The sequence below is a fragment of the Wolffia australiana genome, chromosome 8 (assembly GCF_029677425.1).
Source record: "Wolffia australiana isolate 7733 chromosome 8, ASM2967742v1".
NCBI classification, from domain to species: domain Eukaryota; kingdom Viridiplantae; phylum Streptophyta; class Magnoliopsida; order Alismatales; family Araceae; genus Wolffia; species Wolffia australiana.
In genome coordinates, this window is record NC_135842.1 from 3,697,311 (window position 1) to 3,769,399 (window position 72,089).

At 49.1% G+C, this 72,089-nt stretch overlaps 2 non-coding genes across 2 annotated transcripts; one reads left to right on the top strand and one right to left on the bottom strand.

Annotated features, from left to right (window-relative positions):
* Window positions 1-32,291: 32,291 nt before the first annotated feature.
* Window positions 32,292-32,400, bottom strand: LOC144707269 (small nucleolar RNA R71). The gene has a single exon (XR_013582430.1). It is a non-coding gene; the product is annotated as a small nucleolar RNA R71 (small nucleolar RNA).
* Window positions 32,401-62,448: 30,048 nt separating this feature from the next.
* On the top strand, window positions 62,449-62,557 carry LOC144707286 (small nucleolar RNA R71). The gene has a single exon (XR_013582448.1). It is a non-coding gene; the product is annotated as a small nucleolar RNA R71 (small nucleolar RNA).
* The last annotated feature ends 9,532 nt before the right edge of the window (window positions 62,558-72,089 follow it).

Genomic DNA, 72,089 nt, shown 5'->3' on the forward strand with positions numbered 1-72,089 from the left:
AGAAAGGCAAGACGAGGCGGTTGGGAATCAAGAAACGATGGGGAAAGGAGGGTGGGCGATCAAGAAAGGCAAGACGAGGCGGTTGGGATTCAAGAAACGATGGGAGAAAGGAGGGTAGGCGATCAAGAAAGGCAAGACGAGGCGGTTGGGAATCAAGAAACGATGGGGAAAGGGGGGTGGGCGATCAAGAAAGGCAAGACGAGGCGGTTGGGAATCAAGAAACGATGGGGAAAGGAGGGTGGGCGATCAAGAAAGGCAAGACGAGGCGGTTGGGAATCAAGAAACGATGGGGAAAGGGGGGGGGGGGCAAGAAAGGCGAGACGAGGGTTGGGAATCAAGAAACGATGGGGGAAGGAGGGTGGGCGATCAGGAAAGGCAAGACGAGGCGGTTGGGAATCAAGAAACGATGGGGAAAGGAGGAAAGAGGGGAAATTCAAGAAATGTGGGAGGGTGTTCAAGAACGGTGGTGGGGTGGATCAAGAACGAAGAGAAGGGGGGGGTATGGATCAGGAATGGTGGAAGGGTGGAAAAAAAAGGTACCAAGAAATGGCTTTCTTGAATTGTAACAACCAAGAACCCTCCAAGAAAGAGGAGTTCTTGATGGATCTGGGGTGTGCTCCTCATGGAGCAGATTTCCCAAGTTGATGATGTGTCGGCGACGCTTCTTGAATCTCCCAAGACCCCCGGAGTAATCTCGACGAAGGCCTCTTTCGATTCTTGATGGCGGCGACTTCTTGAAACTCTTTCCTCGCACCGGAGTGATCTCGACGGCGCGCTTTAACACGTCTCCCTCGGAGTGATCTCGACGGGAGAGACGTGGGCTCTACCCACGGAGTGATCTCGACGTGGGGTGGGGCTAGCCAAACCCCCCTACACTACTCTCTACGATAGGGGGGGAGACGAATTGTGAATAAACTTTTCAACAATGACTCCAAGGTGTTCCTTGGGCATGCCATCCCCTTATATAGTGAGGATGGGTGCCAAGTGAGCGTGGGAGAGGACGAACCGTCGCGAGACGTGGTTCGGCCTCCCTTACAAATTCAAAATACAAACATAAAAAGTAAAAATGATGAGGACGGGGCCCAACAACATTGGCCCAGTCCACGAATCCAAAAATACAAACACACATGAAAATGAGCATAAGTAAAAAGATAAAAGTTCTTACGCGGGGTACTTAAACCCCGGGTGGCGAGCGTCGGTGCGAGCTGCTCGGCGTGGCTGACGACATCCCATCGCGTCATCCTCGAGATGGTTCTTCGTCATCGTGGCATCGTCCTCGAGATGGTCCTCCATCATCCTCCCGAGGTGGGAGGAGCTCGACTCCGGCGAGCAAAGCTCAGCAAGGTCTTCAAGTGGAGGCAGCAGGTCCGGTCGAAGTCGGCGAAGGTCGTCCTCGGAGATCCACGTGTCATCGGATGATGGTCGCCCCTGCCAATGGAGTAGGAAAGAACGGCCAACTCGCTCCCCCTCAGCGTGAATTACCTCCTGCAGTATCGTTTCTATCGCGTCTTGCCGTACAAGGAGGGGAAACGGAGAAGGAGTGGGTTTGCTCTCACTTTCACTACTATTAAGGCTCAATTGGCTGTGAGGCTCGATGATGGGTGGCGAAGGCTGGTATCGGGATAAGTCACTGACGTTAAACGTCGAACTAATCCCCCAATTTGGCGGGATGCTCACGACATAGGCGTTGTCGTTGATCTGTGGGGCAATCGGGAAAGGCCCGGCGCTACGAGCATGGAGCTTCGTAGCGACCCCAAGAGAGAACCTCTCGAGCCTCAATCTGACCAGGACCAGTTCTCCCTCAGAGAACGACATGGACCTACGACCCTTACCCGCTGATGCCTTATACTGCTCATTCATGGATGCAATGTAAAAAAAACAAATGGATGCAATGATGCATGTTCTACTATTTAATGCATGTACGAAGAACGGAATCCAAACAGTTAGTATGATTACCTACATGAATCATATCTAGTGTCCATGAAGTAATTGACCATAGTTTAGTTTCAAACAATGCCAAACTAGTACGGTTCACCATTGGGCAAATAGTGAACTCGATCCATGCGAGGTAAACATCCTAGTATGTGGGGGGTATAGACCCACGGTGGACTGCAGTACATTCCTTGGAATGTAATATAAATCCAGTGCAAATTTAAAAATACTAGAAATCGCGTTGAGGGGTGAGTTGTTTGGACGCGTGTGAAGAAGAGCCCGAGAGGCTGCGGGATAGCGAAAGCACGAAGGAATGGTGAAGGCGGTGGTGGATCTGGCAACGGGGCGGGTCGGTGGGCTCCCGATAGTACCTCTAGAATGAGTCTCCTTTCATTATATTGTGACGTTCGACGGTCGGATGACATATCGACGGGATAACCGTGAAGGTGCATCATGTGTTGGGCTAAGGTAATGAATGGAGTCACTAGATGTATCTTTCTAGTGGGTGCATTGTCTCGACATCTCCTATCAATGTCATCATGCTGATGATGGGCACACTTGGTTTGCCTAACATGTTGTGAGCTAAGTGGTTCCCCATATTCTTTTGCACTTGACACTAGTGGAGGGGGCTGTCCATAGTGAGCAGGTGACATGTATGAATCACATGATGCCAGCTTGGTCGGTTGTCTTGAATGGTGTGCAAGGGGCTCGTGTGCCGCACAACTCAATGAGGGCGCAAACGGTAAGTAGGATGACTGTGGTATATGAGGTGGGTAGGGGTTCGGCCTCCTTGGTGGCGCTCGAGATGGTGCTAGAGGCTCCTGGTATTGGCCAAGTGCGGGTACGTGCGCCGACCCGTAATAGTGCGGGTGGGCAGAACTACCACCATATGTGGCTGCCTCCGGGCGATGGGTAGTGCGGTGATACCGTGGAGAGTTCGGTACTGGTATCTGATTAGGGTTGTTGGCCATCTCGTGAGGATGCCCCCAGTCATCATGATGCCAAGAACTCTGGTTCTCATTCGTGCAGTAGTTCCTATCCGGTGGATAGGAACGGTCGTCGTAGTAATAATGTGCAGGATACTCATTTCGAGGGGTGGGAGTTTTTCGCCGTTCTCCATAGTAGTGCTGCCAGTCTTCTCGTAGGTGGTAGCGAGGTGGAGGCGCCTCAGGATCCCGGGGTCATCCATGGTAGTAATGAGGATGTACATCCCCATGATAACCTACATGAGAGAGTACCTCCTCTCGGAGTGGATAACTCGCATCGTGATAGTACGGAGGACTATCTCGGGATTGACATCTATAGCTTTCAGGTTGGCTGTATTGGTCCGGTCGATGCTCGTAGTAAACGTCTCGGTGAGGTGCCGGGTGATAGGGTGGCCGCTCCTCTAGGTATCCGTCGGGACGAGGTCATCTCGGTGGCAACGGGGAGTGTGCTGGATAAGCACGCACCCGGTGAGGGGAATATGCCGTGGGCCTCCTAGGTCGAGACGAATTGTCGGGGGTATAATCCTAACGTGGGGGGCGGTCGTAATCCACTGTGTATCTCGGCACCACTCGAGGTGGTGCCGGGGCTCCTCGTATGGGTCCCGGGCATGAGTGGGTGCAGCTTGATAGTGTGGCCGGTAAGCGGAACTGTCGCCATAAGTGGCGACCTCCGATCGACGTGCGACAGGTGGTGACCGTGGGCTACCCTAGCGGGAAGAATAGTGCGGTGCATCTCACACCGGTATGCAGTTGGGGTTGAGCACCCCGTCCTCCGGGTAGTCGTGACGCCGAGAACCTCTAGTCTCGGGTGGATAGTAGTTCCTATCCGGACGATAGGAACGGTCGTCATAGTAGTGGGGTGCTGGCCTATCCTCCCATGGTGGGAATCTCCGCCTGTCTTCACGATCGTACTCCCGTGGCAGGGATCCTCGCTGGTCGTCGTGGTGATACTCCCAGGGAGGGGATCCTCGGCGGTCATCACGGTCGTGCTCCCATTCGTCAGCTCGTTGGTATCAAGGAGGTGGGACCTCGGGGCCTCGAGGTCAGTACTCTAGGGCTGAATGCTCCTGCATGGGAGCTTTTCCGTGTCGTCGGGAAACCTCTCAAGCCAAGGGCTCATCATAGGCCTCGTCTACCAGTGCCCTACAAGTAGGGACGGCGGTAGAAGATCTCCAGTATTCGGATGCTCGAGGTGATTGTGTATGAACCATCCAATGGTCAACCATTCATGGCCTAAAAAATGCCTAGGGGTATGCGCGTGATGGATGAAATGTTATGACGTGTAAAATGCCGATAAACCAATAGGATGTGCAAAATATGATGTAAATGATTTTTAAAATAATGACGTGCACAATCCAATAAAGTTTCTTTAGTGATATGCTACCGACCGTGTTAAGCGAAAGCTAACACGACCGGCTCTGATACCAATATGATGTAATATGACGTCAGCTGGGATCGATCGGCTCGTATTACATCACAGGAATTATGATGCGAGGACGTGAGATGTAATTCAATGCACGGGAAAATAGCGGATGAGCAGTAGAGGGAATCGGCGGATAACGGTGTCGGCCGTGCCGGTCAACGAGAGAAGAATGATCCCTAGATCAAACTCCCAATCACCCGCAAAATCAACTAGATGTCTAGACAATGAGGGGCGTACGACGGCCCTGAAGTGTTCGGCGTCGAGGCCAAAGAATATCCGTCAACCTCAAGAATTCCTACACTCGACGACGGTGGCTATCCTATCCGTGAATTGTAAAAGAAATAATGGCAGAGGACGCGATAGCAGAAGACGAGACTAGAAAAGATAATAATGCTGGTAAACAGATGGGAGACGAGACTAACCTTAAGTCCCGCTAATCCACGGCGTCAAATCTCCCGATAAAGGCACGTAGTACCTCGTTCATGAGGCGCTGAAAAGTACTCGGCGCGTTGGAGAGGCCGAAGGACATGACTTTCCACTCGTATAACCTGTCCTTTATCTTAAAGGCGGTCTTCCATTCGTCTCCGAGACGAATCCAAACCTGGTGGTAGCCACTGCGTAGGTCTATCTTCAAGAAGATAGTGGCTCCAGCCATCATGTTGAAGAGGTCCTGGACACGGGGAATGGGAAAACGGTAGCGTACCGTTATCTTGTTGATGGCGCGGTTGTCGCGGCACATGCACCACGTGCCATCCTTCTTCAGAGCTAGGAGGGTGGGTACCGCATGCTAACACCCTAAATTTGGTCTTTATTTCATGTTATTAGCACGATTTTATGCCTTTAAAGAGCTTAAAATGGGGTTGTTATTATATATTTACATGAAAGTATTGTTTTCAAGTGATTTCTGATTTTTCCCTAATTTTCTGTTAATTCTATGAATTTTAAAGGATTTATTGGAGCTCAAAATAACTATTTTTTAATGAAAATGGCAAGTTTAATATTTAATTTCGTGATTTATCTGTCTGAGGATGAATCAGTGAATTTTCTAGAATTTTTTACGAATTTTTAGGATTTTTCTGAGATTTATTTGAAGAGGAAATGCATTTATTCTAAGAAAAAAATATATATTTATAAGAGAATAAAAAGTATTGACATCATTTTCGAACGTTGAAGGGCCTTTTTGCAAAGTTTTGTTGCAAAAAGACCCTCAAAACAGCTCTCGATCATGACTGCAGGTGTAAAGATGTAATTTAAAATCTTCCAGGGTTTTATTGCAAATGATTTATTATTTGTTTTAATGTTTAAGGAAAAAATCGGAGGAGAGAGAGTGTGCACAGGGTATATATGCAATTACTTGTGGGCGATGTCATACACCAATGCAAGTTTTTAAGAGGGTCCTTCTGACAAAATTGCAAGGAATCTTTCGGCCGAGCGACGTGGCTTCACTGTGGCCGTCGGATGACAATCCAATGGCGTTTAATGAGCGCCAGAGCTGGGAGGTAAAGCCACCGCCCGCACAGCACATACAATGCGTGTGTAGGGGCGGTGACGTGGCAAATTACTAAAGGACAGAGCGATCAAGAAACGCACATGTACGTGCGTATCAAAAAGTATTCAAAACACGACTTTTGAATTTTCTCTTTGTTCTTATTTTCTCTGGGGGGGTACGTGGCGCAACGAGCATGTGCCCGCTTGGAAGAGTTGAAGAGCCATTGGCCAATCAGTGGAAGACACCTCAGCGCTCGATAAAAATAATATAAATATTAATAAATGATTTAAATCCAATGGCTAATATTGGTTTAAATTCATTTATTCATAACTTTTGTTCCAGAAGTCCAATTGAGATGATTTTTTTATGGATTTGCTCGTATTGATCCCCTCTTTCTATCTGTATAGTTGAATCATTGAGATCAAGTACTTGATAAGTATAAATTAATTACTAATTATGGGTAAAATGGTAATTTTTTTCATTTTACCTAGGTGTAAAAGCCAAATTTCGAGAGGAGGGGGTCATTCTTGATGGTTCTCTATCACACCTGGAAGACAGAGAGGAGCCCCAGCCTGGATCAACCTGTTTGGTACATTTCCCTTCATTGTATTTGAATTTTGGTGCAGTTTGAATGAAATTAGTTCAATTTCTTGTTTGTTCTTCTTGATTCTGATCTGAACTTCTAAATCGATTGGTTGAGCGGCATGTACAAGCCCTGATTAGGACTGAGAGGAGGAATTGAGGGATTTAACTAGGCATCCAACTGCATTCCCAAAGAAAAACTCTAAAAAAATTAACTTTGAATTCTACGACATTAAAACTTTAGTTTCGTTTATCTCTATCACATAGTGTAGTAGTCAGTTCTGAATTATTTAATCTACAAAACAAACAAACCAAGTAAAAAAACCTTCTTCTTAAGTCCCTCTAAAGTGAATTCCTTGATCTTCTTCTTTGTATGAACTAATTAAACTTAGAGTCCCCTAAATTCTTCTACTCTTCTCATATACTCTACCTTCCTCTCTCAATATTCTTTCCAACTAGGTTAAATTGCTCCTCACTGAAGATTAAGTTGTACTAAATATAGAAAATCAGCGAATTGAACTCCTTACTAGCCTCCCTTGGACGATACCTTCACTCATCATGTGCGTTTTAAGTGAGGTTTTATAAATTTTATTGTATAAGCTAAAATTTACAACGACAAGGGCTAAAAACTGCATAATTTTTACCCCTATATTTGGCTTATCACCGCGCATGGACTGAGGCTCTCCTGGATGAGGCCATTCACAAGTAGGTCGCGGACCTGTCGTAGTAGCTCCTCGTATCTCTACGTCTCCATCCGATAGTGTGGTAGGTTCGGCAATGAGGCCCCTCGCACGAAATCGATCGCGTGCTGGATGCAACGCATCGATGGTAGTTCGCCGGGTAGCTCCTCTGGGAACACATCGCCAAACTTTGATAGTATGGCCTCGACCTCAGATGGTTGGTGCTCTACGGGTGGATCGGCGGGGACGTCAAGGGTGACGGCAGAGGCACAAGGGCGTGTCGTCTCCCTCGTAGCCCAAATCTCGAGCGAACAAGGGGCCTCGGACAACCATAAGCCCTATGGGCTTGGTCGGGGCCGGCTTGTTCGCCGGTTTTGTCGTGTACGGTTGCCAAGTGACCTGTCGTCTCTGGTATAAGAACAAACACGTGTTCGTCCTTCCGGCTAGAGTGACGTCGTGGTCATATAGCCAGGGACGACCCAAGATGATGCTCCCCACTTTCATGGGAAGTACGTCACAAAGGACGCTCTCATCGTAGGCGCTCACCTTCAACGGTACGCGGCACTGGCTCTTCACCGGTAGCGATGAAGTGTCGATTCACCACACGTGGTAGGGAGTCGGACGTGGGATCATGGTTAACCCGATTCGGGTAACCATCATATCGGATATGGCATTGATGCAACTCCCGCTGTCGACGATCAGTTTACACACTTTGTCGTTGATCTTGACATAGTGTAAAAGATCGATGTGCGGAATGATAATTCAGATTTTGGGGTAATTAGTGATGAGTTAACTTCATTAATTAGTGTCGTTGGTTTATCCGAATTAAAACAACAAAAATTTATAATAACCTTACTAGCGTAGGGAGAGTAAGGGTCGATCCACAAGTAGCAAGGGTTTTTTTCTTAGGAATTTGTGCTTTAGTTATGTATTTTTTAATAACTTTAGAGGTAGGTTTACTACATATGAAGATAAATAACTAATGAAATAAAAATATATAACAAAGAAAAATAAAATATTATTATAATATTATAATAATATTAATAGGCAGAAAATAATTTTTTTGTATTTTTTAGGAGTATTTGAAAGCTAAAACAAAATAGGAAATGAAACAGTTTGGCGCTCTGGACTTAGTCAAAATTTGGCTAAGTCCGGATGCCAAATGGGGAAGGTGCCTTGGTGGAGGAGAGAGAAAAAAATTTGACTGTACTAAAATCACTCTAGAATGAGTTCTAGAACGAATTTTAGAGCGTGGTTGGATGCACTGGAACCGTCTGGATATTGGCTAGCTGATCTAAGACTAACCAAAAGACAAAAGACGACCAGAAAAGAATTAAAAAGGATAAATAAGAAGGTAACCTCTTTGTCACACCCGCTAAGGTCCAAGGGACTTCTTCTCCTTTCCACCAGCTTCTTCAGCCCTGGATGCTTCCTGCTCAGCCTGGCACTCACTGAGGTGAATGGATCTATGACTCAATTGCACTTAGGCCACCAAACATTACTTTGGATTGAATCACAAGATGAATTTTAGAATAGGGTGAAGGGGTTTATATAGGGAGAGAGAGCAAAGGAGAGCCATTGGATTTTTAATACAATGGATGGCCAGATCTTCTTTTCAGGGTCATGATCCACGTCCATTATGGTCCTCCAATCAGCATTGAGACCTTTGAAATACCCCCTGAACGTTCAAGGCTTCTTTCCTTAATTAGCATTAAAGGTGCTATCTTTAAGTCTCCACCCTTGGATGTTTTGTGAATTGAATGGCTGGATCTTCTTCTCTGGCTTGGATCCACGTCCAAGGTTGTCCTCCAATCATCATTTAAGCCCCTGAAATATTCATAAATAATCATGACTGGACCTTCCCCTTGCCCTCCTTTCTTTGCCCAACATGCCTCTCATAGTGGGCTTAGTGGAGCTTCCTTAGTGGGCCTTTAGACTAGAGCCAATTGTCTTGCTTTGGGCCTTCTTTCTTGGCCCAGGGTTGTGGCTGAGCCTGCTCCTCTGGTCCAAATAGCTTCCTCTTCATTTAATTATCCCCTTTATTCATGAAAGTTTCACCTAATTCTTGCATCTTCCACATAAACTAAGAAGAGAGTGAGATTCATTCCACTTAACTCATTGAGTTAAGTGGGGTTAGTCCCACAAATGATAATAATTAACTCCAAATTAGAAAAAGGTGATTTTGTTTCATGATGTTCACAACTTAACATAAATGTTGATAATATATCCAGATAAAGATAAAGAAGTACATAAATTAGCTGAAATTGCACATATATATTACTATCATTTTGGATTTATCACGGAACGACGCATCTGCCATAGGGTCCGGTCGGGGCTCTACTGGGGCGGTCCGAATAGGTAGGGCGGCTCGAGGTGGAGCCCGCACTCAGCTAGCACTAGGTTGATCGACGGCTATGTTGGCCAGCGGACGGTCTGTGGCTCGAGGCGCCGGTGACGGAGATGTGCAAGGAACGGTAATCTGGATGTAACCGATCTGTCCGTTGGGTTCCTCGTACTCGATGGCAAACTCCTCGTCTCTGTGGTAGTGATCGTCTAATGGTGCATCCATATTCTCCATGTAGCAGGGGTCAACGTCTCCAACGTCGATCAATAGTGCCGAAGACGGGCATTGGTTTGCCCGGTGCCCTCTACCTTGGCACTTGAAGCATGTTAAGTGTGCTTGGCTGACGGTGATGCTACGGGTCGGTGTGTCATTTGTGACGACCCGAGCCGGTGGGGTAGAACCCACGGAAGCGGTGGGGGTGGCTCCTTGCACCCCGGTGGTCTGAGTAGCCCGAGGGGCCGCGGGTGGAATAGTCTGAGCCGGAATAGGTCGAACCAGAGTGATCCGGGGCGCGGTGGTCGCGCTAGGGGGTGTCACCTCGTCACTCGGAGGATCCATGTGCTCAACCAGGTGATACGCCTTGTCTACCTCAGCCGGGTTGCACATGAGAACCTTGTTGCGCAGGGCTGGTCGGAGCCCGTTGGCGAACAGTCTGATAATGACTTGCGGGTCCTCCACGAATCAGCAACGCATACGGCATTCCTCGAACGCCTTGAGGTATTCCATCACTGAGAGTCGACCTTGCCTAAGGTCGAGCCATGTGAGGAACAACGACATCTGATACTGTCAAGGAACATACTTGCCTTGTAGGTTCTGTGCCATATCGACCCAAGACATGATGGGTCGCCCGCCGCCGGCGCTTATGCTCGTTCTCCCAGAATATCTTGGCTTGTCCGCCAAGTCTCGTCTCCACGTACTTGACGCAGAGATCATCATCCATGCGATACCACCGAAAGTTGGAGTTTATGCTCGACTCCCAGTCGACGAACTCCTTGGGCTTCCGTGACCCCTCGAAGACGACGACGCCGCACGCACGCCTTCTAGATGTGGGTGCGGTGCGCCTCCCGTCGCTGCTCGTCTTCTGAGTGCCGATCGGGCACCGGGTAATCCTCGTGATGCGGGTCGACACATCATCGAGGTGGGGTCAGCTCGCGGTCACGCTCGTCCCGAGGGTGGGGACTACCGTCGCGGGGGGCGCGGCCCTCAGGCATCACGCGTGGCGGGTGACGTGGGACATTGTCGTCCTTCTCATACCGGCAGTGTGGTGGTCGGTAGAGGTTGTCACAGCGGGCAGGTATGTCCGCTACCTGATGGTGATCGCGGCGCCAGACGGGTTTGTCTCGCCATGCTGGGTGGTCGGCTTCTAGATCGCGATCTCGTCGTCGGACGTAGTGGTCCGTTCAGGCGGGACGGTCGGCCACGTAGTCGCGGGCGTAGTCATCCCGCGGGTATTGTCTATCCCCAGCACGGGCATCACGTGGGCCTCGTACGGGGTCTAGGTCAGGACGTCCATGGTATGGGACGTCATCGCATCGGCAGTCGTAGTCCTCGTACACGTGTTCGTCTTCATCGTAGGGGCTCCTCTGTCATTGCGCGTGTCGGGCGACCCAAGGCGGGTCGTGTCGGCGTCCTCGAGTGGGGAACGCTGGTCCGGGTACATGTACAGGGGACCGGGGGCGCGCGAGCATCCGCACCATGCGCTCCATCCTGGCGGCCATGGCGCGAATGTACTTCCCTTGATCTTCATACGGGTCCTCCCAGGGATTGAAGCTGGCGGTGTACTCCTCGTTCGCGAGTAGCGGTGCTCTAGGGTGTGACCTCGTCAATGGGAGTCTTCCTGTAAAGTCGACGGCCTACGGTCGTCTCGTCATCGTAATCATTAGGGGGGGACTTGCCGCGAGAGGGTGGTGAGCCGTGCGGGGAGATCCGTAGCTCACGAGATGTGCTAGTAGGATCTTGTGGTCCGGATGACTGGGGGGCACCTGTAACGGCGGGTGCAGTCCGCGCGGCTTTGACAGGCGGCGGTATCGGGCAGGCTACCGGTGTCGCGGGATGATCCTCCGAGAGGGGAGTAGCGTTGCCCTTCTCATCAGGCGATGGTTCTGAAAACGCGTCTCTATGGCCACCCCTAGGGGAACCTAGATGCGTTTTGAAAATGAAGAAATGCGATGCGATGCGGTTGCAGCTAGAGATGCGAATGCGCGCCGAGGCGCGCCAGAGCAACCACAGCCTGCTCTGATACCAATTTGATGCAGGAGAACGCCGAGGACAAAATTCGCTATCACCGAGTGGTTCGTGACCGGTGTCGAGAGGATCGGTGCGCGCCGCCTACTCAAGGGTAGGCATACTGTACGGGTCTCCTGCGGGAGTGACCTACAATGAAAAGGTTTTGGGTAGGGGTGTCGTACGTGCAGCTGCCGACAACAGTAGGGTGCGGACGTCCGGGTATCGACGGAGTCGCTTGGAAACAGTGGGGTAACCCTTTCGACCCTCGTCTGGAAGGACGAGGTTGCTACGGCGCCGAATGGGATGTTTCCCGCCGGAGGTTGCTCGCACGAGACAGGCGGGCCTGACTCGTACTAAACCAGGTAGGACGCTCAGTTGTATAGAAGGTTTACTCGTCCTGTCACACTCAACTATGTCTATCGCGAGCGCGGTGGAGGCAAACGGAATGGTACTGCAAGAAATAAGCGAGAGGGCATAGTAGGACGGCGTACCTCGTAGTCGCCGGATGTAACCCGTCCAATCTCGTGAAGCTAGGAGATGAATCTTGGCGTCGAACAAGGGCGGTCGCGGAGTGCGACCGTAGTTGGCAGGCAGGCAGCAGACGCGGCGCGAGGGCGTCGCTTGGTGCGGAAGGTACTACCCGTGGTGCGGAGTAGCATGGCGCGGGCGGCGTGCGCGGAATGCGCGATGCGGTCGGCGAGCCCGGCGTGTGAGGCGCGTGACGATGAGGCGAGGGCGCGCAGCTCGGTGAGTAAGTGCGGCGCTGATGCGAAACGACGGCGGCTGGGATCGAACGGCGCGTTTCACGTCACAAGTGAAATGATGATATGATATAACTTTGTCAAATTTATGGGACTGAAGTTTCTAAACGAGCAGATAAGATGCGGACAAGTAAGCGCAGTAGATTGGGACGTGCCACGGAGTAGACTGATCTGGAAATCAGACTCCCGTTGACCCGCTGAATCTACTAGACAACTAGGACGGGAGGGGCGTCTAACGGCCCTGGAGAGTTCGATATTTAAGCAATCATAGACAATCCGTTTACCTCAAAGAATCCTGCTCTCGACGTCGGTGGCTACGCCTATTCCGATGTTCGATCCAGAGGTCTTGGCAGGGGACGCGATAGCGGGCGACGGGACTGCAAGCAGTAATAATACTGGAATAAGAGGGAGGGGAGACGAGCGAACCTGATGGTGGCTTAGTCCAAGGCATAGCCGAAATGGCGGGTCACGGCGATGACACGATGATGACAGAGCTGGCGGACCACGGCGGATCACGGTGCGGCGCGCTATCGGGTCATGGCAGGATTGGCGAGTCCGCGGCGTGCGGTCGGATCACGGCGGGCGCGTGCGTTCACGACGCTGGCGGAGTCGTGACGCGACGCGAGGTCGCGGGCTGGGGCGGGCTGGGGCGCGACGCGGGCTGGGGCGCGACGCGAGGTCGCGACGCGGGCGAGCAGCGGCGCGGGCGAGTCGCGGGGCTGGGCGTGGACACGGCGAAGCGCCCGGTCTCGGCGCGGGCCAATGCTGAGCGGTGCGGCGAGAGAGCGGCGGGAAGCAAGGGCACGCGGGAGAGTGTAGAGGTGAGGGCGAGAGGGTTCCAGAACGGGGTTTGGGGATCAAGAATCAAGAAGAAGAAGGGGGAGGGGGGAGGGTCGAGGATGGGGTTCAAGAAACGGGATGGGGTTGATGATAAGATCAAGAATGACGAAGGTGAAGGGGGGGGAAAGGGATCAAGAAACGTTGGGTGAATGATGGAAGAAGATCAAGAAATGGCGAGGACGATGAAGGGAATCAAGAACGACGAAGGTGAAGAAGGGGGGGGGGAGGGGATCAAGAAATGGCCAGGACGATAAGGGGAATCAAGAACGACGAAGGTGAAGAAGGGGGGGGGAAGGGGATCAAGAAATGGCGAGGACGATGAGGGGAATCAGGGAGCCGGGGTAGAAGATGGTCGGGGCGAATAGTTGAGAAGGGTGTTGGTGGAGGAGAGAATCAAGAACCTTGGCGACAGAGGTTCTTGATCGTCGCGGGCGAGTCTCCTCGATGAAGACAAATCTCCCGATGCGGCGCAGGTCGACGGCGTCTCGTGTGTTCAGATGCCTCCAGAGTAATCTCGATGCAGGCTTCCGTCCGCGCGAGGCGATGCCGACTTCTTGAATCTTTAAACGTACCGGAGTGATCTCGACGGCACAATTAGCACGACCCGTCCGGAGTGATCTCGACGGGTGGTTCGTGAGCTCTAACCACGGAGTGGTCTCGACGTGGTTGGGGCCAGCCACACCTACGCTACGACTACGATAAGGGGAAGCTCTTTGAAAAATTCAATTCATTCAAAAACTTCCAAATGTTCCTTGGGCATGCCCTCCCCTTATATAGGGAGGAGGGGTGCCAAGAGAACGTGGGGAGAGATCGAACCGTCGTGAAACGTGGTTCGGTCTCTCCTTACAAATTCAAATACAATTCTAAAAGATAAAATCAAAGACGAGGACGGGCCCTACGATAATGGCCCAATCCATAATTCGGAAAGAAATACAACATGATGATGAAAGTAATAAAATGGTAAAGTCTTGCTTACCCGGAGTACTTAAACCCCGGATGACGGACGTCGACTCGAGCGCCTCGGCGTGGCTGATGGCGCATCATCGTAGCATCCTCGGGTGGCGTCGTCGTCGCTGAGCCGCCATCTGCTGGATGGTCCTCCATCAGGCACCAGGGTTAGGCGCGATGTAGTGTCCTCAGCCAGGTGACGGTAGCTGGGTCTGGAAACTATAGGTTACGGCCGAATGAACGGTGGACGTCAGAAACCAGCGACGACAATAAGGCGCGAGGGTGCGAGCGCGGCATGGGATCGAGGAGGACGCGAGTCCGGAAGCAGGGAGAGGCGACGGCGGCGGTGGCAGGCTCCAAGCTCTCCTTCTTCTTTCTTCTGCTCTTCTTCTTCTCTTCTCCTCCAGCTCGTGACCTAATTCTTCTTCATCAAAACAAACTTCTTTCTTCCAAATGCATCGATGTATAGTCTGATCGTTTAGGTCAACCTTGCTTCCCGTATATAGGGGAAAGTGGGGTTGGCCGATTAAACCCAAAAACGAACAAAATGATAAAACAAAAGCAGATGAACCTATGACTTTTAGGAAAGGAAAAATGACAAGGGGAAACCAAAAGAAGCGATAGCAGGGGGGAGGGGAGATCCTTATAGGATGAACCTCCCTCCTTACACGCGACCTTGCGCTTCGGAAAACGACAAACGACGAAAACCAAGACTAAAACAATGAACAAAACAGAACGTAACGATGACGATAAGGTGTCCATTACCCAGAATATTTGAATCTGGGGGCGCGTACCGTTGCCTTTGCTTGCTGAGCGGGTTGGACACGTACGGCTGGCGGTGTCGGGGGGGATGGTGACGTCTCCAAAGACGTATCCGGGATAGCTGCCTGAGCTGCCGGAGACAATGATGACATCTTCGAAGACGTTTCTGGTGCTGGTGTTGGTGCTGCGCCATCAACGCGGATTCGCACGGCCTCCATTTACCTGTGTGCGCTGCACACCGCCTACACACACCGTGGATCATCACTGCGTGCACACATCAAATCGCTCATGAGTGCCCACTAGGCGCTTGCACCTTTGCCAGGTTCCACCATCTTCCCTTTTCAGCAGTATTATCATCTTCTAGAATGACTTCTTTTGCTATCTATTCTACGTGCCGATTTGAAAATACGCCGCATAGGATAGCCACATTTGTCGTGTGTTAGGATAATTCTTGTTGTTAGGGATTGAATTACTTGATAATGACAGTTGTAGACACCTTCTAGGTCTTCGAGGTCCTTACATGATAGGCGTTCCAGCGGTTTTCATGGATCATTGGGAATTTGATCGCGAAGATCCCCTTCCTGGAAGTCAATGGAATTGTAATTCTAAGTTAGCAGTTTGCCTCTACTTTCTCATCAAGAGTAATTTATGAACATGCAAGCATATCTTCATGTGCATTTGTCCATTTTCCTGTGTTGTAACATGTGTCCTACGATCCCGGTGGCCAAGTATTCATCATCTAGGAGCTAGTACTATGAGCTAAGTATGATAATGTCATAGGCACTAAGTGGGTGCTTAAGAACGAGCTAAATTAAAAAGGAGAAATCAGTATAAATAAGGTGAGGCTTGTTGCCCAACGGTATGCCCAAATGGAAGGAGTAGATGATGATGAGACATATATTCTAGTGGCAAGACGTTTTTGCTATTATGATGCTATTGGCATTTGCATTTCCTAGTAATTTCAAAGTGTTCCAAATGAATGTAAAACGGCCTTATTTACTAGAGAGATAAAGGAAAAAGTATATGTGAAACATAAAAACATGCAAACTATAATGTTTAATTGGTAAACTTTTCATTAAATTTTTATGTTTTAATGGCTAGATTTGAATGTTAATATATATAATTAGAGATGAATGACTTACACTTTGATTATATGATTGTTTATATTTTTTATCTTTTACATGGTTTTTAACCTTATTTCATCTAAGAAATATTGTTTATAGAGCCTTAATTACTTGGCTAAAGGTTGGTAAATGCTCTCCTATTTTTTCTGGAAATTTTCCATATTTTTTATAATTTTCTGACCAATATTTAGCCAATAAATTAGTTTAAAATTTTAAAGCATACGTATTTTATTTATTGGCATTTTAAAAACTATTTTATTATTTTTATATATATAAATAATCACATGACATCCACGTCATTCGCACAAATTTTGAACGAATAAGTGGACACACTTTTTAAAACAAATAATAATAAGAGAGAGAGGGAGTATTATTGGCTCATTATTGCATCGCAATGCGCAATGCCATAATGAGTGAATGTTTGTTTGAAAAGGAAACGTGGCGCGGAGGATGAGAAAAGGTATGATTTTTTTGGTTTTATTTCCCTTTTTGTGCAACAAATGCATGCGGAGAATCAATCACTACATGCATTTCTGAAAGAATAATATTCATCGTACTTAATGCACGAGGAATTGATAGCTGCGTGCATTTAATAAAAAAAACCCGTGCACATTATTTAATCTAGGCAGCAGTGGACTCGCCACATGAAGTAAATGCACGGGGAAATTGACTATGCATATTATAAATGCTAACTAAAAGTTATTTTTTGTCTTTTATTTTTTTCTTAAAACAAAGGCCTAGATTAATTTCCCTCCACATAAATGGAGCATCTATTTTCCAATGATTGGAACAGTGGAAGCACACAAGATGTGTCGGAATGCAATCCATGAATGGGTAAAATGAGAAAAAAAGCACCAACCAATTAGAAAATGCCATTTTTAAGAGGGATAAAAGAGATCTAACGGCCTAGATTAATCCTCAGGAAAATTATGATATCTTGAGATCTAGATGTCTGATTGAGCTGAAATTTGAGGGCATGTTTGTCTTTTACCCCTTTATGATCCATACGGTTGGATCTTTAGATAGATGTCTGGAAGGATTTGGCCAAGAAGGACACAGAGTTGCTTTAGAAGTCGACAGATCTTTGTTCATCATTGAAAATTGTAAATTTCTGATTTTATTTTTCAACTTCTTCTTGAACAATTCTAAAATGCCAAGGCATGGGCAAAATGTACATGCTATTGAAGTTGTTTTGAAATAAAATTAGCACTACATTTTGATTTTGATTCAAGATCGGAGTTTTCATCTTTAGTTCTACATATATTTGGAACATTTCTGCATTTTTAGATTTTTAAATTAGGGTCGGATTTCACGTTTCCCCAAAATTCTTCACTTTCTCTCGCTGTATTAATTTGTTTATTTTCTCTCTCCATATTTTAAAGTTGATTGTTTGGAAATTTAATTCAATTTTAAAAAACCTAAATATAAAAGTCCATCCAAAATTCATCTATCACGGTTCATCTTCAAATCCCTTCTTGATGATTAATTCCCAATTTAAATACGTAAAAATTGTCTGAAAATTTTATCATAATTAGGAAATTAGCAATAAAAATTAGTCTGATATTATAATTAAAACTATCCTATCTTGAGTGTCTTGACTGAAAAATATTAAAATCAATTTTATGTTTGCACTTAATTTTGATTAATTTTAAACAGAATTAAAGTCTGTTAAGTGAAAAACTAATTCATTCTTGAATTAAATTATTGAAAAACAGATCAAATTCTTGCTCAGTGCGTCCTTGTGGTTCCACCCCTTGCTTGCTCTATACACAATATTTAGTGATTAAGGGTATTTATAAATTTTATTGCATAAGTCTAAAAGCCTAAATAACAATGTAATTACGGATCAATTTTTAGGCTTATCAAAGCAACAACCAGGTTATGAAGATCTATTGTAACATGATTCAGTCCTAAAGCTACATAAAGCCCTCTATGGTGTTAAACAAGCACCTAGAGCCTGGTATAAGAAGCTAAGTACATGCTTTACTTCTCATGGCTACAAGAAAGGTAACTTAGATACTACTCTCTTTATTAAGACAGAGGGAAAGGATTTGATATTAATTCAAATCTATGTTGATGATATTATATTTGGATCCAAAAAGCCAATTTTATCTAAAGCATTTTCACAGACCTAAAATTTGAGACGAGTCGAATGGGGGAATTAAGCTATTTCTACGGACTTAAAATTTTACATAAGAAAAATGGTGTCCTTTTATGCAAAGAGCTTTTGAAAAGATCAAAGTAGACGATTCCTAATCAAAAGGCACTCCCATCAATCTAGGCACTAAGCTGGACAAAGACATCATTGGTCAAAGTATCAGCCAAAGGGTGTATAGAAGAATGATTGGATTCTCACTTATCATATGTCTTTGTGCTTGGTTTCAATGTGGTCCCAAGGAATCACATATTAAGGTAGTAAAGAGAATAAAATCGTATCTTAAAGGGACAAAGGATTTAGGGATTTGGTATCTTAAGAATCAAGGCTTGACATTTGTCAAGTTCTATCATTCAGACTTTACTCGATAAAAAATGTTATTAGTGGCGTGGATGCCATCGCATCGACACCGGATGCCATCGTATTGACACCGGGCGCACCGCCGCCATCAACCGAAGTCAACATCTCCGCCACGGACACACCGACACAGTCAACCAACATCAACACCTCTGCCACGGACATGCCGCAACCATCTTGATGTAATACGAGGGCATGCCAGGATCGATCGGCTCGTATTACATCACATGAAAACGATGAGAGGATGCACAGTTAATATGAATGAATGTCGAAAGAGAAATTCCCTTAATGATCAATAAGCGGACGGCCACGAATAGTAAGGGAAGTCAATGTCAATCAATAAACGAAATATTGATCCGACTAAACTCCCAATGACCCATTGGACAAACTAGACGTCTAAGGAATGAGGGGCGTGTTACGGCCCAAAGGTGTTCGGCGTCTAGTATCAACGATTAACCCTCTACCACAAGAAAGACCTATCACTCGATGAAGTGGCTATCCTATAAGGATTGTCAGAGTAAACCGGGGAAGAGGAAGAGATAGCGGGAGACGGCACTGAAAGACGTAATAATACTGGAAATACTGGAGAGGAGATGAATAGGTACCTGATTTGGTGAAAGTCCACTACGTGATAAGTCGTTTAGAAAGGCCAAGAGACGATAAAAAATTGACGGCAGAACTGCGGACGAGGGGGCGCACGAATGGAGGTTCCCACGGACAGCACGTGGGCGTCACTAGCTGCATGGCGTGAGTGCGGGGATATGCTCGCCAGCGCGCGGCAGACGGGCGCACGATCGGGCGCCGGGAGGGGCACGCACGGGCACCGCACTACAGGGCCGGCGTGGGCAGCGCAGGCGCAGGTCGCCTGGGCTCGCACGGGCTTCACAGGTGCCGGGAAGGTGGGTTGCACGCGCGAAGGGACTGCACGGATGGCAGCGTGTGGAATCCGCGTTGGCGTTGGACGACGAGGCGCGCGCGGGTGAGGTTTACGCTACGGGGACGAGGGTGGGCGACCGGGCGTGCGGGATGGCCGGACGGCGGGTACACGATGTGTCCATGGGCAGGGCTTTGGCGGGCGTCCTGGGCGTGCACGAGCGCCAGCGACGAGGCGAGGCCATGCGTGCACGACGAGGGTTGCTGCATAATATGGTTCTTGGCAAAGCGGCAGGATGCGGTGGGTGGAGCATGCAGGTTTGGCTGCTTATGCGCAACCTGTAGGGCGATCGGCATTGGCGGGGGTGGCTCAGGCGTGAGCTATTCTCCAATAAAGGAATTCTTGGAGAACAAGCAATCAAGAACTCAAGGGATTGAGGAGTTCTTGGTCGACCGGAGGGTCTTGATGACGCTGGAGAGTCCTTGATGGAAGTGGTTGGCTGCGTTTCTTGAACCTTCAAACACCTTCAAAGTAGTCTCGACAGAGGGGTCTTCCGGCTTCAAGAGACGACAGATTCTTGAATCTTTAGGCGTCTTCAGAGTGATCCCGACGAAGACAATTGATTGCGTTCCCACGGAGTGGTCTCGACGTGGGGGGGGGGGCGCCGGCTCTACTCCACGGAGTGATCTCGACGTGGGCGAGGACAGCTACTCCTCTCTACACTCTAACTACGATAGGGTGGAGACAATTTTGCAATTTTCTTAAACAAATTCCTCAACCTTTCACTTGGGCATGCTATCCCCTTATATAATGAGGATAGGTGCCAAGTGAAATCGTGGAGAGGATGAACCGTCACGAGACGTGGTTCGACCTCCCTTTAGCAGTTATAATCAAAATAAAAACATAAGGCGGACGAGGCCCAAAACACTGGCCCAGTCCATAAAATCCAAGAATGAAAACAAAGCAAAGACAAAACAAATAAAAGATAAAGATAGGATGCTTACGCAGAGTACTTAAACTCTGGGTCACGAGCATCGACGCGAGCAGCGCGTTGTGGCTGGAGACGTCCCATCTTGGCTACAGCTGGATGGTCCCCCATCACGTTTCCACGCACGCGCACTCCTCCACGTCTCATGACACGTCGCCAACAGCAGATCAACAACTGCCCTTGGCGTGACGTGAAGCTCGTCTTGCATCTTTAATTTCTCGTCTTTAAGTTGTATTTTCTCTTTCCACCAAGGCCTATATGTATACGCCATTGTTTGAAGAAACAGTTAGGCAATCATTATTCAGGAATTGATTTTGTTTAACTCTTCTTTGAGGACTGCCCTGCCTCCCTTATCTCATCTCCGCTCCGATCGACACTGCCACCGCGGCCACAATCGTAGTCATCGCCGGTCACCCTCCCATTCGTCTCTCCCCTCCCTTCATTCTCTCCCTCTCTCTCTCACTCTCTCTCTCTCTCTCTCTCTCTCTCTCTCTCTCTCTCTCTCTCTCTCTCTCTCTCTCTCTCTCTCTCTCTCTCTCTCTCTCTCTCTCTCTCTCTCTCTCTCTCTCTCTCTCTCTCTCGCCCTCCCCCGGTTACCCTAGGGCAGCCCAAGGCCGCCGCCCCAGGCCGCCTTAGGCTACTATCCAAGGCAACCCAAGGTTGCCGCCCCAGGCCGCCCTAGGCCGCCCCATGCTACTGCCCAAGGCCGCCCAAGGCCGCCGCCCAAGGCTACCCAAGGCCGCCGCCCTAGGCCGCCCCATCTACCGCCCAAGACAGCCCAAGGCTGCCACCCCAGGCCGCCTAAGGCCGATGCCCAAGGCAGCCCAAGGCTGCCGCCCTAGGCTGCCACCCAAGACAGCCCAAGGCCGCCGCCCCAAGCCATCCCAGGCTGCCGCCCAAGGCAGCCCTTAGGCCGCCACCCCAGGCCGCCCAGGCTGCCGCCCATGGCAGCAAAAGGCCGCCCCCCCAGGTCGCCTCAGGCTGCCAGCCAGCGCCGTGCACGCTTGTGCCACCGACGTCGGTCGTCGTCGACGTCGTCCGACGCTTCGTTACGTGCTTGGCGCACCGTACGCTGCGCGCACCCTACGCGGGTATTGGTCTACGCCTGACTCTACGACAACGACATCAACTCACTACCAGGGCCCTTCAACGCCCGTAACGCCCAAACTCTTCCTCGTCCAGTGGGCCACTCAACGCCCAAATTCACCCAGTTTTGCCATGCCCAGAATTCCACGCAGCCTCTTCACGTACTACGGTACCGAGGTACGCCTAAACTCTCTGGTGTCGAAGTGTTCACCGTCCAGTATTCCTAGAGAAGTCTCCACCGCCGTCAGATTTGATTTGGTTTTGATTTCCCCCAAATTCTCTCTTGTTCATGAGTTTCCCCTTGAGACGCAAATTCAGACATTGATTTTGGTGCTTCGGCATCGTCGTGGTCGGTGAACACAGTACTCCCGCCCTCGACGAGGATCGGAGCTGCACCACCAGTATTTCATCGGTTTTAAAATCTGAATTCAAACGTGTGGATTTCTGTGGGCTGTTTTATCCCTCCCTTACCCGATCCATCCCTTGTCTACCCTCCGTCCTTATCATTTCACGCCTTTCTAGTCATCCATCTCCTAGTCATCCTACATCAGTTATAGGAAACGTACAAGAAACACTCATGCATTCCTTTTGGGGTGGATCATATCATGGACATCTAAAAAGCAAAACTCAATTTCTTTATCCCCACCTGTGGCTGAAGATATAGAAGGTAGACTATGTTGTGTCCAAACTCAGTGGGCTATACAACACATTGAAGAGTATGGTGTCACACTAAACCAAATACCTTTTAAGTGCGACAATACAAGACCCATGCATTCACAAACAAAGCACCATAAAGTGAAGCATCACTTCATTAAAAATCATATAAGTGGAGGTGACATTGATCTTCAATTCATAACTAGTGAAGAGCAAGTTATAGACATCTTCACTAAACCTATGCATGGCCCGTGCTAGAATTTTATGATGACTGCCTATCCCCGATTTTTTATTCACGTGTATTTTAGATACATCAAGGATACAACATCAAATATGATGCTCCTATTATAAAGCACCATATTCAACACAAACTCTATGGGAATCTACTTGCAATATACACGATTTTCAGCTTTTGAGTGTATTATATTAGAGTTTGTGATTGCTTCTAGTTATAGTAAACAAGTTATCTACATCAATTCTGATTGAAGTCATTCATACACCAAACAAATATTTGTTTTTCTAATTTTTGTGGATTCTCCCGAATCCATGTCTCAAACATTCACATCGTCATATTGGATCTATCCATATGTGTTGATCTCCAATTAGTAGTTTGACTTGCCGAGGCTGATGGAAACCTCTAGAGTACATGATGATATTTGTAAGGACAATCTAGAATGTAGGGGGAGCTACAAATTAATGGGAGTCATCCTTATCTTTTTGATTATTTTCAAGAAGACGTCGGGATCGAACGGCTCGTGTCACAGCACAAAGAGGGCGATGACAGTCATGTGATGTAGTGGAGACAACTAATGTGGACGAAAAGCAGTGATGATGATGTGACGATGAAATCATTGAGAAGTACAAATTGGATGTCGGTGGTCACTGGCGACCTAGGAATGCCACTAGGCTCTCGATGATTCGGACGTTGGGTTGATGCTCGACATTGCAAGCTCGGTTATTGCGGCTTTTGTGCACGCCTTTGATAGTCTCAACCAAGGACGTACTGAATGAAATCCTAGTCCTCAAAATGTGAATCCTATGCATTACTAATCTAACCCTACCAGTGGACAAAACAATCACGGGCACTGAAATGAATAATATAATGCCGATGAGCGTACCAAGAATGGTAGTTCTGGGCGGTGTGTGATTCAGCAGTAGTGGAAGGCAACCAACATGTACACGTGATGACCACGTAGGTAGGTGGCGGTGGAAGTACGCGTGACAATGGAAGTAGGAGCGACGACACAAGTAGGTGAGGGGGCTCAATATGCGTGGTATCACAAATAGGCACAGGGATGCAAATAGACAGCTATGCATGGAGACAGTTATGGGAGGACAAGTTTGGTAGTAGTGGTCACGGCTAGCTTAGCTCCAGATGGCCAAGTAATCTGCGGCCCCGTTGTTGGCCACCGGCTGCGATGGGCCGCTACAATTATTACTAGGGTTGGTGCAATCGCGATGAGCTGTAGGGATCGTTGGGACTACTACGTAGCCCGTAGCGGGCTGCGAGGGCCGCTAGGGTTGCAGCGACTACGAGGTGCTGAGGAGGCCGCGACTGCGATGGCTTCGGCGATCGTAGGCTGCTTTGGCGGCTACGGGTTGTTACGACGACCACAGCTGCCTTCGTCGGCCACGGATGGTGCCGCGGCTGCTGGTTGGAAGGCCATAGTCACAACGCGGGTTGTAGTGGCAGCTACAAGGGTGACCTAGGGGACGACGATCAGGGGCCAGACCATAGTCTCAAAGGCTGTGCAAGACGAGAACCAGTGCTCTACCGAAGGCGGCGGCGCTAGTTTACGGTAAAGAGGGCAGCGGTTACCGGTGAACTCTAGGTTTTTTCTCTCTCCTAACTTTGGAATGGTATTTTCATAATATGGCGAAAACTAAAAAAATATTAAAAAATAGTAAAAATCCTTTAAAAATCACATTTTCCAATCTTTCTTGTATTTTCTCTTCCTATGGAGGGGACCCACCTTTCATAGGGACAAATATGGGCCTGCCCCCTAGAAATAAAGCAGAAAATCTCAATTAAGAGTAATTAGGGTCCTGTAATAGGAGAGAGAAACCCACTAACATGCCCACATGGGCTTACACACATGCAAATATGTAGGTCCATACAGCTGTCCAAACACTTGCAAAAAAACGAAAACAAACACATACGCGGCCGACATACAAGGCCTACAAAACAAGGAAAATGCAAGGAAAGATAATGTCAAACCTTTGTGCCCCATTGACGAGGCCGGGTACTGTGAAGGCTGGGTATCGCACATGAGCCCTTGCTCGACGAACAAGTTGACGTAGGACGGCTACGGAATGGACGACTGGGTTGACGGGACAGACTACGGGTAGATGGACGACTAGGGATAGATCGGGTAGATGCCTAAGCACCAAAATCAATATCCAAATTAACGTCGTGAAGAAACACTCAAGAAAGAGAGAGAAGAAGTGGAAATCCAAACCAAATCTAATTCTGACGGCGGTGGAAACTTCTCGAGAAAACACTGGACGGAGAACACTTTCGACACCAAAGAGTTCAGGCATACCTCGGCACCGTAGTGCGTGAAGAGGATGCGGGAAATTCCGATTGTGACGAGGCTGTGCGAATCCGGGTGTTGAGCGGCCCACTAAACGAGGAAGATTTTGGGCGTTCCGGGCATTGAACGGCCCTGGTAGAGAGTAGATGTCATTGTCGTTGAGTCAGGCGCAGGCGAATCTTCGCGCGCGCGATGTGCGCGTAGGGTGCGCGGAGCACATGGAGTGCGCAGATCAGCGCACCTAGGCGTTGAGCGCGCGGAGTGCCGGTGCGCGCGCGGAGTGCGCGAAGGGCGTGCAGCACACCCGAATGGTGCGGACGACCCCAAGCGGCTATAAGCGTCCCTGGTCGGGGCGTAGGGCATGCGCGGCTCAAAGCGTCGATGACGACCGGCATGGTCGGTGTCGAAGTCTTGTGGGGCGTCTGGGCGGCCCTGGTTGGGGTGGCCCCAAGCGGGTTGCCTGGGGGCGGCCTTGGCAGCCCTAGTTGGGGCGGCCTGGGCAGCCCTGGTTGGGGCGACCTGGGCGGCCCTGGTTGGGGCGGCCTCTGGAAGGTGAGAGAGAGAGGGGAGAGAGAGAGAGAGAGAGTAAGAGAGCGAGAGAGGATGGAGAGAGAGGATGGAAAGAGAGGATGGAAGGCCAACGTTGCGAGGCGGCGGCGGCGGCGGCGGCGGCGGCGGCGCTAAGGGTGGCGAGATGGGGAGGTTTGGGCAGTCCTCTAAGAAGAGTTAAAGAAAACTCAATTCTTGAAATATGACTGCCTAACTATTTCTTGAAACAATGGCCTATACATATAAGCCTTGGAGGAAAGAGAAAATACAACTTTAAGATGAGAAATTAAAGACGAGAAATTAAATACGATTCGTGCTTCATGTCACGCCAGGGGGTAGTTGTTGATCTGCCATTGGTGACGTGTCATGACGCGCGAAGGAACGTTCGTGCATGGAGACGTGTGTAGTGGAGGTTGTTGCGGCATGTCTAGAGCGTGAGTGTTGATGTGCGTGCGTGAAGACGTGCATTGCTGAGACGGTTGCGGCATGTCCATAGCGGGAGTGATGACGTCGGTTGAATGTGGCGGCGTATTTGTGGCGGAGACGTTGACTTCGATTGACCGTGGTGATGTGTCCAATGGTGATGTGTTGGCGTCCTCGCCATCACAGGTTCAACGGAATCTTAGAAGCTTGATGGTCCCCCATCAAATATGACTAATGTGGCAGGTTTAAAAAATCATTAAAAAATGGGTCAATTTAAGAATAAGCTTGTAGGGCGTTTTACAAAAATGCTTTATTGTATATTTCAATGAATATTCAAAGTAATCCAACTAGTTGACTCATTCTGAGTGAATATAAAATAATAACCTTAATTATATTAAAAGGCTACTTAGTTTGACCATATTGGGAACAAAAACAAAGTCATTATGACTCTATTTTCTATTACATAGAGTTAGACAAATTTTGGAACCATGTTAAAGTATTATTCTGAATTTGACTCAATTTGATCTATTTAATAACTTATTCAAAATCATAATTACTGACTTTAAATATTTAAGGCCCGATTTACGGATTTACATAAATTTAATTGCATAAATATATTGCTATCCCATGATAAAATATTGACTAAAACAATGCGGTAAACATATCCAACAGTTTCAGATTATTTCAAACTAGAAATCATTGGAATAACATCTAGTTTTTGCTCTTAACATTCAAAAATACTTTGAACTTATGGCAAAAGCATAAATATCAAAACTCAAAATTAAAATTATTTTTGTTTTACATGGTATAATCCAAATCACAACTTAGAATAGTTTGACTGATGACTATTTGAAGAGATCATTCAAAAGAAATTTTCAAGCACTTTTTAATAACTGTTTGAAGATATCATTGTTTGCTAACATCAATCCACCTCCATACAACTGGGAATCATGGTTTTCAGAAAAGTGTCTTTCAATATTCCAATGAACGCCCTTTCAAGTTTGTACATCCTTCAACTTGTGATAAGTTTACTATCGTTAGTATAACTTTTATACTGATGTTATGATTATGGTGCACATATGAATAGTTGCTTACACCCATCAAAAACCAAAGAACTTGTAATCACATCATTTGGTTGAGTTTTGAGACATTCGTAGGGTTTCATGTTGGGCATAGAGGAATCAGGTGGTAAACTATTAAAGTTGAATTCCCTCGAACACCTTATATCTCATTATTTTAAAATAAATATTTAGTAGTTTTGACTATATTTGAGTTCTAATTAGCTGTTACCGATTATCCTAGTTCTCTAATCCACATATATTCCCATGACATAGCATGTAAGGGTATAGCTTGAGCTAATTAAGAGGATTAGAGATAGGTAATTATAAAAATGAGAATTAACTATAAGTAACTAATAATGAAACCACGATTGATGAAAATCAAAAACGTCACTAGCTGTCTGTAAAAATGTCTAACGGAAATGGAGAGTTTACACGAGCTTCGATGAAGAAATTTGCCTCTGCTAATTTAATTAGAAGCTGTAAATGCGTGTCATTTGAATACATGTAGATTAGATAATTAAGATAATTTTACCGTCGATATATGGTGTCTTTTCTGCAGAACGCATATGAGTTTTGTTAAATAATAATCAGGAAATCAAAATAAAAATAAATAACGTTTTTTAGTTGGTTATTTTTAGGGTGAGGCTAGAATCGCCACGGTGTTCCCACGACCCGAGTGGCCCTGGTAGCCAGTACATGCGATAGAGGTCAGACTTAGGCACACGACATACATTAAACTGTTGTATATTAATCATGGCTCGATTATTATAGGATTTTTTGTTTAAATGTTTCAAGTAATACATCAAGTCACATAAGATCACTGGTTTGTAGGGAAATGTGGAGGCAGGAGCAGCTTTTGAAGAGTTAAATACAGGTGTCTTTGCATGCCATGCCCATGGACAGGCGTGTGGTCAGGGTTTGTTTAAGTTCATAGGTAAGTATGGCTGAGTGCCTATAAATACTTATGAGTTTCATTATTGTAGTATGTTGTGTGCATCAACCGGTTCTTTCCTCTCTCAAAGAGTTCTTTCTTCTTGTTCCATTAGGTGAGATAAATCAAGTGGACACATAAATATTGCTTCTCTATGTTCCATGAAGAGAGTGAGAATTTAAATCTTTTTTCTCTGTGTGAGATGAAAAGAGTGAGTGCCCGTGCTTCCCTTCTCTTTGCGAGTTGTTGCAATGAGAGACCTAGGTTCCAACAAGTGGTATCACAGCAAGGTTCATGGTCCAAGAAGTGTGGCAACACTGAGACAAGGAGCGGTGCATCTATTTGAGGCTGGTGAAGGGTCATGTGTAGAGAGAGATGGAGCCATTGATGGAGGACCATCTCGAGGACGATGCCACGATGACGAAGAACCATCTCGAGGATGACGCGATGGAACGTCGTCAGCCACGCCAAGCAGCTCGCGCCAACGCTCGCCACCCGGGGTTTAAGTACCCCGCGTAAGAACTTTAATCTTTTTACTTATGCTCCTTTTCATGTGTGTTTGTATTTTCGGATTCGTGGACTGGGCCAATGTTGTTGGGCCCCATCCTTGTCGTTTTTACTTTTTATGTTTGTATTTTGAATTTGTAAGGAGAGGCCGAACCACGTCTCACGACGGTTCGTCCTCTCCCACGTTCACTTGGCTCCCATCCTCACTATATAAGGGGATGGCATGCCCAAGGAACACCTTGGAGTCATTGTTGAAAAGTTTTTTCACAATTCGTCTCCCCCCTATCGTAGAGAGTAGTGTAGGGGGTTTGCCTAGCCCCACCCCACGTTGAGATCACTACGTGGGTAGAGCCCACGTCTCTCCTATCGAGATCACTCAGAGGGAGACGTGTTATAGCGCACCGTCAAGATCACTCCGGTGCGAGGAAAGAGTTTCAAGAAGCCGCCGCCATCAAGAATTGAAAGAGGCCTTCGTCGAGATTACTCCGGGGGTCTCGGGAGATTGAAGAAGCATCGCCGACATGTCATCAACCAGGGAAATCTGCTCCGCCGAGGGAGCACACCCCAGATCCATCAAGAACTCCTCTTTCTTGGAGGGTTCTTGGTTGTTACAGTTCAAGAAATTTCTTGGTACCTTTTTCCACCCTTCCACCATTCCTGATCCATACCCCCCCCTTCTCTTCATTCTTGATCCACCCTACCATCGTTCTTGAACATCCTCCCACATTTCTTGAATTTCCCCTCTTTCCCCTCCCCCACGTTTTCTTGATTCCTTCCCCTCTTCCCGTTTCTTGATTCTACCACGCCCCACCCATTTTCTTGAACTTCTTGATCCATCCCTTCACGTTCTTGAACCCCCCCATCTCGTTCTTGATCCTCCCCTCCACGTTCTTGAACCCTCCCCATCTCGTTCTTGATCCTTCCCATCACGTTCTTGAACCTTCCCATCTCGTTCTTGATCTGCCCCTTCACCTTCTTGAACCCCCCATCTCGTTCTTGATCCTTCCCATCTCGTTCTTGATCCTTCCCATCTCGTTCTTGACCCTTCCCATCTCGTTCTTGATCCTTCCCATCTTGTTCTTGATCCGTCCCATCTCGTTCCTGGTCCTTTCCCCATCTCGTTCTTGTCCCTTCCCCATTACCATTCTTGAACCCTCAATTCTTCCACACTTCTTTCCTCTCGATTCTTGGCCCCTCGCCCTCGCCTCCCGCTCGACCACCCTTTCACCGTTCATCGCCCGGCGCCCGCGCGAGACAGTACCCCTCCCGCACGCCTCTCTGCCTAGCGCTGCAGGCGTCCGCGCGCCATACTCACCACGCCGGTGCGTCCTGCCAGTGCACGCGCTGCGTGCTCCTCGCGCCGTGCACTGATGACTCTCAATATGTCATCAATTATTAATGAGTTTCTTGAGCATTAAGTATCCATTGCATTCATTTAATCTATATTTGTTATCATTCATATGCATTATTTTTCCAACTTACTAACCCCACTTGATTCTCTGAATCAAGTGGATTAGATCTCATGTATTTGATTAATGAGTTCAGATATGGATTAAACATCCAAAGAAAGATGAAATTGATTAAGGGGAGCTGGAGAAAATCAGGAAGAAGAAAAAAAGCCCTAAAATCTCAAAGAAGCCATATTAAAAGAAACCTATAAATAGCCTCACAAGGGCTCATTCTAGGTTGTCCAGAATTTCCAGCACAACAGGACAGGGCTTGGAGAAGAAGAGATCTGCACACCCTCCAAGAGCTAATGAGCCTTGGAGATGGGAGAGAGACAATCTGAGGCATAGCTAGACCAAGAAGATCATTGCCTTGCCCGGAGGAAGTGACACAAGGAGGTGTGACTGTTCTGGTTTCAGTGTTTTCCTCTTCTCCCTTCTAAGACAATCTGTGTTGGGTTGGAGATCACAGTTTGTGTCTTCCAGCAATTTCCAACAACATTTGTTCATCTATTACTCTTGATTTTCTTTTCAGTGTCGTTCTCGTTCTTATCCTTAGTTCCATTCATCATCACGCTCGTTCATCAATCGTTCATCAATAGTTCATCAATCACACCTATGTATGGGCACCCTTCACGCACCGCAATCAGCAGGCAGGGATGCCACGCACAGGCGACCCCACAGCCCCGCAAGCAGAAGTCGCGCGCGCAGCCAATTGCGCCAATGGTTCCTCGCGCGCAGCAGAAGCCGCGTGCGCAGCCAGCTGCGCCCAAGGGTTCCTCACGCGCAGCAAAAGCCGCACGCGCAGCTTGCTGCGCGCAAGTGTTCCTCGCGCGCAGCAGAAGTAGCGCGAACATCTTGCTGCAAGCAGGGACTGCCTGCGCGCATTGGCTTCGCGCACAACAGAGCGAGCACGCAGACTGCTGCTCGCAAGGTGAGCCGCGCACAAGAGCCCCGCGTGCAGCAGAAGCCACGCGCGTGAGCGCCTATGCACAAGGCTCCCTTGTGCGCAAGGCTTGCCTGTGCGCAAGTCTGCGTGCATCCTAGCACCTGCACGCGCACTCAAGGTGTTTGTTAAATTGCTAAAACCACAGACGTGAGTTTGTAAGTTATTTTGGTAAACTTGTGTGCTTTAATTCTGCCAAAGAATTTATCTGTCTTGTGAGAATCAGTAGGTAGGGACGCCACGCACAGGCGCCCCCATGCCCCGCAAGCAGAAGCCACGCGCGCAGCCAACTGCGCGGAAGGGTTCCCCGCGTGCAGCAGAAGCCGCGTGCGCAGCCAGCTACGCGCAAGGGTTACACGCAAGCAGCAGAAGCCGCGCGCGCAGCTTGTTGCGCGCAAGACTTCCCTACGCGCAAGCAGAAGTCGCGCGCGCAGGCAACTGCGCGCAAGGTTTCCTCGCGTGCAGCAGAAGCCGCGTGCGCAGCCAGCTGTGCGCAAGTACTGCCTGCGCGCGTTGGCTCCACGCACAACAGAGCGAGCGCGCAGACTGCTGCGCGCAAGGTGAGCCATGCACAAGAGCCCCGCGTGCAGCAGAAGCCACGCGCGTGAGCGCTTGTGCGCAAGGCTCCCTTGTGCGCAAGGCTTGCCTGTGCGCAAGTCTGCACGCAGCCTACCACCTGCACGCGCACATAAGGTGTTTGTTAAATCGCTAAAACCACATACGTGAGTTTGTGAGTTATTTTGGTAAACTTGTGTGCTTTAATTCTGCCATAGAATTTATCAGTCTTGTGAGAACACATTTCACATAACTCTTCTAAAAAAATTTAACGATACAGTACTGAAGATAATTTCTCTGATTGATAAGATTGAACCTTGAGATCTGAATACACATACTGAACCGAAAAGAAATTTCTACTGTTTTGTCTGCTCTTTGTGGATCGACACCCCACTTACCCAAGGTTGTGAGGTTATAAATTTTGTTGTATAAGCTCTTTCCTCACACGATCTAACTGATAATTAACCAGTAAAACACCCTAAATTTGAGTTTATGAACTGGCGCCGTTGCCGGGGAGCACGGTATTACAATAGAAATTTCTTTTCTGTCTTTCAGTCATTGATTATTTATTCTCCTAAAGCTGCAGGACTTGAAAATCCTCAGCTTATTGTCTTTCTAACTTTCTGCTGAAGTTCTATGGTTGTGACAAGATCAAAGGCTGGTGAGAGATCTGCAGAGAACGTTGTGCGAGACGCCACTCCAAAATCTGCAGTCATAGAACCAGAAAATCAGCAGGAAACTATGGCAGAAGAAGGACGCCAACAGCATGAGAGGAGGAGAACCATGCTGGACTGATCAACACCCTCCGGAAGCCTGCGGCAAATGGATGTGAATCTGAACATAGGTGAGGGGATCCTATTCAGGTATGACAATGATTTGATTCACTCCTTGCCTGAATTTAATGGATTACCTGCACAAAATACATTGGGATTTTTAGATGATTTCCACATTAGATGTTCTTCCCAAAATGTTCCATGTTTATCTACAGAGATGTTAAAAATGAAATATTTTCCTTTAACGCTAAAAGATAAAGCATTCTCCTGGTATCGCAACTTAGGAATTACTTTTAATTATTGGGAAGAGATGCAGGGAAAATTTCTGCAGAAATTTTACCCTCTCTGCAAAACTCATTTTTATAGAAGAGAAATCCATAATTTTCATCCCCATGAAGGTGAAGCTTTTAGTGAAGCATGGGAGAGATTAAATGACCTGCTGAGGGAATGCCCTCATCATGGAATTGAACACTGTCAATTAGCCCAAATTTTTTATGAATCTCTCTCGGATTTCATGAAGAATAAGGTGAATCTAGCCACCGGTGAGACATTTTACACTGCATATGAGGATGAAGTTTTTGACGTTTTGGAGAGAGTTGCAGAAACTAATTTGCAGGAAATTGGAGCAAATCAGAATGGGAGAAATCCGCAGCCCAAGAGGGCAGGAGTGCTGCAAGTCAATGCCAAAGAAGTGGAGCTGCAAGCAGGCCTCAAGGAAACCAATCAGAAATTGGAGGAGCTCACCTCCACCTTGAGGGATGTTCTTCTGAACAATTCTCCTATTATTAAAGCAAAAATCTGTTCTCTCTGTTTCAGCAGAGATCATGAAGATGGTGCTTGCCAAGCTATGGAGGAGGAAATAAGGGCTTTCAACCAACCACAGCAACCATGGGCAGGGCAAAAGAAGTCAAATTTCTAAAATGGAGAGAGCTTCCACCAAGGGAACAAACCTGCAATTCAGCCTTAATTTCAGCAAAGACAGCATGTTCAGTCTAGACCCCAGCAGCAGTACCAGGTTCCATCTCAAACCCAACCTGATTTTTCTGCATTAATCCCCGTCATTTCAGACATGATAGAGAAGCAAAATCAAAAGTTGCGGGCGAAGATGGAGATGCGGATGCAAGTGATGATGGAATTCCAGACGAAGCAGATGCTGGAGTCACAAGAGCAAATGAGGAATGATGGCGAGGACGCCAATGCATCAGCCCGGGACACGTCACCGCAGGCAGTCAGGGTCAACACAGACGTTACGGATCCAAAGATGAAGTCAACAGAAGTCAACCCACCTCGGTCAACAGGAGTCAACGAAGAAGTCAACACGCCACAACCGTCGTCCGCCACGTCACCACCCACGCACGTCTCCACGCACGTCATGACACGACGCCAAAGGCAGATCCACAACTGCCCTTTAGCGTGACGTGATGCACGCTTTCCCTTGCGTGTCTTATTTTCTAGTTATTTTCTCTTTCCTCCAAGGCCTATATAAGGTCATTTGTTTCAAGAACTCATTAGGCAATCATAATTCAAGAATTGAGTTTTCTTTCTAACTCTTCTTGGAGGATTGCCCTACCCTCATCTTGCCCTAACCTTCCTTGCCGCCGCTGCCGTCGTCATCACCGCTGCCGCTGCCGCCGCCGCCACCGCCGCCGCCACGCACTGCCGTCATCACCGCGCAAGGCAGCCGCGTCACACGCCGCGATCGCGACGCCATCACGTGCCATCTCGCCAGCCTGCGCCTCAAGACGCTGCGCGCGCTGCGCGCTGCCGGGCGCGCGCTGCGCCTCAAGGCCGGTGCGCTGGTGCGCTCGCGCAGCACTTCGCGCGCTCAAGCGCTCCGCGCTCAAGCGCGCTTCGCGCCAAGCTGCCGTGCTGCCGTGCTGGTCCGCGGCGCTCACGCACTTTCGCGCGCCGCGCGCGCTGGAGTTCGCCGCGCTCACCAGGCGCCCCCGCTTCATAACGCCAACCAGGGCCGACAACGCCCGAGCGCCTGCTCAGTATCACGCCGCCGTTGCCACGAGCAGAATTACCTGCAGCCTCTGCACGCACTACGGTGCTGAGGTATACCTGAACCTGTGGTGTCGGCGTGTTCTCCGCTCAGTATTTTCTCGGAAGTTTCCACCGCCAGAATTAGACTTGATTTCTTCTTCTTCTCCTTTTCTCGAGTGTTTCTTCGCGACGTGAATTGAGGTATTGATTTCGTGCTTAGGCATCGCCGCGTGGGGAAGACAGTACTCCGCCTCGATAAGGGTCGGAGCTGCACCACCAGATTTCATCGGTTTTAAGTCCGAGAATGGACCGTGATTTCTGTGGATTGTTTTATCCCTTAACCCATTCCTACCCATAGCCTCGCCATCCGCCTAAATCGCCCATTCCATAGTCGCCCCACGTCAAATTGGTATTAGAGCCTAACCTGTCGCCCAGCCATTTCCGCCAACGACGCCTTCATTCATCATTTGTCAGTCCCCTTGCATGCATTTGCGTTCAGGCAAACGAAGTTCCCGCCCGATGACAGACCAACCCCAAGACGGTCGTGAGGTGTCAGCCCCTATCCATGAGTTGGCGCCACCCACTCCACCGCCCTCTTCTCGCCTGACGTTGATCGATACTAGACGCTTTCCATGATGGTTTTCGTGATATGAATACACGAATGACCAACATGGACAACCGTCTAAGTAGTTCGATCGACGCGTGAGCGACAACTCAACAACTCGAAAATAGAGGCCCGGATCGTTTCGCCGTGATCGTGAGAACCACTACCCACCTGATCCTAGAGCTCGAAATCGTGATAGGAATCATCGTTACGTTGATGATCCTATACGCCCGATGATAGATCCGAAGTCGAAACCAGAACCGCCTCGAACATGACGATATGATTCCTCCGGATACCAGACTCAGTTCGTGATAGGAATCGTCGCGACGATTACTATCCACCGGAGTTTAGGACCCCAAGCCAGGATAAGAATCATCCTTGCGAACGATCCCTACCCTCCCTTGGAGAGAGCCCCGGTGCACGATGGAAATCGTCCACTACGATACGATTACCATCCACCGGAGGAGAGGATCCCAGAGCGAGATAGGAATCATCCCCCTCGGAATGATCCTTATCCGCCTGATGATAGACATCGGGTGGAACGGAGTCGTCCGACAGGAATGATCCTTTCCACCCAAGTGGTGGTTCCTCCTCGCGATCACCGTCGTATGGATCACGACAACCACTGGCAGCAGATTCAACGAAGGCCAAAGTCGATGTCCCATACTACGAGGGATCTAGAGACCCTAAAGACTATCTCGATTGGGAGTCAAAATTGAATAGCTATTTCAAGTGGTACAATATGTTAGAGTGGCAGAAAGTCCAGTACGCCGAGATGAGATTAGGAGGACAAGCCAAAATCTTTTGGGAAAACCTTGAATTTTGATTTATAATCGCCGTGAGCGCCCATCGATACTTGGCCTCAAATGAAGGACAAACTCAGAGAAAATATGTACCACTAGCTTACTTAGACAACCTCTTAGACCAATGGCATAAACTACAACAGGGTAGACGTCCGGTTTCCGAGTACATCACCCAATTTGAGGAGTTTTACATGAGGTGTCGTGTTGAGGAGAACCCCCGTGTTGTTATTTCTCGCTGACAGGTCTCAACCTGCACTTGAGACGGAACTTCTAGTCCGTAAAGCCACTACGTTAGAGCAGGCCTACCAGATCGTAGAAGACCTAGAGCTGTGTCAGAACTTACATCATTCTCCTGTGTATCATCGCCTGCTCTCACCGATCGGCCCCCTTTATCTACTCCTTATGCCAACCGTAATCCAGCGTCAACCTCCCTTAGCTCTTCCAGCACCACCACTACCACCTCTCTCAGCTCCGCCACTTCCAGCTCCCGGCTCCTACCCCTACCCGCACTCCATCCGAACACCGCCCCGCCGCCTCCGACTCAATCATTTCCTACCCCGACAACTCGTAGCTCACCGTCCTCGAGTCCACCGCAAGGGCCCTCCTCAATCCAACTCTTCACAACTCGGTCCTTCTGGCTTGACTTGTTTTAAATGCCAAGGTCGAGGTCATAGAGCTTCCCAATGCCCCTCTCGAGCCTTGCACATTGGACAGGAACCCTTCGAAAGCGAGCCTACCTTAGATGAGCCATCCCTAGAGGAAGAGGAATATAGAGTAGAGAGCCATGTTGTTGATGATTTTGTGCTTGATGATGGATTAGTGAGCTTTATTGGCATCACAGATTGCCCCCCATCTCTTCCTCGTCATGACCCATCTACATCAGTTAGAGGAATTGTCCGTTGCAATCTTACTCAACCTACTACTGACAACCCTGCATTGAGGACGTCCATATTTTACACGTATTTCAAAATTGGTGATAAGATGTGTAAGACGATTGTAGATAGTGGTAGCTGTATTAACGCTGCCTCCGACGTTATGACTTCGCGCTTGGGACTACCGCTGATTGATCACCTCACCCCTACTTTGTTTCGTGGATTGATGCTACCTCTATCCCTGTGAAAACCAATGCCGCCTCCCTTGAAGGTCCAATCCTATGAAGATGAGATTTTATGCGATGTTCTACCCATGAAGGTGGGCAGCATTATCCTCGCCGCCCTTGGCTGTATGATAACGATGTACACCTCTATGGTCGGAGTAATACTTGTTCTTTCATCCATCAGGGCAAGAAAATCACATGGCATCCCTACACTCATAACCCGCAAAGGGCCGTCTCGAAATCTACTTCCATAGGCTTGTGTGTTATTAGTGGATCCAAATTTCAAAAAGAGCTTGATAGTGAAATGACTATGTGTTTAGCCATGATTCCTGATCACTCCTCCGAGGACTCCTCTACTCCACCCCATGAGGTCTCTCAGCTTCTTGAGGAGTTCGCTAGTGTTTTCCCCAATGATTTACCCAATGACTTACCTCCAATGCGCGATATTCAGCACGCTATTGACTTTGTTCCGGGGTCATCGTTACCCAACCTTCCCCACTATCGTATGGATCCCACGCAGTACAAGGAACTCCAACGTCAAGTCCAAGACCTCTTGGACAAGGGATTCATTCAAGAGAGCCTCAATCCTTGTGCGGTCCCAGCACTACTAGCTCCCAAAAAGGACGGGAGTTGGCGCATGTGCATCGATAGTAGAGCCATCAACAAGATTACTGTCAAGTATAGATTTCCCATTCCTCGTGATCGATTTATATGTTTGATATGACGGCAGGTTCGACAGTTTTCTCCAACATTGATCTTAAGAGCGGTTATCACCAAGTTCGTATCCGACCGGGAGACGAATGGAAAACAGCCTTTAAGATCAAAGATGGACTTTATGAGTGGAAGGTTATGCCCTTTGGGTTGTCCAATGCACCTAGCACTTTTCAGCGATTGATGAACAACATACTCAGACCGTTCATAGGAAATTTTGTGGTTGTTTATTTTGATGATATCCTTATCTATAGCAGATCCACACCAGATCATCTCCAACACATTCGTTTAGTTTGTGAAGTCTTAAAAACCGAGCAGTTGTACGCTCACCCAAAAAATGTTCTTTCCTTGTTAGTCATGTTTCTTTCTTAGGTTTCATCCTCTCTGGTCAAGGTTTATCCGTCGATCCGGCCAAAATTGATGCCATCACCCAGTGGCCAACACCTAGAAGTGTGCATGATGTTCGTAGTTTTCATGGTCTAGCAACATTCTATCGTCGCGTCATATCCAACTTTAGGACCAGCATGGCACCCTGACTGAATGTCTTAAGGGAACTCATTTTGAATGGACTATAGAAGCTCAAAGATCCTTTGAGGAGATCAAACGAGAATGACTCAAGCCCCAATTCTTCGACTACCTGATTTTGATAAAGTATTTGAGGTTGCTTGTGATGCATCGGGATTAGGAATTGGTGGGGTCCTGAGTCAGGAGAATCATCCCATCGCTTCTTTAGTGAAAAGTTAAATGATGCTAAGCTCAAATATTCTACCTATGACAAAGAATTTTATGCGATCGTCCAATCTTTACGTTATTGGCGCCATTACCTACTCTCCAAAGAATTTGTCCTCTACTCTGATCACGGCCCTTAAGTATCTCCATTCCCAGCAGAAGTTAAATTCATGCACATTAAATGGGTTGAGTTTATTCAATCATATACCTTTGTCCTCAAACACAAGAGGGGTGTAGAGAACCGAGTCGGATGCTTTGAGTCGAAGGGTCCATTTGCTGAATGTTATGAAGGTTGAGGTTATTGGATTTGATCACATGAAGGACCTGTACCCTGATTGCCCTGATTTTGCTCCCATTTTGCTGACTTTAGGCAAGAACCCGAATTCTGCTAACCAAGACTATCTCTTAGAAAACGGATTCTTATTTTATGATCGACGCTTTGCATCCCACGCTCCTCTCTTAGGACTTTCTCGTATGGGAAACACATGCTGGAGGCCTTAGTGGTCATTTTGGGAGAGACAAAACCATCGCAATGGTTGAGCATCGATTCTACTGGCCCTCCCTTGCGAGACGTAGCTAATATAGTGTCCCAGTGTCGTGTGTGCTCTCGCCAAACAGGTCAGGCAGAATACTGGGCTCTACACTCCATTACCAGTTCCTCAAAACCGTGGGAGGATGTGAGCATTGACTTTGTGCTAGGGCTTCCAAGGATCGAACAAGCGCCATGATTCCATCACGGTGGTTGTGGATCGTTTCTCAAAAATGGCTCATTTTATTCCTTGTTTTAAAACGCCTGATGCTTCTCATGTTGCTCAATTGTTTTTCAATGAAGTAGTTCGTTTCATGGACTTCCAAAGAGCATAGTGTCAGACAGAGATGTCCGATTCACTAGCTACTTTTGGAAGACTCTTTGGCATCTTTTGGGAACAAAGCTTAAATTCTCTACAGCTTTCCACCCCAAACTGATGGACAGACCGAGGTCGTTAATAGGAGCCTCGGCAACCTATTACGATCATTGGTAGGAGACAACCTCAAGTCTTGGGATTCTGTCATTCCGCGCGAATTTGCTTATAACGCATCAGTCAACCGTACTACCGGTATGAGTCCATTTGAAATAGTGCATGGTCACCTTCCACGCACTCTACCGACCTCATACCAATGTTACCGCATGCTAGAGTCTCAGATGACGGTCATGAATTTGCGATCATATTAGAAGTCTGCATGAGGAAATCCGCACACGCATCACCCATAGTAATGCCTCATATAAACAATCCGCAGATTTGCACCGCTTTCGTGAATTTAAAGAAGGTGATATGGTGATGGTGCGGATTAGGCCGGAGAGATTTTCTTCCAAGCGGGCTACTAAGCTTCATGCTCGTAGTGCCAGGCCGTTTCCGATCCTCAAACGAGTTGGGGAAAATGCCTATGCCGTTGACATACCCTCTTCGTGGGGAATAAGCACTACTTTCAATATCTCAGATTTAGTTGCCTTTAAAGCCCCACCTCCTTCGTCTGATAGCCATGTTCTACCCGCGGACTTTCTGGTGAGCGAGTTTGACTTGTCCACTCCCCCGTCTCTACCTTCTGACTGGCATGAAATCATCGAGGAAATACTGGACGAAGTAATCACCGTCACCAAAGGTGGAATGGTGCGGAAGTTTCTTGTTCGTTGGCAGGGCAAAGCGTCGATGGAGGACACGTGGATCACGGAGGACGACTTGGCTCGCCTGCGCCCAGACTTGGTCAGGCCCCTAGAGCTCTCAGCTGCTTACTCGACAAAGTCGAGTTCTTCGCACCCCGGGGGAATTGATGGCGAGGACGCCAATGCATCACCCCGGGACACGTCACCGCAGGCAGTCAGGGTCAACACAGACGTTACGGATCCAAAGATGAAGTCAACAGAAGTCAACCCACCTCGGTCAACAGGAGTCAACGAAGAAGTCAACACGCCACAACCGCCGCCCGCCACGCCACCACCCGCGCACGCCTCCACGCCGCGTCATGACACGACGCCAAAGGCAGATCCACAACCGCCCTTTAGCGTGACGTGATGCACGCTTTCTTGCGTGTCTTATTTTCTAGTTATTTTCTTTCCTCCAAGGCCTATATAAGGTCATTTGTTTCAAGAACTCATTAGGCAATCATAATTCAAGAATTGAGTTTTCTTTCTAACTCTTCTTGGAGGATTGCCCTACCCTCATCTTGCCCTAACCTTCCCGCCGCCGCTGCCGCTGCCGCTATCACCGCCGCCGCCGCCGCCATCGCCGCGCGCGCCGCTGCCGCCATCACCGCTGCGCAGCCGCGCGCCACATCTCGCGACGCCACCGCGCACTCGCGCCGCTGCAAGGCGCTCGCGCGCCGCGCGCGGCGCGCTGCGCGCTGCCGGCGCGCTGTTCGTTCGCGCTGCGCACCGGCGCTGGAGTTCGTCGCGCCCGACCCGGCGTCCCGCTTCATAACGTCAACCAGGGCGGACAACGCCCGAGCGCCTGCTCCAGTATCACGCCGCCGTCGCCACGAGCAGAATTACCTACAGCCTCTGCACGCACTACGGTGCTGAGGTATACCTGAACCCTGTGGTGTCTACGTGTTCTCCGCTCAGTATTTTCTCTGGAAGTTTCCACCGCCGTCAGAATTAGACTTGGATTTCCTCTTCTTCTCTCCTTTTCTCGAGTGTTTCTTCGCGACGTGAATTCGAGGTATTGATTTCGGTGCTTAGGCATCGTCGCGGTGGGGGAAGACAGTACTCCCGCCCTCGATAAGGGTCGGAGCTGCACCACCAGATTTCATCGGTTTTAAGTCCGAGAATCGACCGTGATTTCTGTGGATTGTTTTATCCCTTAACCCATTCCTACCCATAGCCTCGTCATCCGCCCTAAATCGTCCATTCCATAGTCATCCTACATCAAGGAAGCTGATGGAGAGCTTCAGGCCTGGACCTTCTGAACCTCAAGGTACACCAACAGAACCTCACTGCACATCTAGTAGATTTCCTACTAAACCTATGATAAATCCATGCAACCTACACCATGTACAGCATTCTATTCATGATGAGATGGAGGAAGATCCTGAAGTTCTAGCAATCTCAAAATGGAGAAGTGGAAAAGAACTTCAGGATCCTTATCAGAATTCTACAGAGAATTCAAAGAAGGGAAATGAGCAAAGGAGGGAAGAAGAAGAGGAGCTCTCCTATGCTAAGGAGCCTCTACCATCTACGAGTGGGCAAGACGTTCCTTACCCCTCTGCTCTTAAGAGAAAAAAACCTGTACATGATTATGAAAACAGGCTGTTAGAGAAGTTTAAACAAACCACCATGACTGTTACTGTAGAAGACATGCTTAGGTGTGCACCATCCTTAAAGAAGTACCTTAAGGATTCTTGCACTACTAGGAAACATAGAGAGGTGGTAAAACTTTCAGAAAATGCTTCTAGCATTTTGAATGCCATCCCTATCAAAATGAGGGATCCAGGTGCCCCTTTCATCACATGTGCAATAGGAGGAAAAACTTTTTCGAAAGTTTTATTAGATACCGGAGCGAGCATTAGCATCATCCCAACAGCTTTATACAAGGAATACAGATTTGGGGAACTAGAGGAAATACACATGGACTTACTCTTAGCTGATGGGACTGTTAGGCAACCTGAAGGGCGGTTAACTGATGTTATGATCACTGTAGAAAACTGTGAAATCCCTGTGGATTTCATAGTGACTGACGTACAAATTTCAGGAAACATTAGTTTGGCTCCTATTATTCTAGGAAGACCGTTCTTAGTAACGGCAAGGACGATTATGGATTGCGAGAAGGGGACTGTAGAATTAAAGATTGAAAAAGAGAGAGTGCAGATTGATATTTCAAAAATGATGAAGTGCCCCTTAGGAAGCAATGAAGAATTAAATTTGTGTGTAGAAAATGAAGGAGAGGAGGAAGCAGTAAAGGAATATTTATCGAATATAGAAGGGAGAGAGCTAGAAGATGAGATTATAGATTCCCCCTTAGTTGAAGTAGGCCCAGAACTAAAACCACTTCCCTCATCCCTCAAATATGCATACTTGGATGATAAGAAGAATTTACCTATGATCATCTCCTCCTCCCTCACTCAAGAACAAGAAGATGACTTGCTCAAGGTGCTTAGGGAGCATAAAGAAGCAATAGGTAGTACATTTGATGATATCAAGGGGATTCCATCCTCAATTTGTGAGCCTAGTATCTTCCTGGAAGAGGAAGCTAGACCCTATAGAGAGCATCAAAGGAGGCTTAATCCTCATATGAGCGAAGTCCTTGAGAAGGAAATCCTGAAGTGGTTAAATGCCGGCGTCGTATATGCGATCTCCGATAGTAGATGGGTGAGCCCTGTGCATATGGTTCCTAAGAAGTCAGGAGTGACTGTAGAGATGAATGAGAAGGGAGAAGAAGTGCAGAATAGGTTAACTACAGGGTGGAGGGTGTGTATCGATTATAGGAAATTAAACAAGGCTACCAAGAAGGACCATTACCCACTACCCTTCATGGATCAAATACTAGAAAAGTTGTCGGAGCAGCAATATTTCTGCTTTCTTGATGGATATTCAGGATACAACCAAGTGAACATTCATCCTGAAGATCAAGAAAACACGATCTTCACGAGCCCTGTAGGGACATATGCCTTTAGGCGTATGCCTTTCGGGTTATCTAATGCACCCGCCACCTTCTAGTGATGCATGAATGCACTCTTCTCCGATCTAGTAGGAGAGTGCTTAGAAATCTTTATGGATGATTTTTCTGTATTTGGACCAATCTATGAAAACTGCCTCCTAAGCCTCACCATAGTATTAAGGAGATGCATTGAATCCAACCTCGTACTAAGTTGGGAAAAATCTCATTTCATGGTGAAGGAGGGGGTGGTGCTGGGTCACATGTTAAGCAGCCGTGGATTGGAAGTGGACAAGGCCAAGATCGAAGTCATCCTGGACCTTCCACCTCCAACCAACCTAAACACCCTTAGAGGTTTCCTTGGCTATGCGGGTTTCTATAGACGTTTTATTTTTGACTTTGCTAAAATTTCTAAACCTCTCAGGAATCTTTTATTGTCTAAGAATAATGATTTTGAACTAACACTAGAAGCTAAAAATGCATTTTATATGTTGAAAGAAGCTTTGGTGAATGCGCCTATCTTGCAAGGGTCCGATTGGACCCTTCCTTTTGAACTTATGTGTGATGCTTCTGATTTTGCTGTAGGAGTAGTGTTAGGTCAGAGAATTGATAAGAAACCCGTGGTCATATACTACGCCAGCAGGACTTTAGTTGATGCACAACTGAATTACACAACCACAAAGAAGGAACTGCTGGCGATTATTTTTGCATTAGAAAAGTTTAGATCTTATCTACAAGGTAGTAAAATTACTATTTTTTCTGATCATGCAGCTATTAGATATTTGTTAGCAAAGAAGGAGGCTAAACCTAGACTCATTAGATGGGTGCTCTTACTACAACAGTTTGATTTAGAGATTAAGGATAAGAGAGGGTGTGAGAATGTAGTTGCAGACCACCTCTCCAGGATAGTAGGCACCCAACCTGAATTGTTAAATGATGCGTTTCCTGGCGAGCATGTTCTAACGGCACAAGGAACGTCGGTTCCTTGGTTTGCACACATTGTCAATTTTCTTGTTTCAGGAAAAATTCCTACAGGTTGGACATCCCACGAGAGGAAGAAGCTGCTGAAGGACGCTAAGTTCTATTTTTGGGAAGACCCGGAGCTGTTTCACCAAGGGCTAGATCAAATTTTGACGCGGTGCGTACCCGAAGGCGAACAACGAAGCATCTTGGAATTCTGCCATGCAAAACCAGGAGGAGGCCACTACTCAGCTAAGGTAACTGCACATAAAATTGTCGAATCTGGTTTCTTTTGGCCCACTCTATTTCAAGATGCCCAGAAATTTTATAACAACTGCGTAGCTTGCCAACCTCCATTAATGTCAACAAGAGAGATCGTATGCCCTTGCCGCCCATTCTAGAAGTAGAGATCTTTGACTTGTGGGGAATAGATTTTATGGGCCCTTTTCCTAACTCTAATGGATATGAGAATATCTTGATGGCAGTCGACTATGTGTCCAAATGGGTAGAGGCCATTCCCACAAAGACTAATGACAGTAAGGTAGTGACCAATTTTATTGAAAAAAATATTTTCTATAGATATGGATGCCCACAAGCCATAATTAGCGACGGAGGTTCCCATTTTACAAATTATAACTTTAGAACCCTCCTTAAGAAGTTTGGTGTCCATCATCGAGTCACTACCCCGTATCACCCCCAAGCTAATGGTCAAGTCGAATTGTGCAATAGAGAGGTTAAGAAGATCCTAAAGGAAGATAGTGCGTCCGGATGGGAAGGATTGGTCTAGGAAACTAGACGAGGCATTATGGGCTTACCGGACAGCCTACAAGACACCTCTAGGAATGTCCCCATTTCGACTTATCTTTGGGAAGGCCTGTCACCTACCTTTAGAGTTAGAACAGAAAGCCCTTTGGGCTATTAGAAAACTCAATTTGGCCTTGGATCAAGCCGGCAAGCAAAGGCTTCTTCAATTGAATGAGTTGGAAGAACTCCGAAATGAGGCTTATGAGAATTCAAAGATTTATAAAGCAACAATGAAAATGTTTCATGATAAAAGCTTGAGGAGAAGAACTTTTGTGGAGAACCAGAAAGTTTGGCTTTACAACTCTAGATTGAAATTATTCCCTGAAAATTGAAAACTAGGTGGGATGTCCCCTTCATTGTCCAAAAAGCTTTTGAGAATGGAGCCGTCACAATTTTAGATCCTCAGTCTCATAAACAATTTACTGTTAATGGACAAAGACTCAAACCCTATTTACAAGAGGAGGATTTGCAAGGACCTATGAATATCCCTCTAGAGAAATCTCCTAATGATAGTAGCATGATCTGATTTTATCTATCTTGTTTTGTGTGTTTGTCTTCTTATTTTATCTCTCTTGTTTTTTTTGTTCTGCTTTTGTTTTCTTCATTTTTGTTTGCGTCGTCATGTGCAGCCTCACTTCTCCATGCTCGCCTACACCACGAAGATGGACAACTTAAGTCGCCAATCGCAGCTCTCCATTCCATCGTTTGGTCTCTCTTCTTCCTTCTCCATTTTACTTTCTGTCATGTAGGAACATGCCATTTTTATGGGGGAAGGGGGGAATAGAGTCGCATGCATAACTGCTCTATCATCTATCAAAATGTTTTCGTTTGCATGAACCAAAACCATGGATATTTGATGATCTTAGGAGATATTCAAGCAATGATAAACACGACACTAGGGCTCTTTTCAAGGGTGATTAGAGTTGAAAGACTGGCCAGTTAGGGGATCCTAGGTGAAATAGGCCTAGCTAGGTGCACAGATGATTCATACTATCCACAATTCATAAATCTTATCATTATATTTCTCTCATCTTGCCATCCACCTCGGTTGAGTTTGCACTTACATGCATGAAACCTTTAGCTTTAGTGGAGAGTAGGACTAGTGTTGGCTCATCGGCATTATTATTATTGACGTGAGTGAAGCTCCCTGAACCAAGAGGGATACAAAACCTCTTCGCGGGAATAAGCTGCCGGTCTACTAAGGACGGCACATGGGTAGTGGATAAGCGCCATCAAAATGCAAAGTAAAAGCTGCATCAAGAAATACAAGCATAAAGCTTGCAACTTAGAAATCAAAGTTGACTGTCATCAAATATGACCAACATGCAGCAAATGTAATTGAAAAAAATAGGGTGGAAAAGCTATCTCCCATGTGTTTGAGCCGATGCTAGTATAGCCATTACTATTGAGCCAGCATTAGCACCGCTCTCTACGCCTTGTTCAGTAGTGCGCTTTGGGTGTTGACTCAACCTTACTCCATATGATATGTACTTACTATATGTACTCCATAAATCAGAAGTGCACTTAGTTGTGGTACAAGGGCTGAAATAGATCCTCAGAAGTTTCCCTAAATTGGTCAAGATCAATTGATGAAGACACTCCCTAACGAGAGCATAAGTGAAAGTTATCAAAAGCTGAGAGTCAGCTAATGATCATCATTTATTCTCACTTGCATTTCATTACTAAGGGACTAGTAATGATCTAAGTTGGGGGGTGTGATAAACTCAATTTTTGGGGTGTTTTTTACTGGTTGTTTAGCAGTTAATACGTGTGAGGATTGAGCTTATACAATGAAATTTATAACCTCACAGCTTAGGGTGAGTGAGGGTCGATCCACAGGGACACGGCAAAAAACAGCAGAAGAATTCTTTCTATCAAATCAGGTCTTTTGGATCTCAATACTCAAGTATAAACTCTGGTAAACGATCTTCGGTACAAACAACAGAGCTTTCTTCAAAAGTCTCGGTGCACCAAATCTTCAGTAAGGCTTTCCTTACTGAGGATTTGCCTTTGCCCTTTGGGCAATTTCACAAACACCCAGCGGGTGTTTGTGCACGCGCGAGCACCTGCGCAGGCAAGCCTGCTCGCGGCGCTGCCGCACGCGGGCGAGCCTGCTCGCGCTGCCAGCGCATGGCTTGCTCGCAGCTTGCTGCGCGCGCGTTGCTGCGCCGCGGCGATTGCTGGCAACCTAGGCTGTTGCCTGAGTTGCTAGCAGTTGGGAAGTTCTGCAGGGATGGATTTCACGATCTGATGCAAGAACAATTGAATTTTTGCTAGAACGGAATGGGAAACTATTCAATCAACCATGAAATTCGAAATCAAGCGTAACCAAAGGAACAACAGAAATTGGAAATGCTGAAGACATAGCTTGTGATCTTCAACCCAACTCTGATTGTCTTAGAAGGGAGAAGAAGATTGTACTGAAACTGAAACGCTCACGCCTCCTCGTGTCACTCCTTCCGGGCAAGGCGACGATCGTCGTGCTCCAGCTACTCCTCAGCTTGCTTCTCTCCCAGCTCCAATGCTCATCAGCCTTGGAGGGTCTACAGAAATCCTTTCTCTCCAAGCCCTAGCTTCCTTGAGAGAAATTCTGGACAACCTAAAATCAACTCTCAAGAGGGTATTTATAGGTTTCTCTTAAGTCATTCCCAGGGGCATTTTCGTAATTTTTGCATCTTTGAATTTTCGCCCGCTCCTCTTGATCCTCGTCTCTTTCCTTGATCTTTTTAACCTGTCTCTGAATTTTTCTTAACCATAAAATGTTAAATATACTCCACTTGATTCAAAGGATCAAGTGGGGTTAGTAATTTCATAAAATGATGCATATGCATGATATTAGCATGAATTAACATTATAATTTTTATGAATGAAAGCTAAAAAGTTTAATTATTTGATGACATATTTGAGAGTCATCAAACACCCCCCAACTTAGATCATTACTAGTCCCTTAGTAATGAAATGCAGGTGAGAATAAAAGATGATCTCAAGTTGACTTTCGACTTCCGATAGCTTTGATTCATGCTCTTTTCAAGGAGTATTTTCAGCAATTGAACTTGACCAGCACAGGAGAAATTTAGGATCTATCTCAGCCTTCTACCTCAACTAAGTGTACTTGATTTACGGCGTACATATAGTAAGTACATAGTATATGGAGTAAGATCGAGTTAACACCCCAAGCGCACTACTGAACGAGGCGTAGAGAGTGGTGCTAAGGCTAGCTCAATACTATGGCTATAGTAGCATCGGCTCAAACACATGGGAGACAGCTTTTCCACCTTTATTTTCTTTGGCATTTTCTGCTTGTTGGTGATTTTTTATGACAATCAACTTTAGTACTATGATGCAAGCTTTTGCTCGTTTATGCGCAGTGCAGCTTTCACTTTATAGTTTGGTGGCGCTTATCCACGACCCATGTGCCGTCCTTAGTAGACTGGCAGCTTATTCCCCCGGCGAAGTTTTGTATCCTTCTTGGTTCAGGGAGCTTCACTCACGTCATAATAATATTGCCGATGAGCTAACACTAACCCTACTCTCCACTAAAGCTAAAAAATTTCGTGCATGTAAGTGCTAACTCAACCCGAGGTGGATGGTGAGGTGAGATACGTATAATGGTCAGATATATGGCTGTAATAGTATGGATCATAGTGCACCTAGCTAGGCTTACTTCACCTAGGATTTCCTAGCTGGCCACTCTTGCTCTTCTACCCTTTTGAAAAGAATCGAATTATCATGCATATCATTGGACAAGTATCTCCTAGGATCATCAAATATCCATGGTTTGTGAATGCAAAACGAAAATTTTTTAATGGATGATGCATGCAACTGTACTCCCCTCCCCCCCAATAAAAAGGCATGTTCCTACATGACAAATCATAATTAAGAGAAAGGAGAAAGAGAGATCAAACCATGGAAGGAAAGGCTGCGATCAGCATTCGTGTTGTCCAGTGACGATGTACCTAGCTTGGATAGGAGTTGCCGCACATGAAGACAGAAAAAAAAACGAAGAAAACAAAAACAAAACACGGCAAAATAACAAAACAGAGAAAATAGAAAATGGAAGCAAAAACTAATCAGATCATGCGCGCTCGTGCGGTGGCTTTTCTAAAATAATATTCATGGGGCTATTAAGATCCTCTTCTTCTAAGTAGGGTTTGAGCCGTTGCCCATTCACAGTGAATTGTCTTTGAGACGTAGGATCAAAAATGGTAACCGCTCCATTCTCAAAAACCTGCTGAACAAGGGGCCATCCCATCGCGTTTTCAATTTTCTTGGAAAGAGTTTTAATCTAGAGTTGTAAAGCCATACTTTTTGATTCTCTACAAAAATTCTTCTCCTCAAGCTCTTATCATGAAACATCTTCATCTTGGCTTTATAAATCTTCGAATTCTCATAAGCCTCATTTCTTAACTCTTCCAACTCATTCAATTGAGGAAGTCTATGCTTGCCGACTCTATCCAAATCTAGGTTGAGTTTCCTAATAGCCCAAAGGGCCTTGTGTTCTAACTCAAGTGGTAGGTGACAAGCCTTCCCAAAGATAAGTCGAAAGGGAGACATGCCGAGAGGAGTTTTGTAAGCGGTCCTATAGGCCCATAATGCCTCATCTAGCTTCCTAGACCAATCTTTCCCATCCGGACGCACTATTTTCCTCAAAATTTTCTTAACCTCCCGATTGCACAATTCCACTTGGCCATTGGCTTGAGGGTGATAAGGAGTAGTGACTCGATGATGTACACCAAACTTCTTGAGGAGGTTCCTAAAGTTGTAGTTTGTAAAGTGGGAACCTCCATCACTAATGATAGCTCGTGGGCATCCATATCTATAAAAGATGTTTTTCTCAATAAAATTAGTCACTACCTTACTGTCATTGGTTTTGGAGGGAATGGCTTCTACCCATTTGGAGACATAATCGACAGCCATCAGAATATATTCATAACCATTAGAACTAGGGAAGGGTCCCATAAAATCGATTCCCCATAAATCAAATATTTCTACTTCTAGTATGGGTTGTAGGGGCATTCTATCTTTCCTATTTATGTTGATGGATGCTTGGCATGCTAAACAAGTATTATAAAATTTCTGGGCGTCATGAAATAATGTAGGCCAAAAGAACCCTGATTCAACAACTTTATGAGCTGTTACCTTGGCCGAGTAGTGTCCCCCTCCGGGTTTGGAATGTCAGAATTCCAAAATGCTTCTTTGCTCGCTCTCGGGGATACATCGCCTCAAAATTTGATCTTGGCCTTGATGGAATAGCTCCGGATCTTCCCAAAAGTAAAATCGTGCATCCTTAAGCAGCTTCTTCCTCTCATGAGACGTCCATCCTGTGGGAATTTTTCCTGAAACCAAAAAATGGACAATGTGCGCGTACCAAGGAACCAATGTTCCTTGTGCAGTTAGGACAAATTCATCAGGAAATGCATCATTAATTTGTTCAGTTGGGGCGCCTATGATTCGGGAGAGGTGGTCGGCTACTACATTTTCACACCCTTTCTTATCTTTAATCTCTAAATCAAATTCCTGTAATAAAAGTACCCATCTAATCAACCTCGGTTTAGCCTCCTTCTTCGTTAACAAGTATCTAATAGCTGCATGATCCGAAAAAACAGTTATTTTACTACCTAGTAAATAAGACCTAAACTTTTCTAAAGCAAAAATAATTGCCAGCAGCTCTTTTTCGGTAGTAGTGTAATTCAACTGCGCATCCACTAAAGTTCTGCTGGCGTAGTAAATGACCATGGGTTTCTTGTCAATTTGCTGACCTAACACTGCACCTACTGCAAAATCAGAAGCATCACACACTACTTCAAAAGGAAGGGTCCAATCGGGCCCTTGCAAGATAGGTGCGTTAACTAAAGCTTATTTCAATTTATCAAATGCGTTCTTAGCCTCTAATGTTAGTTCAAAATCATTATTTTTAGACGATAAAAGATTTGTAAGAGGTTTAGAAATTTTAGCAAAATCAAGGATAAAACGTCTATAGAAACCCGCATGGCCGAGGAAATCCCTAAGGGTTTTTAGGTTGGTTGGAGGTGGAAGGCCCTGGATGATCTCGATTTTGGCCTTGTCCACTTCCAATCCACAGTTGCTGACCGTGTGTCCCATCACTACTCCCTCCTGCACCATGAAATGGGATTTTTCCCAGCTTAGGACAAGGTTGGACTCAATGCACCTCTTCAATACTTTGGTGAGGCTTAGTAAGCAGTTTTCAAAGGTAGATCCAAAAACTGAAAAATCATCCATAAAAATTTATAGACATTCTCCTACTAAATCAGAAAAGAGGGCATTCATACATCGCTGAAATGTGGCGGGGGCATTGCATAGCCCGAAAGGCATACGCCTAAAGGCATATGTCCCTACGGGACTCGTAAATGTTGTCTTCTCTTGATCATCAGGATGGATGTTTACTTGGTTGTATCCTGAATAACCATCAAGAAAACAAAAATATTGCTGCCCTGACAGTTTTTCTAGTATTTGATCTATGAAGGGCAGTGGGTAGCGATCTTTCTTTGTCGCCTTGTTTAATTTCCTATAATCAATGCACACCCTCCATCTAGTGGTCAATCTCTTCTGCACCTCTTCCCCTTTTTCATTCACTTCTACTGTAATTCCAGATTTCTTTGGTACCATGTGTACGGGACTCACCCGTCTACTGTCGGATATGGCATAAATAATTCCTGCATTCAACCACTTTATAATTTCTTTCTCAAGAACTTCTCTCATGTAAGGGTTGAGTCTCCTTTGATGCTCTCTACAAGGTCTTGCTTCCTCTTCTAAAAATATCCTGTGTTCACAAATCGAAGATGGAATTCCCCTAATATCATCAAATGTCCAACCTATAGCATTTTTATGCCCCCTAAGTACATCGAGCAAGTCACTTTCTTGTTCAGGAGTGAGTGATGAGGAAATGATTACCGGTAAGATTTCCTTCTCATCTAGATATGCATATTTGAGTGATGAGGGTAAGGGTTTCAATTCTGGTCCTACCTCTACCGAAGGGGCGTCTATGACTTCTTCCTCTAGCTCTCCGCCCTCTACTTGTGACAAGTATTCCTTAATCACATCCTCTCCGTCACCCTCTGCACACAATTTTAACTCCTCATTACTTCCTAAGGGACACTTCATCATTTTTTATATATCAAGTTGAACTCTCTCCTTTCCAATTTTAAACTCCAGGGTCCCCTTTTCCCAATCCATTATCATTTTTGGCGTAACTAGAAATGGTCTTCCTAAGATAGTAGGAGCTAAGCTAATGTTTCCCGATATCTTCACATCAGTCACTATAAAATCTACAGGTATTTCACAATTCTCTACAGTGATCATGACGTCGGTTAACCTTCCTTCGGGTTGCCTCACGGTTCCATCGGCTAGGAGTAAATCCCTGTGTATTTCCTCCAATTGTCCAAACCCACACTCCTCATATAATGCCGTTGGGATGATGCTTATGCTTGCTCCCGTATCTAATAAAACTTTAGAAAATGTGTTTCCTCCAATTTCACATGTGATTAAAGGGGCTCCAGGGTCTCTCATTTTGATAGGGATGGCATTAAGAATGCTAGAGGCGTTCTCAGATAATTTAACTACTTCCCTTGGCTTCCTAATGGTGCAAGAGTCCTTAAGGTACTTCTTTAGGGAGGGTGCGCACCTAAGCATATCTTCTACAATTACAGTCATGGTGGCTTTTTAAAAATTCTCCACCAATCAGTTTTCATAATCAAGGATCGGTTTTTTTCTATTTAAAGCGGAAGGGTAAGTGATGGCGCGTCACCACCGGACGTCATCGAGCCAGCAGCAGAGGAGCAGCAGGACTTCCCCGACCCAGCACCCGAGGAGCCGGCACTACCCAGCTCGCCACCGAGACGAGTCCAGCCACCACGGCGAGCGCCGCGCAACACGGATTCCGCATTCCGTTACTCGGCATGGCGGACGCCGACCACCGGAGCACACCGACACCTTCGGTTACCTTATCCTATAGCTTTTCGGTTTTATCGTGTTGTCGTGTAGCGGGGAAGGATCCATATGAGGAACTCTTTCACCCCCCCCCCTCTTTATGTTGGGCCTGACAAGCCCGTTTTCATTATTTCCTTTCCTTTCCTTGTTTGTTTTGTTGTTTTTTGGACTTAAGGAAGGGCCTATCTTCACCCATATATAAGGGGAAGAGGTGGGCGCTTCCCCTTACTTTGACCTAAATTTTGAAGAATGGTATTTTGAGAAGAACGGTCAGGTCGTGGAGAAGAATAGAAGAAGGAAGAAGAAGAGAAGAAGGAAGAAGAAGAGGAGAAGGAAGAAGAAGAGGGGAGGAAGAGGAGAAGGGGGAGAGGAAAGAGGAGGGGCAGCCGCCGCCACCGCCGCCGCCGCGCCTGCCGCGCCGCCGCTGACGCCCGCTACGCCGCGCGCCGCCGCCATGCGCCGCGCCGCGCCGCCGCGCGCTCCGCCGCGCCGCGCGCGCCGACGCGGCCGCTGCGCGCCAGCGGCCGCCGCCCGCGCCGTCGCGCGCGCCGTCCCGCGCGCCGCGCGCTCACCGCCAGCGCGCCGCGCCCGCGCCGGCCGCGCCGGTCGCGTGCGGCCTCGCGTGCCGCGCGCGCGCATCGCCACGCGCCCGTCGCCGCGCCACGCCCGCTGCGCCCGTCGCGCGCCCGCCGCCACGCGCCCGTCGCCAGCGCCGCCACAGCGCCCGCCGCCGCGCGCCATCGCCAGCGTGCCCATCGCTACGCCACAGCGCTCTGCGCGCGCCACGCCGCGCGCCGCCGCCGCCCGCGCGCCCGCGCCGCGCGCCACGCCAGCGCCGTCGCGCTGCCACATGCCCCGCGCGCTGCGCGCGCCCGCCGCCGCCGCCGCGCCGCCGCCGCCGCCAAGCCCGCCGCGCTGACCGCGCTCCCGCCGCCGCGCCGACCGCGCGCGCACCACCGTCGACCACATCTCCTCGCATCGCTCCGCGCTGACTGCGCACAACCGCCCCTCCGCACCAGTCAACCTCCGGCGCACCCGACTACTCCCTCCTCCGGAACCAGTTGGTGCGAAAATCCCGTCGCCAGCGCGACGAAGGTACTCTGCTTTCCCTAGCCTCTTTACATCATTTATTTCCGTCAGTATTCTTTCGTATTGCCTCCACCGCGCTCGGGTTAGATAGGTGAGTGGGACAGATTGAGAGAACGACGAAACAAAGACGAGCGTCTTACCTGTCCGGTACGAGTCGGGACGCCCCGACGCGTGTGAGCATCCCAGTGGGAGTTACCCCATTCGACGGCGTGCGTGCCCTCGACCCACCTCGGACGACTTGGAGGGCTGGACCGACCCAGCTCGGCGACCCGGTCCCCGCTCCGGGTTGGCTCTCGTAGCTTGTCGGCGCATTGCACGTACCGTTGTAGAATCATCGTCCTCGTCATCGTCATACATATATTTCTGTTCTCCGCATATCCATCGGTTGACGTCGTGGACGTAACCCGATTAGTTAGCAATACGACACCGAGTTCCTTCCTTCGGTGACGGTCGGACGCCGTTGAGACGACGTCCGGCATCAAATTGGTATCAGACCCAGGCTGGTGCGCCCACAGCACGTCTCCGACCGCATCGCATCGCATCGCGCTCGCATCTAGTGCATCGCATCCATCGATTTACGTGCATCCATATCGGTACCCAGGAATGGCCGTGAGACGCCGATCCGCACGGATGGCGCAGCGTGGAGGTTCTACCTCCCGCGGCGAAGTCGAACCGTCGCGAGGCGGAGAGGCAACGAGATTGCCTCTCGGGACCTCAGCCCGGCCTCGCGGTTGCGGAACCTACCACCCCATATCGAGGACACGCCCGGTCCCACCCGGCGTCCACGGGTGCTCAGGCGCATCGAAATCACCGGCATCGCCCGGTGGTTCACGCCGATCCCAGCACTCCCACGCGGCACACGGCGTCCTCGGAGACTCCCGATCGAGTGACTACGAAGACCGGGATACCGCGGCGGCGACCACCGCGGAAATCTCCGTCGTCGAGTACTCCCCTAGAGCGACCCCTGCGGGGTAGAGGACGAGACGACGAAGCGCCACTCGCCAGTACCCGCCAAGAGAAGAACTTCCGGAAGACCAAGGAGCTCAACGTCGCGCATCGGCAGCTAGGACGGAGCGCTTGGAGCGGATGCTCGCCGACACCCGAGTGTCCGAGCACGGAGTTGAGGCGGGACCGGTTGCACGAGGCCCCCCTCGCCCCCCTTACGGGGCTGGTAGACCCGAATACCGTGGTCACCCCGACCCGGACCTTGCTGATGATTACGAGGCCCCTGATCGCCCGTTTTACGGCGTACCGCCACCGGTACGCCTAGCCAGGGAGCCCGTGCGCGACCCACAGGATGTCCGCGCTTGGGACATGCATCGCCCGCGGGATGACTACACCCGTGGCTACGACGGGGTCCCTTATGCTCGACCTGATCTCCCTATACGTCAGTACGAGCGCGACCCGAGCCGTGACTATCCGGCCCGTCGGTTCGACCCCGTTCCTCCCCGTGGTCCGCGGTTCGACGAGCCACCGGCACGACGCGAGGACTACCCACGGCCGCCACCCCCGCCATATTACGGGGCTGACGGTGCATGCCCACCACCACATCACCCGGTGCCTTGGGACCGAGCACCGCGGGATGGTCGTCTCTACCACGGGGACGACCGCGGACACGACCCATTCCCGCCCCGTCGCCCCATGGACCCGCGACGAGGAAACTACCCCGTGCCCGAGCGGCACTATGATGACGACGAGCGTCGGCGCGAGGAGCATCGTGCACGCATCCAGAGGAGCGTGCGCGCCGACGTACCCGTCTACGAGGGCTCGAGGAAGCCCAAGGAGTTCATTGACTGGGAATCAAAAATGAACTCGTATTTCAGGTGGTACAGGATGGATGACGACCTTTGCGTCGAGTGCGAGACACGCGGCAGCGGACAAGCCAAGATCTTTTGGGAGAATGAGCAATTCTCGGCGAACAGCGAGGACAGCCCATTATGTCATGGGCAGAAATGGCGCGAAGCTAAGGAACAAATCGTTCCTCGTCGGTACCAGATGACACTCTTCCTCGTGGCTCGACCTTAAGCAAGGTCGACTCGGTGTCGGAGTACATCGAGGCTTTCGAGGAATGCCGGATGCGTTGCCGTTCGTGGAGGACCCCGCGTCATCGCCGGCCTCTTCGCCACGACGCCGCCCGCCTTGCGCAGCAAGGTCCTTGACTGCCAACCGGCAGAGGTCGACGAGGCATACCACCTAGTGGAGCACATGGATCCGCCTGTCGAAGACACCCCGGCGCCCAACGCGCACACCACGCCGCGAGTTCCTACGGTTCGGCTTGCACCCGCTCGTTCCACCCTACCCGCGACCACTCGGGTCGCACCGGTCACCGGGGGCCAAGGAACGACCCCAACCACCTCGGTGGGGTCTACCCGCAAGCCGGGCCTCGACCGGCGATGCCCCGGCCCGTAGCGCTGCACCAAGTCAAACACACATCACGTGCTACAAATGCCAAGGACGAGGGCACCGGGCACACCAATGCCCATCGACACTTTTGATTGATGTCGGGGAAACCGAACAGGATTATTGCGATGGAGCCGACGTACCCCAGGAGGACCACTATCACGGGAACGAGGAATGCGCCCTTGAGTACGAGGAGCCCGATGGACAGATAGGATTCATCCAGATCATCGAGGCGCGAGGAGCCCCACCCGTGACAGGCCGTGCGTCCGTCTGGCCGTTAGCCAACATCGCTGTCGACACACCCGGCAGCAGTAGAGATAGGATATCACCGCGGGTTGACAACTCTGCTAGACTTCCACGGGCCGCTCAACAGCCGACACCGTTCGATGATGCGGCCATCCGTACAGCGATCTTCTACACGTACATCAAGATCAACGGCAAGGCATGTAAGGTGATCGTGGATAGCGGTAGTTGCATCAACGCGATCTCAGATACTATGGTCAGCAGCTTAGGGTTGACTTCGATAGAGCACCCCACGCCGTACGACGTTTCATGGATCGACGCTTCATCACTATCTGTGAAGCGTCAGTGCCGCGTCCCCCTGAAGGTGAACACATACGCCGAAGACGTACTCTGTGATGTACTACCCATGAAGGTGGGTAGCATCATCCTCGGTCGGCCGTGGTTATATGATCACGACGTCACCTTAGCAGGGCGCGTGAACACCTGCTCCTTTATGCACCAGGGGCGACGAGTTACGTGGCACCCGTACACCTGGCCGGCCAGCAAGCGGCGCGACCCGACCAGTAGGGTTAGTGATAGTCCGAGGACCCTTATTCACTCGCGACCTTGGCCGCGAGGGTGACGATACACCTATGTGTCTGGCCGTCACCCTTGACGTCCCTGCTGACAGTGCAGTGACCCCTCGAACCCCAGAGGTTGAGGCTCTCCTATCGGAGTTCGGAGATGTCTTCCCGGAAGAGCTACCAAGCGGATTACCCCCGATGAGGAACATACAGCATGCCATCGACTTGGTGCCCGGCGTCGCCCGAACCTACCGCATTACCGCATGGAGCCGCTGGCACGAGGAGTTGCTACGGCAAGTGAGGAGCTTTTGGGAAAGGGCCTCATCCAGGAGAGCATGAGCCCTGCGCGATACCCGCTCTCCTAGCGCCGAAGAAGGATGGCACGTGGCGCATGTGTTGCGATAGCCGTGCCATCAACAAGATAACGGTCAAGTACCGTTTTCCCATTCCGCGTGTGCAGGATCTATTCGACATGATGGCGGGATCCACTATCTTCTCCAAGATAGACTTGAGGAGTGGGTACCATCATGCGGATCCGCCCGGCGAATGGAAGACCGCCTTTAAGATAAAGGACGGTTTATATGAGTGGAGGTTATGCCTTCGGCCTCTCCAACACGCCCAGTACCTTCCAACGTCTCATGAAGCGAGGTACTGCGCGCCTTCATAGGAAGTTCGTGGTCGTCTACCCGGCGACATCCTCGTCTACAGCAGATCCAGAGACGAGCATGCAGACCACCTTGGCAGGTCTGCACTATCCTCTGGCAGGAGCAGCTCTCGCCCACCCCAAGAAGTGTAGCTTCCTGGCGTCGAGGTTGCCTTCTTAGGGTTCATCGTGTCCGCCCAGGGCGTAGCCGCCGACCCGGAGAAGGTCCGGGCCATCACGTCGTGGCCGACCCCGGCAAACATGCACGACGTTAGGAGTTTCATAGGACTGGCGACTTTCTATAGACGATTCATACGGAATTTCAGTTCCGTTACGGCCCCCATCACCGACTGCCTCAAGGAGGAGTCGTTCGCCTGGACACCGGCAGCAGAGAGAGCTTTCCAGCAGATAAAGCTCATGATGACACAGGCGCCGGTACTACGGCTTCCTGACTTCGGGAAAGTGTTCGAGGTTACATGCGATGCCTCAGGTATCGGCATCGGAGGCGTCCTCAGCCAGGAGGGCCACCCGTGGAGTTCTTCAGCGAGAAGCTGAACGATGCAAAGCTTCGATACTCCACGTACGACAAGGAGTTCTACGCGGTCATCCAAGCCTTACGGCATTGGAGACACTACCTCCTATCATCGGAGTTCGTGCTCTTCTCGGATCACGAGGCGCTCAAGTACCTGCACTTGCAGCAAAAACTGAGCGATCGGCACGCTAGGTGGGTCGAGTACCTATAGGACTACACCTTCGTCATCAAGCACAAGAAGGGCAAGGACAACGTCGTAGCCGACGCCCTCAGCTGGAGAACTCACGTGCTCAATGTCATGAAGGTGACAGTCTTGGGGTTCGAGGCCATCCGAGATGGGTACGATAACTGCCCTGATTTCGGCCCCATCAGCGCGGAAGTCCGACGAGGACCATCCCAGGATTACAAGGACTATGTCCTTACTGACGGATACCTGTTCTGTAAGAACAGATTGTGCGTACCTCGCACATCACTACGTGACTTCCTCACTTGGGAATGTCACGCCGGAGGCCTTAGCGGTCATTTTGGCCGCGACAAGACGATCGCCGCCATGGAAGGCCAATTCTACTGGCCTTCCCTAAAGCGCGATGTTGGCAACATAGTTGCCCAGTGCCGTGTATGTGCCTTGGCCAAGCAGGTCAAGAAGAGCGCCGGACTTTATACCCCACTGCCGACGCCGAGGCGTCCCTGGGATGACGTGAGCATGGACTTCGTCTTGGGACTGCCCCGCACCGCGAGGCACTTCGACTCCATCATGGTAGTCGTGGATAGGTTTTCGAAGATGGCCCACTTCGTGCCCTGCGCGAAGACGTCTGACGCCGTGAAGGTCGCCCAGATCTTCTTCCGAGAGATCGTGCGCCTCCATGGCCTGCCATCCTCGATCGTGTCCGATCGTGACGTGCGCTTCACGAGTTACTTCTGGAGGACCCTGTGGAGCCTCTTGGGCACGAAGCTCAAGTTCTCGACTGCCTACAATCCGCAGACCGACGGTCGACGGAGGTGGTCAATCGTAGCTTGGGCAACCTACTCGTTCCTCGTAGGTGAACACCTCGCGTCTTGGGATCTTGTCATACCACGCGCTGAGTTCGCATACAACTCCTCGGTGAACAGAACCACCGGGTTGAGCCCTTTGAGATCGCCTCGGCCAGGCACCCGTCGACCCTAGACCTAGCTCCCATAGATCCTTATGTTAGGGTTTCCGAGGACGCACTTGCATTTGCCCAGCATGTCTCTGCATTACATCATCGCATTCATGATAGGATCACGCAGCAAAATGCATTGTACAAGCAAGCCGCCGACTTGCATCGCCGACCCGAGCATTTGACGTGGGAGACCTAGTGATGGTCAGACTCAGGCCGAAGATACTCTCGGGGCGGCAACGGCTGCATGCTCGCAGCGCCGGCCCGTTCCGGATCCTCCGTAGAGTGGGCGACAACGCGTATGTCGTCGAAATTCCTCCTACGTGGGGAATAGGCTCTACATTCAATGTGGCGGACCTAGCTCAGTACCGGGCCCCTTCTTCCTCCCCACTCCCAGCCTCTCTAGACCCCTTCAGCGTGAGTGAGTTTGCCGACACCACTCCCCCAATTGTTTCACCCGATAGGCACGAGGCAATCGATTGTGTACTACAGGAGGTAATTGACCATGCAGGTGGGAAAGCATCGAGAGATTCCTAAATCGTTGGCGGGCCACACCTGCGCGGACGACACGTGGATTACAGAACAGGAGCTCCGACGCCTCCGTCCCGACCTCCTTCCACCGTCGCCGATCCTCCACCCTGACTCGCCGGAGTCGAGTCCTTCCCACCCCGGGAGGGTTGATGGCGCGTCACCACCGGACGTCATCGAGCCAGCAGCAGAGGAGCAGCAGGACTTCCCCGACCGAGCACCCAAGGAGCCGGCACTACCCAGCTCGCCACCGAGACGAGTCCAGCAACCACGGCAAGCCGCCGCAGCAACACGAGATTCCGCATTCCGTTACTCGGCATGACGCGGACGCCGACCACCGGAGCACACCGACACCTTCGGTTACCTTATTCTATAGCTTTTCGGTTTTATCGTGTTGTCGTGTAGCGGGGAAGGATCCATATGAGGAACTCTTTCACCCCCCCCCTCTTTATGTTGGGCCTGACAAGCCCGTTTTCATTATTTCCTTTCCTTTCCTTGTTTGTTTTGTTGTTTTTGGACTTAAGGAAGGGCCTATCTTCACCCATATATAAGGGGAAGAGGTGGGCGCTTCCCCTTACTTTGACCTAAATTTTGAAGAATGGTATTTTGAGAAGAAGGGTCAGGTCGTGGAGAAGAATAGAAGAAGGAAGAAGAAGAGAAGAAGGAAGAAGAAGAGGAGAAGGAAGAAGAAGAGGGGAGGAAGAGGAGAAGGGGGAGAGGAAAGAGGAGGGGCAGCCGCCGCCACCGCCGCCGCCGCGCACCCGCCGCCGCACGCCCGCCGCGCCACGCGCCAGCGCCGCGTGCCGGCCCGCTGCGCGCCGCGCCGCCACGCGCCGCCGCCGCCGCGCCGCCGCCCGACGCGCCAGCGCCCGCCGTAGCGCCCGCCGCCGCGCTGACCGCGGCCGCTGCGCGCCGACGCGACCGCTGCCCCGCGCGCCGTCGCGCTGCGCCCGCCGCGCGCTGCCACCGCCAGCGCGCCGCCGCCCGCGCCGCGCCCGATCGTGCGGCCTCGCGTGCCCGCCGCCGCGCGCGCCCATCGCCGCGCGCCCGTCACAGCGCCCACGCCCGCGCGCGTCGCGCTGCCAACGCCACGCGCGCTGCGCTGCCGCCAAGCGCGCCACCGCGCCGCGCCCGCCGCGCGCGCTCGCCGCCGCTATCGCCGCCGCCAAGGCGTCGCCGCCGCGCGCTGCCGCCGCCACGCGCATCGCCCGCCGCGCCGCCTACGCTGCGCTGCGCTGCCCGCCTGCGCGCCAAGGCCCGCGCGCCAAGCCCACGCGCCGCCAAGGCGCCCGCGCTGCGCCCATCGCCAGCGCCGCGCGCCCGCGCTTATCGCCACGCTGCGCCCACCGCCAAGCCGCCCGCCGCGCGCGCCGCTACGCCAAGCGCCGCCGCGCGCCGCGCCGCGCCGCGCGCGCCGCCGCGCCGCCAAGCGCTGACCGCGCTCGCCGCCAAGCGCCGACACGCGCGCACCGTCGACCACATCTCCTCGCACGCTCGGCGCTGATCGCGCACAACCGCCTCCGCACCAGTCAACCTCCGGCGCACCCGACTACTCCCTCCTCCGGAACCAGTTGGTGCGAAAATCCCGTCGCCGGTCAGCGAAGGTACTCTGCTTTCCCTAGCCTCTTTTCGTCATTTATTTCGTCAGTATTCTTTCGTATTGCCTCCACCGCGCTCGGGTTAGATAGGTGAGTGGGACAGATTGAGAGAACGCGAAACAAAGACGGCGTCTTACCTGTCGGTGCAGTCGGGGACGCCTGACGCGTGTGAGCATCCCGGTGGGAGTTACCCCATTCGGCGGCGTCGCGCCCTCGGACCCACCTCGGGCGACTTGGAGGCTGGACCGACCAGCTCGGCGACCCGTCCCGCTCGGGTTGGCTCGTAGCTTGTCGGCGCATTGCACGTACCGTTGTAGAATCATCGTCCTCGTCATCGTCATACATATATTTCTGTTCTCCGCATATCCATCGGTTGACGTCGTGGACGTAACCCGATTAGTTAGCAATACGACACCGAGTTCCTTCCTTCGGTGACGGTCGGACGCCGTTGAGACGACGTCCGGCATCAGTAAGGAACATGTTGCTCACTCGTAGAAGGTAGAGGTTCCTCCACGTAGGGAGAATCCTCTCCTTCTTCCTCTCGTGGTTCATTCCCCTTCTTAGAATTCTCTCTAGAGTTCTGATAGGGATCCTGAAGTTCTTTTCAATTTCTCAATTTTGAGATTGCTAGAACTTTAGGATCGTCTCCATTCGTCTCATCAGGAATGGAGTGCTGCACATGATGCAAGTTGCATGGATTTATTAATGGTTTCGTGGGAAATTTATAAGATGTGCAAGGTAGGTCTAGAGATATACCTTGATGTTCGGATTGTGCAGGCCTGAAGGTTTCTAGCATCTTCCTCATCTTCTCTTGAGACTCCAGCATTTGCTTTGTTTGAAATTCCATCATCATTTGCATCTTCATCTCCATCTCCGCCCGCAACTTTTGGTTTTGCTTCTCTATCATATCTGTAATGACAGGGGTAAGTGAAGAAAAATCAGGTTGGTTCTGAGATGGAACCTGATACTGCTGTGGAGGCCTGTGCTGGAATGGTTGTCTCTGCTGGAACGGAGGTTGAGCTGCCGGCTTGTTCCCTTGGTGGAAGGTCTCTCCGTTTTGGAAATTTGGCCTCTTTTGACCTGCCCACGGTTGTTGCGGCTGGTTGAAGGCCTTCACGTCTTCTTCCATGGCTTGGCAGGCTCCATCTTCATGTTCCCTGCTGAAGCAGAGAGAGCAGATCTTAGCTTTAATGATAGGAGAGTTACCTAAAAAGACATTCTTCAAGGTGGAGGTGAGCTCCTCCAATTTCTGGTTAGTCTCCCTTAGGCCCGCCTGTAGCTCTCCCTCCTTGGCGTTAACCTACAGAACTCCTGCTCTTTTTGGCTGCAGGTTTCTCCCATTCTGATTGGCCCCAATCTCCTGCAAGTCAGTTTCTGCAACTCTCTCCAAAACATCGAAAACTTCATCCTCATATGCGGTATAAAACGTTCCACCCGTAGCGAGATTTACTTTGTTTTCATAAAATCAGAGAGAGATTCATAAAATATTTGGGCTAGTTGACATTGCTCAATGCCATGGTGAGGACATTTCCTCAACAAATCATTGAATCTCTCCCATGACTCACTAAAGGCTTCTCCGTCATGAGGATGGAAATTGTGAATTTCTCTTCTATAAAAATTCATTTTGGAGAGAGGGTAAAATTTCTGTAGAAATTTTCCTTGCATCTCTTACCAAGAATTAAAAGTGATTCCTAGATTACGATACCATGCAAACACTTTATCTTTAAGAGTTAGATGAAAATATTTCATTTTTAACATCTCTGTAGATATTCCCGGAACATTTTGAGAAGAGCATCTAATATGAAAATCATCAAGGAATTCTAAGTGATTCTGTGCAGGTAATCCGTTAAATTCAGGTAGAGAATTGATCAATGCATTATCGTATCGAAACAAGATACCTTCACCGATGTTCAGATTTACATCGGTTTGTCATAAGCTTCCGGACGGTGTAGACCTATCCAACATAGTTCTTCTCCTTTCATTCTGCTGATGTATCTCTTCAGCCATATTTCTCTGCTGAATTTCTGGTTCTGTGACTGTAGAATCCGGGGTGGCGTCTCTACTAATTTTTTCTGCAGACTTCTCACCAGCTCCAGAGCGTGTAACTACCATAGATTTTCAGCACAAATGTTAGCAGAACAATGAGCTGAGGATTTTTAAGTCCTGCAGCTTAAGGAGAATCAAGAAAAGATTACTGAACAATTAAAAAAAATTCCTACTGTAATACCGTGCTCCCCGGCAACGGCGCTAGTTGATAAACTCAATTTTTGGGGTGTTTTTTACTGGTTGTTTAGCAGTTAATACGTGTGAGGATTGAGCTTATACAACAAAATTTATAACCTCACAGCTTGGGGTGAGTGAGGGTCGATTCACATGGAGACGACAAAAAACAGCAGAAGAATTCTTTCTATCAAATCAGTTCTTTTGGATCTCAATACTCAAGTATAAACTCTGGTAAACGATCTTCGGTACAAACGACAGAGCTTTCTTTAAAAGTCTCGGTGCAGCAAATCTTCAGTAAGGCTTTCCTTACTAAGGATTTGCCTTTGCCCTTTAAGCAATTTCACAAACACCCAGCGGGTGTTTGTGCACCGTATAGCACCTCTGTGACGACCTTGCACACGCTGCCGCTACTGGAGAAACCTGCTCGCGGCTGCTGCTGGCGAAGCTTGATGCACGCGGCGTTGCTGCGTGCGGCGTTGTTCCCCGCGGCTTGGATTGCTGGCAACCTAGGCTGTTGCCTGAGTTGCTAGCAGTTGGGAAGTTCTGCAGGGATGGATTTCACGATCTGATGCAAGAACAATGGAATTTTTGCTAGAACGGAATGGGAAACTATTAAATCAACTATGAAATTTGAAATCAAGCGTAACCAAAGGAACAACAGAAATTGGAAATGCTGAAGACATAGCTTGTGATCTTCAACCCAACTCTGATTGTCTTAGAAGGGAGAAGAAGATTGTACTGAAACTGAAACGCTCACGCCTCCTCGTGTCACTCCTTCTGGGCAAGGCGACGATCGTCGTGCTCCGGCTACTCCTCAGCTTGCTTCTCTTCCAGCTCCAATGCTCATCAGCCTTGGAGGGTCTGCAGAAATCCTTTCTCTCCAAGCCCTAGCTTCCTTGAGAGAAATTCTGGACAACCTAAAATCAACTCTCAAGAGGGTATTTATAGGTTTCTCTTAAGTCATTCCCAGGGGCATTTTCGTAATTTTTGCATCTTTGAATTTTCGCCCGCTCCTCTTGATCCTCGTCTCTTTCCTTGATCTTCTTAACCTGTCTCTGAATTTTTCTTAACCATAAAATGTTAAATATACTCCACTTGATTCAAAGGATCAAGTGGGGTTAGTAATTTCATAAAATGATGCATATGCATGATATTAGCATGAATTAACATTATAATTTTGATGAATGAAAGCTAAAAAGTTTAATTATTTGATGACATATTTGAGAGTCATCAGGGTGTTTGATGCCTTTCAATATGTCATCAATTATTAATGAGTTTCTTGAGCATTATGTATCAATTGCATTCATTTAATCTATATTTGTTATCATTCATATGCATTATTTTTCCAAACTACTAACCCCACTTGATTCTTTGAATCAAATGGATTAGATCTCATGTATTTGATTAATGAGTTCAGATATGGATTAAACATCCAAAGAAAGATGAAATTGATTAAGAGGAGCTGGGAAAAATCAGGAAGAAGAAAAAAAGCCCTAAAATCTCAAAGAAGCCATATTAAAAGAAACCTATAAATAGCCTCACAAGGGCTCATTCTAGGTTGTCCAGAATTTCCAGCACAACAGGACAGGGCTTGGAGGAGAAGAGATCTGCACACCCTCCAAGAGCTAATGAGCCTTGGAGTTGGGAGAGAGACAATCTGAGGCATAGCTAGACCAAGAAGATCATTGCCTTGCCCGGAGGAAGTGACACAAGGAGGTGTGACTGTTCTGGTTTCAGTGTTTTCCTCTTCTCCCTTCTAAGACAATCTGTGTTGGGTTGGAGATCACAGTTTGTGTCTTCCAGCAGTTTCCAACAACAGTTGTTCATCTATTACTCTTGATTTTCTTTTCAGTGTCGTTCTCGTTCTTATCCTTAGTTCCATTCATCATCACGCTCGTTCATCAATCGTTCATCAATAGTTCATCAATCACACCTACGTATGGGCACCCTTCACGCACCGCAATCAGCAGGCAGGGATGCCACGCACAGGCGACCCCACAGCCCCGCAAGCAGAAGTCGCGCGCGCAGCCAACTACGCGCAAGGGTTCCTCGCACGCAGCACAAGCCGCGTGCGCAGCCAGCTGCGCGCAAAGGTTCCTCGAGCGTAGTAGAAGACGCGCACGCAGCTTGCCGCGCGCGCAGCTTGCTGTGCGCAAGTGTTCCTCGCGCACAACAGAAGCCGCGCGCGCAGCTTGCTGCGCGCAAGTGTTCCTCACGCGCAGCAGAAGCAGCGGGAACATCCTGCTGCGCGCAAGGACTGCCTGCGCGCGTTGGCTCTGCGCACAACAGAGCGAGCGCGCAAACTGCTCTTGGAGCCCCGCGTGCAGCAGAAGCCACGCCATGCACAGGAGCCCCGCGTGCAGCAGAAGCCACGCGCGTGAGCGCCTGTGCGCAAGGCTCCCTTGTGCGCAAGGCTTGCCTGTGCGCAAGTCTAGCACTTGCACTTAGCCTAGCACTTGCACGCGCACACAAGGTGTTTGTTAAATCGCTAAAACCACAGACGTGAGTTTGTGAGTTATTTTGGTAAACTTGTGTGCTTTAATTCTGCAAAAGAATTTATCAGTCTTGTGAGAACACACTTCACATAACTCTTCGAAAAAAATTTAACTAAACAGTACTGAATATAATTTTTCTAATTGATAAGATTGAACCTTGAGATCTGAAGACACATACTGAACCGAAAATAAATTTCTGATGTTTTGTCTACTCTCTATGGATCGACACCCCACTTACCCAAGGTTGTGAGGTAATAAATTTTGTTGTATAAGCTCTTTCCTCACACGATCTAACTGATAATTAACCAGTAAAACACCCTAAATTTGAGTTTATAATGCTCGCGCGCACCAAACACTTCCGCTCATGCCCGTCTGCTGCCAAATCCTTTGCCGTGGTCCCAAGGTCGGTTGACTTGATCACCTCCTGCGCTCATCCGCCTGACGTCCGAGTGATCTCGCCAGAGTCGTCGACCGACACGTTACAATCTACACCACATCACATGCCAGAACGAGATTTGACGCTGTGGATTAGTGGGACTTAAGGTTAGTCTCGTCTCCCCTCCGTTTACCAGCATTATTATCTTTTCCAGTCTCGTCTTCCGCTATCGCGTCCTCTGCCATTATTTTCATTACAATTCACGGATAGGATAGCCACCGTCGTCGAGTGTAGGAATTCTTGAGGTTGACTGATATTCTTTGGCCTAGACGCTGAACACTCCAGGGCCATCATACGCCCCTCATTGTCTAGACGTCTAGTTGATTTCGCGGGTCATTGGGAGTTTGATCTAGGGATCATTCTTCTCTTGTTGACTGGCAAGGCCGACACCGTTATCCGCCGATTCCCTCAACTGCTCATCCGCTAGTTTCCCGTGCATTGAGTTACATCTCACGTCCTCGCATCATAATTCCTGTGACGTAATACGAGCCGATCGATCCCGGCTGACGTCGTATTACATCAGCCATCATGGGAGTGCCCAGATCAACGGGTATGTTGGCCTTCTCTAGTGCCTTTCCTTCTTGTTCTATGATGAACTATCCTTAATGGATGAAGAGGATGAAGCTATTGCTCAATGCGTATGGGTTGTGGAGCGCCAGCATCGAAGATGATGTGCTATGGATGAAGGATCTTCTTGGTATGGAGACCATTTTCGGAACTATTTCCCGAGATATGGACCTTTAGACTGATGAAGACAAAAGCTTGAAGGAGACATGGGAGACTCTTTGAACGATGAACATCGATGTTGACCAAGCAAACCAAACTCACATTCGTGTGTTGAAGTTAGAGTACGATAACCTGAAGATGGCTAAGGATGACCTAGTTTCTAATTTTTTCAGCAAGTTGCCGAGGATTGTGTATGAGATGCGCAATCTTGTAGAGAAGCTCACCAAAGGCGACGTGTTTGAAGATCACTAGGAGCAACACCATCCGTGTGTGACAATGTCACCATGGCGATAGAGCAGTTTTGCGACATCAAATCCATGTCCATTAAAGAACTTGTGGGCTCATTGAAGGTGCAAGAAGACAAGATTGGAGAATGAGATGAGGTGGATGACGAGCAAGCACTTCTTTCAGGGTAGGATTGAATACAACTTTGCGATAGAGATCGAGCTCGTAGAAGCAATGAACAATGCAAAGACGGTGACAACAAGCATCATCATAAGTCAAAGGCAAACTTCTTGATGGCGCGGCACCCTTCGACACTGCCCAGCCGCTACACAAGGAGCCATCACCATCATCGAGCCGCCACCGACACGTGCCCAGCCGACACGATGAGCCGCTGCGGTGACACGCGACCCTAGGTATAGATACTCGACATGACGATGCGACACCTCTATCACCGGAGCATTCGACCTATCCATCTCTGATTTTGTATTTTCGCTTTGCATTTTCATTTTGCCTTTGTAAGGGGGGAAAGAACCCATATGAGGATTCCTTCCCCTCCCAGCACTTTAGTGGGCCTTAACAGACCTGGTTATGTTATTTTCTTTTGTTTTGTTTTGTTTCTTATGGGGGCCCATCTTCATCCATCCTATATAAGGAGGGGTGGGCGACCCAAACACTACTCTTGAATTTTCTCCTAGGTCATAACGTTTTTAGAAGTTGAAGAGTCACGTACGTGAGAGGAGGAAGAAGAAGAAAAAAGAAGAAGAAGAAGAAGAAAAAGAAGAGGAAGAAGGAACGGGAAGAAGAGGAAGAGGGAGAAGAAGAGAGAATGAGGAGGGAGAGAGAAAGGAAGCTCCCCTTCCCCACCGTTGCACCAGCCTTGCCGCCGCCATGCAGGTCTCGCCGCCAATCTCACCGTCGCCGCGTCAACCTCACTGTCGGTCCATTCGCCTGTTGCCTGGCGAGCTGCGGGTCCGATGACTCAATTGCACGCCCGACGACTGACCCCGCTACCCCTCCACCTGGTTCGGCCGTCGCCCGGCGCTTCCCCTCAAGCCAAGCGATCATCTCTGCCGCTGCCAAGCTTCGGCGCCCGTCTAGAGTCGACCGCTCGTCCCACTGCTCGATTGGCCGCCGCTCGCCTCCACCGTCCAGCACAACCGCCGACCGCGACTTCCACCCCGACCACTCGGCCAGCTCAGCCCCTACCAAGAGACAATCCCCGATAAGTGCCGCCCTCGCCGTCTGCCTGTTCACCCACCGTCGTCGGCAGAGCTCACCGACGGCTTGGCGCCGCCGCGCTGTGAGCATCGCCCGTGCTCGCTAGAGTGTATCACCCGCCCGCACGGCGCCCACGTGCACTACGGCGGCGAGCCGCCATTTCGGCGCTGCGCGCGCCCTGCGCCGTGCGCCGCTTGCGTGCCGCGCAGCCTGCGCGCGCACACGCATGCGCCGTGACCACCGCTCGTGGTGCCCACCGTGAACTCCCGCACCTGACATGCTACCCTGCTCCTCTCTGACTAGGGCGCTACTCCGCGCCGTATGCCCGACCAACCTCGCCTGCTGGTGGACACCCACAACACGACTACCCTACTCCCGCATTAGCAACACTTCGGTGTCACCGACCTCCTATTACCTCCGGATCTTCCTCCGACTCAAGATATCCGTCGCCAGCGCGACGAAGGTACTTCCTTGCCCTGTTCTTTACGTCTCTTACGTCCTTTAGTGCTCTTTTGACTTGCCTCCTCCGCGCTCGGGTTAGATAGGTGAGAGCGAGACAAGTTGAGAAAACGATGAATATTCATTGAGAGTCTTACCTGCCCGGTACGAGTCGAGTTCTCCCAACGCGTGTGAGCACTTCAGCGGGGTTCCCCCGTTCGACGATGTACTCGCCTCGACCCTCTCGGGGGAGGTTCAGGAGGTCCGTCTGATCTCACTTAGAGCGATCCCGTCAATCTCTGGAACGGCAACTCTGCTCGTCAGGGCACGCACATACGACACGTAGGAATTCTTGCATTGCACGTCTTCATTCATACCTGTCCACTAGCATCATCGGACGACGCCGACAATCGTCGTCCGATCGAGATCTCAATTCGATACCAAGCCGCTGCTCTCGGTGTCGACCAGACGACGTCTTGACGACGTCCGGCATCAAACTGGTATCAGAGCCCGGCTTTGGTCGCCCACAGCACGTCTCCGACTCCGCATCGCATATAGCTGCATCCGCATTCACTGTCTTTTTCGAACATTCATATAGGATTCCCAAGAATGGCCGTAGAGACGCGATCCAAACGGATGGCACAACACGGAGGTTCTACCTCCCCGCGACGGACCGAACCGTCGCATGACGAGGGAGGCAATGAGATTGCCCTCTCGGGACCCCAACCCGTGACCCAGGTAGCCGACCCCGTCCTACCGCATTTTGAGGCTACGTTGATTACACCCGACGGCACAGGTGCTCCTGGCACATCGGGCCCACCAAAATTTCCCGGTGCGCCACGCGAGCCACAGCACTCTCCACACGGCTCACCGCAATTACAAGGATAGAGCTACCGTAGGTCGGCGCCCACACGGGAAATCTCCTTGTTGTCGAGCCCATCCCCCGAGCAACCCCCACACGAGGTCGAGGACGCGGACGAGGAGGCGCCTCTCGCCAGTACCTGCCAAGAGAAGAACTTTCAGACGACCAAGGAGCTTACTTCCGCACCATGGCTGCTAGGATGGAACACATGGACCGCATGTTCGTGGACCAACGGGCGTCAGAGCACGGAATTGAGGTGGGACCGGCCGCCCGAGGGCGGTCTCGTCACGCACTAGGGGTTGGTCCACAGGGACGCCATGGCAGACTTATCCATGACCTCAATACGGATTACGAGGTTTTCGATCATCGATCCGACGGCGCCCCACCGTAGGGAAACCTAGTTAGGGAACCAGCGCGAGAGCCCCAGGATATTCGCGCTTGGGATATGCAGCACCCGCGGGTACGACGTGGACCGACCGGTCCGCCTGGACCCTTACGCTCGATAGTATGAACGAGACGTGGGCCATGACGACTATTTTCGACCCACCTCCACCACGATATTATGGGGTGTACGACGTCCCCCTACCTTCACATCGTGCGATGCACTTCGACCGCACACCTCGGGACGGTCCTCCACACCTTTAGGACGATCATGGTCACGAGCCGATTTCGCCCCGTCGCCACTTGGACCCGCGACCAGGAGACTATCCCGTGCCCGAGCGACACTTTGACGACGATGAACGTCGGGGCAAGGAGCAGCGTGCACGCATCCAGAGAAGCATGCGCGCCGACGTTGCCGTCTTTGAGGGCTCTCGGAAGCCCAAAGAGTTCATCGACTAGGAGTCGAACATGAGCTCATACTTCAGGTTGTATTGCATCGATGACGACCTAGGTATCGAGTATGTGGAGACACGACTTGGCGGACAGGGCAAGATCTTTTGGGAGAACGAGCGAGTCACCGCCGAACGATGAGAACGACCCATCACGTCCTGGGTGGAAATGGCGCAGAAGCTAAGGAGCAAGTACGTTCCTCGGCAGTACTAGATGTCCCTCTTCCTCTCGTGGCTCGACCTCAAGAAGGGTCGACTCCTGGTGACAGAGTACATCGAGGCTTTCGAGGAATGTCAGAGTACATCTAGACTCCTGGTGACACGTGTGTTTTTTCGTTCCTTTGCCTGCTTGTGTGTTGCCACGTCACCGCCCGTGCACGCGCATTGTATGCGCTGCACGGGCGGTGAACCTACCTCCTGCCACATACACATGTGCGATCACCGTTGGATTTTTATCCAATGGCTAAAGTTGCGCCACGTCGACAAGGCAGGAGGCTCTTTGCGTTTTTTTCAAGAAAGCCCTTAATAAAACAAGCAATTGTAAACGAACGCCGCCCTAAAATATTTGTGTATATGCCCTTACCGCATTCTCTCTCCTCCAATTTTTTCTAAAACATTAAAACTATATTGCAATAAAACCCTAAACTTTTATAAATAGGATCTTTACGCATGCAATGGCGAGCGAGAGCCGTTTTCAAGGTCTTTTTGCAACAAAATGTTGCAAAAAGGCCCCGAAAAGTCGAGAAATTGTGTAAATACATTGTATTCTATTAAAAATATGCCCTTTTTAATAGAATAAATGCATTTCTTCTTGAAATAAATCCCAGAAAATTCCTTAAAATTCGTAAAAAATTCTAGAAAATTCTGCAAAATTCCCTGATTCATTCCCATGCTGATAAAGTTGAAACAAAATATTACATATGTCATTTTTATTCAAAAATGATTATTTTGAGCTTCAATAAATCCTTACAAATTCATATAATTAACAGAAATTAGGGAAAAATCAGAAATTACTTGCAAACATTATTTTCATGCAAATATATGATAACAGCCCAATTTTAAGCTCTTTAAATGCATGAAATCATGCTAATAACATGAAATATAGACCGAAATTAGGGTGTTGTCATATACCCCCCTACTTAGACATTGCTAGTCCCTTAGCAACATCTAAGTACTTTGCCGTATTATCAGTTCTTTCATCCTGTAGGTCAGACAACAAGTATTGGAAGTGTTAAGTGTATCAATCACAAGGCGAGCTAAAACATTTAATGACAGTTTGAGCTCCGACCTTGTCAGGAATGTGGGGTTTCTTTCTCCTTGGTGTGAATGCCTAAGTGGGTGAGAAGGGAGTGTACTTGTTTCTAGGTATGACGCTATACTCCTTAGGTAATCTCTCTATACTCATGTGAAGCTAGACTCCCATCTCTCGCAAGTAAGATCACTCTCTTCCATGGTGGCGGCCACCTAGTACTTGCCTCTCCATTAGCCTTTTCTCCTTCCTAAGCATAGAAGACGCCAGTTCCTCCTCCTGTTGAGCACAGAATGTGGAAGACAACGAGAAGGATATATGACAGACTTGTAAGGCGTGTGATGGGGGAGATGGAAACTTTGTGAAAGAGTTAGGGTGAGCGTTAACAATGAGAGATTCATGGTCCAATGGGTGCGGTGCTACCTCGGATAAACTACTCCCAAGATTTT